This window comes from Callorhinus ursinus, unplaced genomic scaffold, assembly GCF_003265705.2.
Source record: "Callorhinus ursinus isolate GAN/ISIS: 27379988/994484 unplaced genomic scaffold, GSC_fseal_2.0 scaffold4, whole genome shotgun sequence".
In the NCBI taxonomy this organism is placed as follows: Eukaryota; Metazoa; Chordata; class Mammalia; order Carnivora; family Otariidae; genus Callorhinus; species Callorhinus ursinus.
The window spans coordinates 57,387,430-57,450,474 of NW_027397066.1; the positions used below are offsets into that span (position 1 = coordinate 57,387,430).

A 63,045-nucleotide genomic window follows, 5' to 3' on the forward strand; every position below is an offset into this window, starting at 1 on the left:
AGAATTTGAGCAATACAATGACTAGATCAAAAATTACATGAGCATTTTTAAGACCAATTGATTGGAACTAAATCAGCTTTTCTTGTCTTAAATAGTGATTTTTTAAACAATGGTTCAGATTCATGTTTGTAGTAGATGTTTTAAGTGACCCACTCATTCTGTCAGCCTTCCTCTGATTTCAGCAGCAGCTGTAGTGAACAGTTGCTGCACGATACCAGCTTTCTATCTTCAAGGTCTCTCCACTCTGGATTCTCTGTTTCAGTGCTTCCCTGGAGGCAGCAGGTCTTTCAGCTTGGGATGTGAGACACTTACTGTCCTGACAGGCAATGCTCAAGTAACAGGAGTCTGCAATCTGACTGTTAGGCTTTCAACACATTTACTCAGAATCCTCCTTTGTCCACAGTGGTAACCAGCTTGAGAACTCATCTTTATTGGTTTTTCTTTTACTTTCTTGTTCATCCTGCTCATTCATTCTTAATTCCTGGAATTTCCTCCCAAATAAACCACCTGCACCCAAGTCCTTGTCTTAGTCTCTGCTTTAAGTGGAACCCCAAAATACCTTCTTTTTTTTTCCCAAGAACTATTGAGAACATTATGCAATGTGTTAAGAAAAAGTCATTAAAAAGACATGTCATATAATAGTGGCAATTCTTCTAAGAGTATAATTAGAAATCTATGGGACAAAAAAGAAACACCAACAATATTAACACTCTTTTCTACATTCTGTAGCCATGTCTGTTTTTTCCCCTAGTTATTACAACTGACATGAGGTGGCTTTCAGCTAATCATAGAATTATTATTTGTTCCAAGATTTATTTCTTATGTCATTGCTATGTCAAACTTCTCTGAAACTAAATAATCTTCAGTTATGAAAGAGGAGAAAAGAAAATGTGTTATGACAAAGGGCTTACAATTGGATTTTACTTTTTTGTATTTTGCATTTCAAGATTCAAGATTGGTGGTGGTATTGGTGGTGGTACTTTTCCCAGCATTTTTTTGTTTCATTTTGTTCTTACTCCCCTTCCCCTATATGCCTTAATCTATTTTTTCTTCTGTTCAAGTAGATATAGGCCATGTTGAGATTAGCATAGCATAAAACATGTCTTTTAATTTTAGAGTTGTTGTTTCTGTCTAATTGCCTTGGCAAATGGTGTTCTAATATTAATTTTTTCCACCTTTTATTGATATAATTATTGATTAAGGAGAGCAACTGAATTATGACAGGTTCAATGAACTAGGTCCATAAGACAATTTAGACACAAAGAAGTGTTAATCATTATCTAATTAAAAGCAAAAGCTTCTGAACCCTCCTACACTGACTACCCTTTCACCCCACTCTGTAGCACATGATTTCTTAGTAGAGAAAATAAAATTTTGAGATGAAATTAATGGGTAAAAATCAAATGACCTTTTGGTAATTTCTAAGACTATCAGTTTAGATGTACATGCAGATTGCCACAGTAAGCCAAAATCTAAGAGGAAAGAATGAAGTAGAAAGGTGGCTTTCCTCATCTTATAAGCTGCAGGAGAGCAGGGGCTGTGTCTGGCTTATGTGATACATACTAGGATGTTTGGTAACAACTGCTGGTTCTCAATGTGCCCTCACAAGGTCATTGTGAGCATTCTTTATATAAAGCATATAAGATTATTGAGTACCAAGCATATGTATACACACACACACACACACACACACACACAAGTGCAAAATAAATGTCTTTTTTTTTTTTTTTGGTATCCCCTATTTCTTGTTTGGTGATCAGAGTATCAATCACTGCTCTCTGTTGAAGGTTAAAAGTAATTTTAGTCCATGAACTAGTTTAGATAGGATACAAAGATTGACACCCCTTTTGTTGTGCAATAAGAAAAAGTTTTTAGCTTTTGAAGCCCTCAAAGTCTTCTAAGTAAGTACTACTTTAATGGTCCAGAATACGGATCTCATTAACAACTGTGTTTCTTTGTGCCTGTAGGCAGGCTACATAATTTGAAATTATTCTTGCTACCTGTAATGTTCTATTTACACCTTTTAGCATATAAAGGCCTTTAGCATATCATTGATAGACTGACAATTAAAAATTAGTTCTTAATTTTAAGTAAAGATATTCTGGAAATTCAGATACTGAGAAGTAATCTATGTATTTTTCTGATTTTCTTAGTGGTTAAAAGGAGATAACTTTATGTCTATTTACTTGAATATTTTAAACTGGATCTCAGAGCAAAACTTTGAAATTGATTTATTACATTAATTTTGTTTAGTATTCAGAATACTTTAAAATCACATTACTGCTATTGTATGCCACTCTTCCAAAACGGATTCTCTTAAGGTTATTTTGGAAGAGTATTAACAGCTTATAATTCATGATAAATGGCAAAATGATTGTTGGTAGAGACTGAGTTGAATATTACCAGTATAAGATGACATCGTGCTTAAGAAAGAGGTATGCATCTTTTGGAAACACAAAATATGTCTTTTGGATAACTAAACTGTTGATAAACTTTGGTATGAATATTTAATGACCAAAAAATTATTATTTTTATGGGTCTGTAATTTCCTCATAGACAGTGTTAAAAAAATTGGGAGACAAAAACAAAACTTTTAAAAATCTTTATTTAGCATTAGAAGTGTTAGACTCCATCAGAAATGCCAACTGGAGTTTAAGAGGTTATTTCATGCTAATGTTACTTCAGTGATGTGCATGAGTATTCTGACATGTGGTTTGTGTCCTGAAGGTACTTGACAGCTTGTAGGATTTTGATTTTTAACACTCACCTCTGATCACTGAAAAATCTGAGTTATGGTCCACACAGCAGCTTGCTACAAATATGTCTAAGACCCACTAGAGATTCTGGGAATTGTTTTACTAAAATCTTTGTTTGCACTGTCCCTAATGCACTGGAAAGAAAATCAAAATAACACATAAACACACAAAAATTTCCATGACTTCTGGTGTTTTCCCTGGAAAGACAGATAATATGATTTTTTATTGCCTTCTGCTTACAGAGATTGTTAGAAGGGCAGACAAACCAGGCTAAAAATATAATCTAGAAAAATGTATATTAAAACTTGAAATTTTGCTGGTTATTTGGGGTTGCTAAGTGTTAGTAAATGATCAAGCATTAGTAAATGATTCCCTTGTTTATATAACCTTTCTTCAGTTGTTATGGGCCAAGGCCCCTCTAAAGGATCTAGAAGAAGATTCAGAGGAATAAGCTAACTTTCTGAATAATAAGATGACAAGAATTTGAGAACTTTCCTTAGGCTGAGGATGAAAGGGGATTTGTTTGCCTTCTGGAAGGTGTTTGCTAGGATTGGTGGAAGAGAAAATTAAAGGGACCAAATGCAGAGAGTAAGAGCAGTTCCCACTGGTTGTTGCTATAGAAAAGGAATTTCTCCCGAGGGTAACACCTCTTCATGGTAGACATGGCTGAGAGACTTAATATTTTAATTTTTTAAATTTATTTTATTTTTTAAAATTTTATTTTATTTTATTATGTTATGTTAGTCACCATACATCATTAGTTTTTCATGTAGTGATCCACAATTCATTGTTTTCATATAACATCCAGTGCTCCATGCGCTACGTGCCCTCCTTAATATTCATCACTGGGCTAACCCAGCCCCCTGGCCCCTCCGCTCTAAAACCCTCAGTTTGTTTCTTGGAGTCCATAGTCTCTCATGGTTCATCTCCCCCTCTGATTCCAGCCCCCCCTTTATTTTTCCCTTCCTTCTCCTAATGTGTTTCTGGTTTCTAATTCATTGATCTCTGCTGTAATCGTAATTATTTATCTTCTAATGCATGGCTTAGGCATCATTTGTTGCTTTTTCTCTAGTTCTTTAAGGTATAAAGTTAGTTGGTGAATTTGGGATTTTTCTATTTTTTTGAGTAAGGCTTGGATGGCTATGTATTTCCCCTCTAGGACTGCCTTTACAGTATCCCATAAGTTTTGGACCGATGTGTTTTCGTTCTCATTGGTTTCCATGAATTGTTTAAGTTCTTCTTTGATTTCTTGGTTGACCCAAACATTCTTGAGCAGAGTGGTCTTTAGCTTCCAAGTTTTTTAATTTCTTCCAAATTTTGTCGTGTGATTGAGTTCCAGTTTTAAAGCATTATGGTCTGAGAATATTCAGGGACTAATCTCAATCTTTTGGTATTGGATGAGACCTGATTTGTGACCTAGTATGTGGTCTATTCTGGAGAAAGTTCCATGTGCGCTCAAGAAGAATGAGTATTCCGTTGCTTTAGGATAGAATGTTCTATATATATATCTATGAGGTCCATCTGGTCCAGTGTGTCATTCAAAGCTCTTATTTCTTTGTTGATTTTCTGCTTAAATGATCTGTCTATTGCTGAGACTGGAGTATTGAGGTCTGCTACAATTAACATATTGTTATCAATACGACTCTTTATTTTGGTTAACTGGTGGCTTATGTAGATGGCTGCTCCCATGTTGGGTGTGTAGATATTTACAATTGTTAGATCTTCTTGTTGGATAGACACTTTAAGGATGATATAGTGTCCTTCTGTGTCTCTAACTAAAGTCTTTAGCTTAAAATCTAATTTGTCTGATACAAGAATTGCTACCCCAGCTTTCTTTTGAGGTCCATTGGCATGGAAGATGGATCTCCATCCCTTCACTTTCAGTTTGGATATATCTTTCGGTTTAAAATAAGTCTCTTGTAGACAGCACATGGATGGGTCCCGTCTTTTTATCCAGTCTGCAACCCTGTACCATTTTATGGGAGTATTTAGGCCGTTCACGTTCAGAGTGATTATTAAAAGATATGAATTTATTGTCATCATGTTGTCTGTGAAGACCTTGTTTCTATAGATTGTCTCTGTAAATTTCTGTTCTGTATCATTCTTGGGGTCTTTCTCCTTTTATAGAACCCCGCTTAATATTTCTTGCAGGTCCGGCCTAGTGGTCACATATTCTTTCAGTTTCTGCTGGTTTTGGAAGCTCTGCATCCCTCCATCCATTCTATATGCCAGCCTTACCAGATAAAGTATCCTTGGCTGCATGTTCTTCTCATTTAGCACCCTGAATATGTCTTGCCAGCCCTTCCTGGCTTGCCAGGTCTCTGTGGATAGGTCTGACATTATTCTGATGTTCCTCCCTCTGTACGTAAGGCATCTCTTCCCCCTAACTGCCCTTAAGATGGTTTCCTTGGTTCTAAGATTTGCAAGTTTTACTATTACATGCCAGGGTGTTGGCCTGTTTTCCTTGATCTTGGGAGGGGTCCTCTCTGCCTCTAAGACATGAATGTTTGTTTCATTCCCCAGATCAGGGAAGTTCTCAGCTACGATTTGCTCAAATATATCTTCTAGTCCTCTCTCTCTCTCCCCCTGCTTCAGGGATCCCAATAATTCTGACATTGGAACATTTCGTGGTGTCACCTATTTCTCTGATTCTATTTTCATGGATTTTGAGTTGCTTTTACCTGGCCTCCTCTTCTTACTTCTTTTCTATCAATTGGTCTTCTAGATCACTAATTTGTTCTTCTGCCTCACTTACCCCTAGCTGTTAGATTATCTAGATTAGATTGGATCTCATTGATAGCATTTTTAAATTCTGCCAATTCAGCTTTCATTTCTGCCCTTAGAGACTCTATGTTGCCATTAGTTGATTTCTCCATTCTAACTATTGTCTTCACAACCACTACCCTGAATTCCATGTCTGACATCTTGGTTATATCTGTATCCATTTGTAAATCTGTGGCAAAAGTCACAGTCTCTGAGTCTTTCCTATTTTGGGGGTTCCTCCTCCTATGCATTCTGCTGAGGGGTGGTTGAAGGAATGTACAGAGTCCAAATTATTGACCAAAACCCAAGCAAGATGCACGTGTTTTATAGGGACCTTAAGGTTGCTGGCCTCTTATTCTCCCAGCCTGTCTTCTGGGGGAGGGACCTGCCTTGTGTAACTCAGGCAACCCTGTTTGGGCAGAGTTGCCCTGCCCCCTGTGGGGGGGCGAGAATGGGCTCAGTGAAAACCAGTTTTGGGGGGCTTTTGTTCTCTGGAGACTTTCCCTGGTGGCTTTCCGTGTCTCTTCCAAGAGTCAGAGCAGAAGAGATCATTTTCAATGCTCTGCCTCAGAGCAGAGATCACAGTCTGTTCTTCAGCAAGCTCTCCAGGCCACACTATCTCTATTTCTGTCCGTGCTACTATAAACTGCAGCATCTTGGGTTGTGCGCCCCTCAGCAGGGCTCCCAGTCCTCGCCTCCATGTTGGGGCAGGTCTCTGCCCTTTGTGCTTCTAAAACCACTGGCCACCCCCAGTTCGCACATGTGGCCCTGCCACTCCAGGTTTCAGTATGGGGGGCTACCCTAAATTCTTTCCCCACCACGACCGGTCTCAGAGTCTGTGCCCGGTCCCCAGCGTGGGAGGCCTTTGTGCTCCTGTGTTATTTTACCTTCCCAGTGCCAGCACTTATGGCAGCTCCCTCCCCCTTCCCTTTATCTTCCAATATCTGCCCTTGGAATCATGGCTTTCCACTTCGTACCTCGAAACCAACCACCTATGATATTCTGTTGGGGGAGTTCCAGATATATCTTCTTACATCTCAGGCTGATTTCGTGGATGTTCAGAGTGGTCTGGTAGATATCCAGCTCAATTCCATGGGCCAGCTGGAATTGGGTCCCCTACTCCTCCGCCATCTTTCTTGGGCATCTCAGACTTAATATTTTTAAATAGAATGTATTCAATTTAAGGGGAGCCTGAGTGGCTCAGTCAGTTGAGTTTCTGACTCTTGATTTCAGTACAGGTCATGGTCTCAGGCTCTGTTCTTGGCTCAGAGACTGCTGGAGATTCTCTCTCTCCCTCTGCCCCTCCTCTGCTCACAGGTGTGGTGCATGCTCTCTCTCTCTCTCTCAAATAGATAAATAAAATCTTTTAAAAATGTATTCAATTTAAAATTACTCTTAAATTTTAGAATAAAAAAATGGAAGTGAAACTAAAGGAATTGCTACACTTTACTGAGATTTTCTAATCTGGTTGGTGAGAAGAATCACTCTTCCAGATCTTATGTAAACCCCAAGAACCTCTTATTTATCCTTTTGGGAGGGGAAGAATAGAGAGTTTCTCTTCAGTACTCCATCTTGAGAGCTCTAGTTACCTTGGTCTCCATGGGTTTCCAACTCCATCTTCCTAATTCAGGAAGTCCACAGGATTCTGCCAGGATTCCCACTCTTTGTGCTGCAGTCTCCTAACTCTCAAAGCCACAGGCATCACAGAGCTCATCCCATTTTCCCCATCTCTCAGTGATAACTGTCCTTCCTGCCTGATATCCACTATATTTCAAACCATTATTTCAATATATTTTGTCCATTATTTGGTTGTTTTAGGTGGGAGAGTAAATCCTCCCCATTATTCTATCTTGGCTAGAAGCAGCAGCTCCAACTTGATATTTATGCAAATAAAAGACTGTTTTTCAAATTGTACTGTTGCTATGGATGGTTTAGCATTGTTTCTTTAACTGCTTCACTAATTCTCTAACTTTTAAAGACTAACTGAAGCATTAAATAAAATATTAGATGGTGAAGGGCACCTGGCGGGCTCAGTTGATTAAGCGGCTGCCTTCAGTTCAGGTCATGATCCCAGGGTCCTGGGATCGAGCCCCACATTGGGCTCCCTGCTCAGTGAGGAGTCGGCTTTTCCCTCTCTCTCTGCCCCTCCCCCCTGCTTGTGCTCTCTCTCTCTCAAACAGATAACATCTTTTGCAAAAATTAGATGGTGAAGCCTTGATGGAATGAAAGATGCCAAGTAAGTATTTGTAATTTTAAGAAAGATGATTTGTAGGGCATATGTTCTGGTTTTAGAATAGGACATCATATCTGTATTTGCCTTTTTTGAACCTAAAGCTAAACATTGTAATGCTTCTACTGTTTTTGTATAGTGTTCATATACAAAACAAGCCTATGTTCTATTAAAGCAACAATAATGTGTCTCCTATTCACAATGTGCATTCATCATCAAGCCTAGGGTTTAGTAAATAGAAGATACTTCATAAATGTTGAATTAATATACAGTTTTGAGAACTGTATATTATGGAATTTATATAGTTTTAAGAACATATCAAAATTAAAATTCTTGAAAACATACTTTAAATACTGCTTGAAGAGAGCTACATCAATATGCTTTTAATAAAGTTTACCCATCTCTGGGAATTTTGCAAGAACTAATTAGTAGCACGTTTATATACATGAGAGATTTGTGGTCACTCCCTTGTAAATTCACATATTCATTGTCACATTCATTTGGCCCAAACTTGTTTTATTACTTCACCTAGATGCAGGAAGCTCAGAAATGTCTTCCTGTCTGCCTAGGAGGAAAACAAACACACACAAAAATTTACTGATTAGCATATAATATTGTCTCTAGATCAGTTGCCAAGTATATAAGAATTAAGTCAATTTGTGCAGGCAACTTAAAAAAGGACAGTTTACTTATAGAGTTCTTCAATTTTCTTCCCCTTCTTCTCCTCCTCCTCCTTCTTTTTACAAGCCAGAGGTCTTTTATTTATTTTTTTTAGACCTACCATGGATGAATTCATAGGAAATGAGTTCCAGCAGCTCAGACTTCTTTGTATTGTTTCTCACAAAATACGCTTCTCTGAGTGGAGCAGGCTAGCATTTCAGTTGAACACAAGTAACTTTCTCTTTGGCTTCCTTCTTTTTCTGATTATTTTCCTTTACATGCTTCAGGAAGCTATCTTGGCTCTTAGAGTGCTTAACATATGCTCAATACAACACTGATTCTCTTGGCAAGAATCTTACCCTTGTTTGTTTACAACAATGCCAATAGCATTCTGGGTAACACTGTACACTCTTTCAGTTTTGCCATGGTAACATTTGTGGGGCATACCTTTTTGAACAGTGCCAGTTCCCTTGATGTCCACAATATCACCTTTCTTGTAGGTTTGCATATATGTGGCCGAAGGAATGACTCCATGTTTTCTAAAAGGCCTAGAGAACATATAGCAGGTGCCTCTCCTCTTTCTCTTTGTGTTGGTCATTCTGTCAACTCACTGGAAGATGGTGGTTCCGGCCACAAGGCCTTCAATTTTATTCTTACCACTATACTCCAAAGTATTTTCTTCATATAATCATTAAATTACAAATATAAAAACCTCACTCCAAGCAAGAAAGCATAACAATCACATATATGCATCTTAGCTCTGTTGAGCTCTTATTCCATCTACTTTCTGATAAATTGCTGTTTGTAAATATTGTATCAATGTCTGTTGAACCCACATGATGCATCTGTTAAAAATTGATTTAACTGAGATACATAGGGTGAAGTTTATCTTTTCCTTATTTTACCTTTAAGGACATACCAATAGAACCATTCCTTTTTAAAAAAAAAATCAACATTTTATTACTTTAATAAGGGTTATTGGAATAAGTCTTTATGCTACTATTCCTAGAGAACAGACGTGTGTACTGTGAATATATGAGACCAGTACAGAAGCATACAAATGGCACACATAAAGTTAACAATCTCAAAATAAAAATACTAATTTGAAAAGATATATGCACCCCTGTGTTTACTGGAGCATTATTTATAATAGTCAAGATATGGAAGCAACCTAATTGTCCACTAATAAACAAATGGATAAGGAAGTATAGATGCAATGGGATATTACATAGCCATAAAAAAGGATGAGATTGTGCTATTTGAGACAACATGGATGGACCTAGAAGCTATTATGCTAAGTGAAATAAGTCATTATTCCATATGAGAAAGACAAATACCATATGATTTCATTCATGTGGAATCTAAAAAATAAATGAAAAAATAAAAAGCCGTATCAGACCCATAAATGCAGAGAACAAACTGATGGTTGCCAGAGGCAAGGGGTCTGGGGAGGTTGACAAAATGGGTGAAGTGGAATAGGAGATACAGGCTTCCAGTTATGCAGTGAATAAGTCATTGGAATAAAAGGCACAGCATAAGGGATATAGTCAATGATATTATAACAGTGTTGTGTGGTGACAGATGGTAGCTACACTTGTGGTGAGCACAGTATAGCATATAGAGAAGTTGAATTACTATGTTGTACACCTGAAACTAATGAAACGTGTATCAACAATATTCAAATATTTTATTAATTTTTAATATTTGAATTGTTATTAAAAGGACATGAAAAATGAATAACAAAATTAAGACTTTATTGCAAAATACATAACATTTGAAATTTTTTAAAAAAGATTTTTATTTATTTATTTGACAGAGACACAGGGAAAGAGGGAACACAAGCAGGGGGAGTGGGAGAGGGAGAAGCGGACTTCCCGCCGAGCAGGGAGCCCGATGCGGGGCTCGATCGCAGGATCCCGGGATCGTGACCTGAGCCGAAGGCAGACACTCAATGCCTGAGCCACCCAGGTGCCCCTGAATTTTTTTTAAAGTTAGTAATTTTAGCATAGACCTACTGTTAGAATTTGTACCTCCAAAATTATTAAAATATTTTAATCCCTAAAAATAAGTTTAGGTCATTTGTGCTTAAATTCTAACTTCATATTTTATATACAAATTTGGTATCTAACTTAATATATGATAATTCTGCTCAGATAATATGTTTTCAACAGTCCACATTTTGTGCTTCAAAAAGTAAATTTTTGGGGTGCCTGGGTGGCTCAGTCAGTTAAGCGACAGATTCTTGGTTTTGGCTCAGGTCATGATCTTGTGGTTGTGGGATCAAGCCCCATGTCCAGCTCTATGCTCAGTGCAGAGTCTGCTTCAGATTCATTCTCTCTCTCAAATAAACAAAATCTTTTAAAAAATTTCATTCCAGGGCGCCTGGGTGGCTCAGTTGGTTAAGTGACTGCCTTCGGCTCAGGTCATGATCCTGGAGTCCCGGGATTGAGTCCCGCATCGGGCTCCCTGCTCAGCAGGGAATCTGCTTCTCCCTCTGACCCTCTTCCCTCTCGTGCTTTCTATCTCTCATTCTCTCTCTCTCTCAAATAAATAAATAAAATCTTTAAAAAAAAATTTCATTCCAAATATAACTAAGAAATATAAGCAAAACATTACAGAATAAAATCATGTAGGATTTGGTCTCCATAATATACAAATGAAGAAACTGCTTACTACTGGCTAAGATGAATCAGTAACTCAAGACTTGAGTTATAACTTAAGATTTGTGAAGAGGGGCGCCTGGGTGGCTCAGTCGGTTGACCATCTGACTCTTGAATTCTGTGCAGGTCATGATCTCAAGGTTGTGAGATGAGCTCCACACTGGGAGTGGAGCCTGCTTGAGATCCTCCCTCTGTCTCTGTGCCCGCCCCCCCACTGGTATACTCTTTCTCTCTTGCTCTCAAAAAAAAAAAAAGGAAAGGAAGGGAAGGAAGGAAAGAAGGAAGGAAGGAAGGAAAAAGAAAAGGGAAAAAAGAAAAAGCAAAAAGTTGTAAAAAAAAAAAACTACAAACTCTGGATTCAGACACCCTTGAATTCAAATTTTGGTTCTTCTGTTAAATTTCTGTGTGATGGTGTGTAAGTTATTTAATCTTCCTAACTCAATCTTTTCATTTATAAAATGGGGATAATAATACATGAATTTCAGAGTTGCTGTGATGTTTAAATGAAATAATGACTGTAAAGCAGCTAATACGTGGCTCAATAGAATTTTAGTTATTACTACTAAATTCCTGTCTCTGATAGTAATAATAATGTCATTTTTTTTCCAGTTGCAGACTTAGCAAATTATCTTCAAACTAAGATAGTATCAAAAGGTTTGCTTGGTTTTGTTTTCCTTTGCATACCATCATTAGTGGATTGAGTTTTGGCAAGGAGGTTTCCTATTAAGACAATTTCTTGAAATTGTTTAACATGTAAAAAATATGTCATTCAAACACAGAAGTAATTATATTGTAATTGAACATAACAAAGGGTAGAAATTTAAAAGTGATGTAGACTTCAAAAATTTCCTGTGTTAGAAAACTGCCAGCAGGAAGATGGTTAATTTTAGGGCTGTTGTCATTTTAAATCATCTAGGCAGAACTCAGAGGTCTGAAAAGTATCTTTCCACGCATTTTCCACTCTCAGAGCTTTATATTGAGAGAAATAGTTCCATTTTCTTGTCAATGATAGTATCCAGCTGCTAAAATATAATTACTTGAAAACAGTCTTCAAGAGCTATTTTTCACTTTACAGGAAAAAGAAATATCTATGCTCTGTCCACTTACTTACACATTAAATAATAAAGGTCCATTAAGAAAAATAAAAAATGCTTGGTCGCAAAAATCAGTCTTTGTTCTGCACATTACTTCATTTTATTTTAACAAATTTATTGAGATAATTCACATACCATATAGTTCACTGATTTCTGCTTATTACTTCTTGAACAAGATATACCTAAGCCCATGCAATCTAAGCTTCCAAAGATAAAAGCTAAATAAATATATATTAAATACTAAATCCATAAAAAAAGTCTAGAGTAGAACAGAGTAGGTGCACAGGAGGAGACAGATATTTACAACTTTTTTTCCCTCAAGACATTAACGTTTAGAGGAAATAGACATATGTACACAGGTATTTAAAATACTGAAACATAATGTTATATGTAACAGAAGAGAGATCATAAGATATTCAATGATGATTAAAAATCAACTACATGACATAAAATTGAGTTAGGAATTTGAGGGAAGAATACATATTTCACACTAGACTAGTCAGAATTTCCTAGATGAGATAAGATTTATGTTGGGGGTTTAAAGAAGATAAAGGGGAACGGAAATGTCCTGGGTAAAGATGAAAGAAGGCGTAAAATTATAAACAGAAGCAAAGAAGTGGGAAACAGTAAGACGCCTTCAAGGAACAATGTGAGGGAAAAAAAAGAAATCAGCCAGAGTGAAGTGTTCCTCTTGAGGAACACTACAATATATTCTGCAACTGGGATATTCCTGAGTAAGGTTGTTAGCCAGCACTTCCACAAAACCACAGGATATGTAGCATAGTTTCCTGAAATTTTGCATTTTTACAGGAGTTAATGAATTTAAAATATGACTTTTGTTTTTAGAAACTCAGATATATTAAATATAATCTAAGTCATTTTTAACTGTTCCATGGCTCCCACAAAATCCACAAGTATGTGCTCATTCTCCTTAGCCATTTGAGTAATTTTGTGGACAAACCTGAGTATTGAGACTTGAAGGAAACATGGCTGATGAGATCCATTGGGTTTAGCCTGTGGAGGAACTTGAATGCCAGATAAATGAGTGGACTTTACTCAGTAGGAGTGAGAAGGCTTTGAAAAAAGCTAAACAGCTGGGGAAACATGAAAAAGTATTTTAGAAAGTTACTAAGGCAACTTAATATACAGGATGGATAAATGAGGAGAGATTATAGGCTGAGACCCGCTTAGAAGATGCAAATACCAATGATTTATTGAGAGTTGCACTGTTTTGAGAGCCAGTTCCAGGTATGATTCATAAAAAACTGTTTAGGGCCCTTTCTTACTAATTTAAAATCTAAGAACTGTTTGTAGTCAGAGAGAAATACTACAAAGGCAGTAGACTTGCCTTTAAGGAAACACAGTGACACTAAATTAGTTGATAGTGCTATGTTATTTCTAAACTGGACTAATAGAAAATTTTAGCCACTGATAATCTGTGTTGAATTCTTCATCAGAAAACAAGTGCCTTCCAAATAAATTTTATCAGATGTCATTCAAGAAATACATCTCATTTTATATGAGAAATTAGACTCAATCATAAACTACCCTAAGTCACAAATGTTCATCTGATCATCTATCTTTTAAGAAAAATATCAATGTTCTGAAATCATTCTCAAAAAATTAGGGATTACCTCAAAAAGTGGTAATGTTTTTTGAGGACTAGTATTCTTGGTGGAATGTTTAATGAACAGTTTAGTTGTGGTTCCTTGGCAGAATGAAGAGGTCTTGGAATGGTAAAAACCATGAGGAAGTAAATGGCAAAGTCAGGTTTCTGGATCTCTGCTGTAGCCCACACAAGCCTTCAGCCACATTTAATTCTCCCCATTTCTGCAGATAGTAAAACATTCTTTCACAGGAAGTAAAGAAGCTACCATGAGAATAAAAGGTCTTAGGGTACCTCATCAGGCCTAAGTTCCCCTTGATGATAAGTCTGTTATTTTGGGCTTTTATTCATCTTCTTTGGAGCATGGAACCTTGATTCATAGTAAGTAGGACCTCAATTTCTTGAAGCTGCCAGGATAACCTATATTCTGGCTACTACTTCTTCACAAATGCTTACAACATGATGTATGGTGAAATCCCTGATTAAAAACGTGAAATGTTTTTATACGTTTCTGAAGAGTGGTAAACTACTTAGTTTAAATGCTCCTTTGTTCATTTTCCACTCAAATCATCTAAGAATCAAGCTTCACAACCCCAAAGTATACATAACTGGGAGTGGGATAAAGTGGGCTGGGGATGCCTAGGACCAGTTATGTTCGCATTAGGAATGACTCAGAAATAGTTTCTCTTCTTGATTCTTCCCTTGTGCTTCTCTTCATATGGTCTTTCTAGAAGATATGGGTATTCTTAACTCCTGGAAATCAGTTCTTCCTTCAAAATGGGTCTAAGCATAAAACCAGAAGTATGCTATTAATATCAAAGGAATATTCAAGTTAAAGAAGGTTTTATATGCAATGTATATAGATAGATAGATAGATAGATAGATAGATAGATAGATAGATAGATAGATAGATAGATAGGGCATTGTTAGGTGCCACAGGAACTTGGGAAATCTGTTCTCCTTCTGTAGTCCAGATGTTTAAGGATCAACTACAGAAACATTATGTAAGAAAGAATGATGAACAACTGTAGTACAATGGCAATTTTTAGTCAGATTTTAAAAGCATATGAAGTCCTGACAATTAAGTGGTATGACTTATATTTAATATTTTCAAGGGATATATAAGTGATATATCTGAAAAACTTCTTAATTTTCAACATGACATATATACTTAGGCAAGTAAATTTAGGTGTTCAGAAAGAAAACAAAGAGCAGCCAAATTTCTGCAGGATTCACAGGAGCACATGTATTTGAGTAATGTTAACTCAGAACATGAAGGAAATTTAGTTAAAATTCAGATTTAAGATAACTCCATTTCCATTTTAAAGGGCTCCTTCAAATGAATAATATAGAAGTGATATATAATTAAAATTATAAAATATAAAACATTTTAAATACTATAAAATGTGAATACTTACATGCTTCCAGAAAAAAAAATTTTAGAGAAAATACAAAGAAATAATATATTTTACTACATAAACATATGTAGTATGTTTTTTAATTTAAAAACACTGTAAAATTTAAGTGGGGAATTGCTAGCTGGAAATGGCATATAAAATATATGTAACAAAGGGTAAAATGTCCAATAAGAAAGCTTTTATGAACCATTAACAACAACCAAAAAAATGAATATTTCAATATGAAAAAAGACAAAAGAAATGAACGGTTCACTTAAAATACAAATTCCAAACATCTGGAACTAAAGTTCAACTTTATTAATATTTTTAAAAGTACACTTAAATAAGTTAACCATTTTTTTAAATAGTAAATTGGAAAAATTTGAAAAGTGGGGGGGGAGCTTAGTGCCTAGTATTAGCTAGACAGAAGGAACATTTTTTTATAGGATTTATTTATTTTAGAGAGAGTGAGCGGAAGGGAGGGGCAGAGGGAGAAAGAGGGAGAGAGAATCTCAAGCAGACTCCCCACTAAGCGTAGAGCCCCCATGGGGCTCAATCTCAGAATCTTGATATCAAGACCTGAGCCAAAATCAAGAGTCAGACACTTAACCAACTGAGCCACTCAGGCACCCCAACAGAAGGAATATTTTTAAGCACCCCTGGAATAAATGTGAATTAAGATCAGCATCTTAAGAGACAGTAAGTAATATCTATCATGAGCAGGAAAATTATGATTTTTTTTATCTATTCCCCATCCTAAGAATATTCTAGAAAATTCTAATAAGTGATAAAATATCAAAATATTACTTTAATTTCAGAAAAGTTGGAAATTTTTAAATTGTCCAACACCAGGTGAAAGGTCAAATAAATTACACATCTCGTAACAGATCAATTAACCAATGAAAAATTATTCTTGGAAAGAGTGCTTTTTGATAGGAACAAAAACGTCCAGTATATCCTTAAGTGACAAAAATAATATAAACTTTTTTTAGTACAATTCTGATTTCAAACATGAGTGTTGCTTGCTAGGATATTCCCAGATCCTCATGCCTTTAGGGTTTATCCTTCTTATAATTATATAACAGAATATTAAAATTAAACTATTCTGGGGCACCTGTCTGGCTCAGTCGTGGAGCATGCAACCCTTGGTCTCATAGTTGTGAGTTCGAGCCCCACACTGTGTGTAGAGATTACTTAAAAATAGAATCTTTAAAAAAAAAATTCTGGTTGTAGTTTCAGCTAAAACCCCAAGACAGTTTTGTGGGACCACCATACAGACTTGTAAAGGAAGGTACCAAGGAACATTTATCCTCAGGTTGAAGAGATTAAAAGGCCCAGAATTACAGATCAGAAGAGGATTGAGAGAGGTTTGCTGAGGTGTGGTGAATGACACTTACAAGATGGAGAAGTGGGGGCGCTTGCCCCCAACTCGTGCTTAGAAGAGGGACTGACAAAGACCCGCAGAGAGTTTAACATATGAACCTAGTATTTCAGAGAACACGGTGAACTTGTCTCTGCCTCATGCGCAAGACGTTCAAAGTGCTAGGACCTGGCTGGCTTGTTTCTCTGACAGCAGTTGGTGGCATTGGCCAGCCTACATTCTTAGAGTCTTTCTGGACAAAAGCTACATGTGTTAACTGTGGGCCAGGGTGATTGGCCCATCTGCATGATGGTTAACACACATGCTTTATGGCAGGGTGAACAACTGGATTTCTCGAGGCTGAAGAAAGAGTCAGAAGCCAGAGATGAAATTTCCTCACATGAAGAGAACGGTTGATGAGAGATCCAAAGCAATAGTTTAGCATCTCTAAAGAGCCCAGGAAAGTGCCTACAAAAGTGAGGGTCAACTTTAAAATGCTCTCTAGTCCAAGAATACCTCACACAACCCTGGAAAGAAAAGTAGGACTCTTCCTGCCCCTTTCTACCACCCTAACCTTGTCCCCCCACAACTCTGGCAAGGATGGGAACTGAGAATGGCAAGATGGCGGGGGAGATAACTGCAGAGCAAGTCAGCAAAGAGAGAAGACAAGGAGGCATCCTGTGGACATTTAAAATGTTTATTATACTGGACTAGATGTACTAATTCCTGTACTGTTTTTATTGTCAGGAAATGATTAGAAAATAAAACTTTCTTCAAATTTCACCTAGAGTCAAGGAAGAAATTGGCCTCAAATAATAAAATTAAAGGATCAACAGAACAGGAATATAGTTGCTTTCGCACCGCATCAGACAGGCCATGCTTGTTCACTGTAGCTGTTATACACAAACTGCCTCATGTGCTTTGGAGAATCCGGCATCCAGCTCTCTCTCTCCCTCCCCCAGTATCTCCAGGAACTCTCTAGATCTATATAATGTGTTCTTGTTCCTGTCTTATCCTTTGTAGATGCTTTTTTCTCTCTGCCTTACACTAACCCCAAACATTAGAACACTTCCCTTGATATTTGACAAATAACCCCCACAAAGGCAGTTAGTGTTTAATAGACTCTTGCTGACAGTTTTGGGTTATAAGCAGGGAGTAGTTTTCTGTGTAATATAAAAGTTAGTTTGAAATTAAACGTTAGACACGGCAGATTCTAGACATTCCTTGGCCATATCCATCTCCTGGAACTTCACTCTGGTCAGTTTCTAACTCTCAAGTTGCCCACCCCCAGCCATGTTGCTTTCATACTCTTAGGAGACCCTCTTTATAGGTTTTCTGCCTCTTCCAGTTATTCGTTGTGGAACCTGGATCAGATTACTTAACATCTCCTGTCTTATCTTCTTTATATACTAAATTGGGATGCTTTCAGTAGCTACTTCACACTGGAAGATTAAACAGGTCAACACATATAAAGCAATTCATATAGTGCTCAGCACAGAATAGATATCAAAATACTCAAAATATAATAAAGTCATTAAGGTAATAATTTAAATATCATAAAGTACTTTGGATATTCTACTCATTGTTATTATGCCCTAGAGGGTGAGTTTGTATGCGAGTAGTCTCCTTCTCCTATAAAGGCAATTCCTCAAAGTATTTTTCTAAATGAAACAGTTCTTACCCCAATAGAATATGTTACTTCCTTGTAAATAGTATTATTTTTCTTTCCAGGATATTTATGTAAAAATATAAAGTAAAAACATTGGTAGGAGATCTACTAAAATATTAGATTGTGTATTTCCAGACATAAGAGTATGAAAGACTACTTAATTCTCCATGCATATTGGATTTTATAGCTAAAACCTGAATTTCTTTTTTAAAGTCAGAGATCTTACTCATTTCCGTGCTTTACTAATTGATGTCCAAAGATATAAGCAATCAAGGAGCATAATCAAAGAAGGTATGGGACATTGAGGGTGGCTTTTTAGGACCCCTCTTCCTGCATCAGATGTTCACTCTCTGGCTCAGAGTAATAGATGAGGTCTCAAAGTAAGGTTTAGTCGTATTACCGAACAGCAAAGTGAGTGTTCCAGCCATGAAATATCTCCATTTTATATCCCAGTTTTAATGGCATTTTCTAGGGAGTCAATTCACACCGCATAAATCCAGAGATTGTGTTTACTTACTATAAGCAATATTTATCCAGGAATATCCTATTAAAAACTTTAAATAGGTGAAGGCTTATCATCCTAGCAAATATCATGACCCTACCTTGAGCTACAGTTACTATGTCCACAAGAACATTAGTCTGAATCATCAGTCTTCCTTTCTTTCCCCGGCGGCATTCTCCTGATGTCTGGGGGATTGGATTACTGGCTGGCTGCTTTAACATCTTTCACCAATTCTTTTTGACCTCAGTGTTTCTTTGCCACATATTTCTCATTGTTATTATATGTCTTACTCCATTTTCTTTAATATTTTCAATAGGGAATAGCATTTCTAATGCCATGATGACCACCATGATTTGAAGGCCCAGTGAGGGTAGGAATAAAGCATGTTCACAGTGACTGTATCTCTATCTTGATATCATTTTGCGATCTCAAGTACTGTTTATCTTCAATTGTGCAGTTACTTGAAACTTTTTGTATGATTTGATGGAGACATTGAATTGAATATTCAAGGTTTCTAAAGTCCAATTCTCTTCCTCCCCTGGATAACCAGTTTTAACATGTTTTCTATCAATCAGGTTCAGCTCAGCTTCCTAATGCATTACCATATCCTGGGGAGCATCATTTGCTTTAAGTCTGGTTTTCATTTTAATTTTACCAGTAAAATTACTGACCCTCTAGTATTTGATTTAGCTGCAGCAGAGATTCATGCAACATTTGGCACCCCATGCTTTAGTAAACCTTACAGTATCTTTCAGGGCCATGTGTTTCTTCTTTTTTTCAGATTACAGATTAATGGGAAACCAGTTTTTTTCCAGCGAAAAGCAGTCCACTGATTTTTCTCCCAATATTGGCTATTAATCAGCACCATATCTGAGAGAGTGGCACTGGCAAAGTTCCTTCCCTCTCCAATGCTTCCAGACTGGTTTCTGGTTTTTGTTTGTTTTGCTCCAAGAGAGGGCTGGACTCTCTCCTCAGGAAACCTGGACTTCTACAAAGACTCACTCATCTTTCCTATTCAGTCCTGTCTAGGCTTTATCTCAGGGCGGTGGAAGGGACTGGGGCCAGCTCATGGGCTCCTGCTGGGTCCAGAGCCATATGAGGTTGGTCTGACTCTTACTCAGTTCACAGGTGGGTAAGACTCCCTCTCCACAGCTTTGGCCTTTGGTGCTGGATCCCACAGCTCCCACAGAAGCACTTCTGTTCACAGACAGATGCTGAATTTTAGTTGTTAAAAGGGCATGCAAAAAAGAGGGATGTCTTATGCTTCCACGATGCTAATGTCCTATGGTGATACATTTGAAAGTGCTTTGAAAATTTAAATATTAGGCATTATTACTGACTCATAATGATTGCCAATGATTCACCCCCAGTTTGAGCATGTGCATTTGTAACATGTCTGTCCTTCCCATTTTCCCTATCTCTCCTTTTCAATTATTTTAGCAATTTGTCATAAATTAGTTACTTAATAACTGTAATACTGTTTAGTGATAATCACCAGAGTTTAGTTTAGATCATCCAACATAGATGGACGTAAATACTGCCACCTTCCTGTCCTTGAGCCCTTGTACTTTGGGGGGAAGAAAAGGAAAAAAAAGAACACAGTAAAATTAATAATAAATACCACAGTAATAGAGGCAACAGGGCAAAGCCCAAGGAGAGATGGATGTCCCAAATGGGGAGTGCTGGCCATAGTTCACTTGCATGGATCTGGTAGTCTGGGTAGTCCATGATTGGTGACAATTTATTGCAGTCTTCGTCACTTTAATGAGTATTTGATACAGAAATGAAGAATATAGACTCTTTTTCAGATGACCAATTCTTTAGATGATATGTATGAAACAGTACATTTAAACATCATAGGTTAGAGTTTTCATGGATTCTTTCTTAAGTGAAATTGGGAGACATATCTATTTTAGGTAAAATAAAACCATTACTAGCCAGTGTATGACTTACTATGATTGTGAATTTATAAGAATTTAAGCTATGTCATCTGGTTTTATTCTATATAATTGAATTCAGATAATGATATGATAACACATTTTTTCCAGATTATAAAAAAAAATCTGGGAACAGGAAAAAAGTTGAGAAATATAGAAAACACAAATATATAATAATATCCAACCAGTCCATCTCCTACTGAGTAATTCACTGTTAGTGTTTTGGCAAATACAATTACAGGAAGGAAAATTTTTAAATGACTTCCTCTCCTGATTTCTCTTTCTGAAGACACAGACACTCTTTCTAAAGATAAGAATTAGGGTCTGGACAAGCCATAGTAACTTGGGTTCTAAATGGAGCTCAGGCAGTTTAACCTTTATCTGCTTCCTCCCCAGAGTGGAAGATGAAGGAATGATAAAGCCCACACCAAGCATTTTATTCATCGCATATATTTCCATGTAGAAATAATGAATATAAGACTAATTAGTGGTAAGATGGCCTACAATTCATTTATTCAACATGTAAAATACTAACTTACAAAATTTAGACTTGGCTACTAAAAGACATTACACATTACACATTTTCAGTGGAATATTCTAAAACTATTGAATCATTAATATAGGCAGAGTATAAATCTGCATTCCAGAAACTGGCATGCACAAATTTCTTAGTCCTTATATTTTTTCATCTATAGAATTAATATGATGCAAGAATATACTTTAATTCTAGTCTTAAAGGTATTCAACTGAAGGGTGATTTTATTTAAAGCTTTTTAATCAACTGGATAGAACTTTTAAGTGCCCAGTGAAAAAGATGCCAGATGCAATACCAAAGAGCAGTTTTCCTTGGTGTATTAAACTGAGATAAGGGGATCTTCTCAGGATCAATCAGAACCTGGCTTTTCTCTGCCTCACTACCATAATACTATGGGTGATGGTATTATCCCATCCTCCATTATAGGTTAATCCAATAATCAAATAATCAAAGCTCATACATTTTTACAATTATGTATCAGGAGGAAAGAATGCTTAAATATTACACATCCTTCCGCTACTCCTCTGTAATGCATGTTTCATGTTTTCTTGCCACATAGAGTTATCAAGCCAATAATAGGAATAGTAAAATCCATTTTGGCCCCTGAAACAAAATCTGATTTTAGTTTATCAATAATCCACTGAAAGAGGAGGAAAAGCAACATCTCCCAAAAAACTGACATGGAGGTGAAGTTGATACACAGGAAGGTTTTGAAAACCTTGTTCCATCTCAACATTCCTCATACCCTTATCTTAACACATACACAATGCCTGCATCTCTGCTTCTGAAACATGTGGTGGCTTTCAGCTAGGGTATAAGGAAAAAGAATGTGAACATATAAAGCATTACCTCTTATGACATATTCCACCCAATATATTTTCCAGCTGTACCTGAATCTGTGGACAGATGTTTCTTAGCAGTAACTTTTAGCTACCTACAGTGTTCTCATGCGTTCTCATTTATGTTTACAGCATTTCCTTGCTTTAGATACAAATGCCTTTAAATATTTGTTGAATGCTTTTCTTTTGGATACTTTGAAATGATTTTTATCAAGCTAGCGGATATTCTGTCAGGCTGTGACAGACCCCCAGACATTCTCAGCTTGATTCTGTCTAGCAGAATACATCTAGTCTTACTCAAATCCTATTTCCTTCTCTCCAGGCCCTCACCTTATCCCACACTCACTTTCTTTTCATTTTTCATTTTTATTTGGGCTCAGGGACATTAAATATTGAAAAGCAGAGATGAGCTTTAAAAATTAGAAGGGAATAGGGAAGAATGAGGGGGGGAAATCGGAGGGGGAGACAAACCATGAGAGACGATGGACTCTGAGAAACAAACTGAGGGTTCTAGAGGGGAGGGGGTGGGGGGATGGGTTAGCCTGGTGATGGGTATTAAGGAGGGCACGTACTGAATGGAGCACTGGGTGTTATACGCAAACAATGAATCATGGAACACTACATCAAGAACTAATGATGTACTGTATGGTGATTAACATAACACTAAAAAGATTTAAAAAAATTAGAAGGGAAGAAATAAAATGGCAAAATATTGGAGAAAAATCACTTTTTATTGGCTTGTTTTATATTTATATACTTGTTTTATAGTAACTTACCTTGTTCACTCTTCCCTGTACCTAAAACAGAGAAAGCTATCCAAAGTATTTGAAATGAATACTACATATCTTAATCTTTATTTATATTTACAAGAATAAACATGCTCCCCTTAATGATACAGATATGTGCTTGAAAGACTGGAAAATAGAGTGATAATGAGGTCACTACTGCAGACTGGGGTCTGATTATCTCACCAGTTCAAAGTCCCTGAAATTATCCCCCCCCAAAAAAGGGAAGCTTTTTGGGGGGAGCTCAGTTGTGTAAGTCTACTGCCAAATTCCTTTTCCTTTAAAGGCACATATAACCTTCTGTCCAACCAATTTAGAAGGTATGCAGGAAAGAGTTAACAAGCAGGCCTGAGCCTGCTATCTTTAGAAAGGACTGCTTGCAAGGGCTGCCCTTGGTTAGAGTGTGGGAACTTAAGTCTAAAACAGTTCCCTATATTGATATAAAGTGTCCATAAATGACAAGAGTGGCTTATTATACCTAATCTGTACAAACAACATTGTTCCTGCTGCACACCTACTTTCCATCAGGGAGTCTGAAATTTTGATACTGCTAGGAGGAAGGTACCATGTGACCATTCTCCAATTAAAAACCCAGGGCACTGAGTTTCTAATGAGCTTCCCTGGTAGACAACACTTCACACATGTTGTCAAACTCATTGCAGGAGGGATTAACTCACTGTTGTGACTTCACTGAGAGAGACTCTTAGAAGCTGGTTCCCTGCAGATTTTACCTTATGTGCCTTATTAGTTGCTGATTTTGCTTTGTATCCTTTTTGTTTTGTTTTTCTTTATGTTGTCTCAAAAAAATCTTTTCAACTTTTTTTACTATTCTTTTTTTATTTTATGTTAATCACCATACATTACATCATTAGTTTTTGATGTAGTGTTCCATGAGTCATTGTTTGCGTATAACACCCAGTGCTCTATTCAATATGTGCCCTCTTTAATACCCATCACCAGGCTAACCCATCCCCCCCACTAGAACCCCCAGTTTGTTTCTCAGAGTCCATAGTTTCTCATGGTTTGTCTCCCCCTCCAATTTCCCCCCCCCTTCATTTTTCCCTTCCTACTATCTTCTTTTTTTTTTTTTAACATATAATGTATTATTTATTTCAGAGGTACAGGTCTGTGATTCAACAGTCTTACACAATTCACAGCGCTCACCATAGCACATACTAGCACATACCCTCCCTAATGTCTATCACCCAGTCACCCCAACCTCCACCACTCCAGCAATCCACAGTTTGTTTCCTGAGAGTAAGAATTCCTGATATCAGTGAGATCATATGATACATGTCTTTTCTCTGACTTATTTCGCTCAGCATAATACCCTCCAGTTCCACCCACGTCACTGCAAATGGCCGGATTTCATTCCTTTTGACGGCTGCATAATATTCCATTGTGTGTGTGTGTGTGTGTGTGTGTGTGTGTGTGTGTGTGTGTGTGTGTATACACACCACATCTTCTTTATCCATTCATCTATTGATGGACATCTTGGCTCTTTACATAGTTTGGCTACTGTGGACATTGCTGCTATAAACATCGGGGTGCATGTACCCCTTTGGATCCCTACATTTGTATCTTTGGGGTAAATACCCAGTAGTGCAATTGCTGGATCACATGGTAGCTCTATTTTCAACTTTTTGAGGAACCTCCATACTATTTTCCGGAGTGGCTGCACCAGCTTGCATTCCCACCAACAGTGTAGGAGGGTTCCCCTTTCTCCACATCCCTGCCAACATCTGTAGTTTCTGACTTGTTAATTTTAGCCATTCTGACTGGTGTGAGGTGGTATCTCAATGAGGTTTTGATTTGGATTTCCCTGATGCCGAGCGATGTTGAGCACTTTTTCATGCATCTGTTGGCCATTTGGATGTCTTCTTTAGAAAAATGTCTGTTCATGTCTTCTGCCCATTTCTTGATTGGATTATTTGTTCTTTGGGTGTTGAGTTGGGTAAGTTCTTTATACATTTTGGATACTAGCCCTTTATCTGATATGTCATGCCCAGGTTTGATGATTTACTGGAAGAATTCTTGCTATAATATTAGCTGTGAATACACTATATGCTAAGTCCTCTGAATCCTTCCAGTAAATCACCAAACCTGGGCATGTTCTTGAGGACCTCTGACACAAAAGGTTGACTGAAATGTCTACGTGAAGATATATAGATTCTAAATAAAAATATTTATTGAATACATTCTATGTGAATGGAATTATGTAAAGTGAAACCAAGGCAAGTGTGGACTTATTTTAAGAAATTCATAGTATAGTGGCTATCCATGCATATATAAAAAGAATATTCAATTAATTCACTCAAAGCAGAATAAGGAATCTATAAGAAGCTTATTTCAAAGACAGTTTTGAAGATGTAGACACATCATCTTGTTTAAATTGCCAGGAAAGCTAAAAACCTGTAAGTTAGTTAGCCTTAAAGGAACAAGTAGGTTTTGACAGGTTATGATACCTGGAGACAGGAGAAAGGGAGTTTTAAAAGGTCTCACTTAGAGTTTCCCTTGAAACTTTGCAAATGGATAGGAGGTGTAATAAAGTGAAATACAGAGCTTTTTGAGGACATAAAAAAATAATACTAATTGTTACTTATGAAACAAAGTAGAAATTTCAATCTTCTTGGTTAAAATCCTAATAATTTGAATGCTTTATTTATAACTCTGTTCCATGCAAAATTAAAGGATTATTATAGAAGGACCATCAAAATCCCCTAGCATTTTAAGTGTTCTTTTTAAACTCAGGTACAGAACTTATGTTCTACCAGCTTCTAATTATGCTTTTTCTTTTCTACCTCTCCTTTGTTCAGGTCCATCATGAGTGAGAGATGGGACTCAAACTCTTCAGAAAACTGGCATGACATTTGGAGTGTCAATGACACAAAGTATCACCTATATTCAGATATCAATATCACCTATGTGGACTACTATCTTCACCAGCCTCAAGTGGCAGCAATCTTCATTATTTCCTACTTTCTGATCTTCTTCCTGTGCATGGTGGGAAATACAGTGGTTTGCTTTACTGTAATGAGGAACAAACATATGCATACAGTCACTAATCTCTTTATCTTGAACCTGGCAATAAGTGATTTACTGGTTGGCATATTTTGTATGCCTATCACGCTGCTGGACAATATCATAACAGGTACGTTGACTTGTGTACAGTGCAAGGATGATAGGAGGAAACTTCTGTCCCCTATCCCTGCACCGATGGCAGGGCCATCCATTCATTTGCAAATATTTATGGAGTTCCAAGAATTGCTCCGGGTACCTGCCCTCATGGAGTCTACATTCTGAAGGAGGAGAAAGAAAATGAGCAAATAGATATAACATAAGTAGTCAGAGGTTAATAAGAATTAGGGATAAAAAATAAAGCAGGTAACAGAGAGGAAGAGTAGAAACTCATTTTTAGGGTATTCACTGAAGGTCATCAGAAAATGAGATCTACCATTTCTTACTAAAGACTTTGAATTGGCTTGATATAGTTCAGGGCACCTATAATGTGTTAGAATTATTATTGGTAATAGTATGCACTGTAAAGTTCAAGGAATTGGTTAAGTGTGGTTTCAACTGATCCAATGTCTTCAATTTAACAGGCAGATATTGAGGCCCTCTTGTGGTTAGCTAGGGAGATTTCCAATAGTTTTTGAGGGAAGATGGAGCAGCAGTCCCAATGATTTCTCAAAAAGTGTTTGTTCATCAGTGATAATGTACGTATGCAACAAAAGTAACTTCACATTGTAGTGGTGGTTAGAGTACTACCCTAGAGTACTTCTGGCCTATATTACTACTTCTCTAGTACTACCTTATATACCCTGGAAGTGCAGGGGCACTGTATCTCCAGCTCCCAGAACCATTTTGGCGCATAGTACCTGCTTAACAAGTATTTGTTGTATTAATTAATGAACAGTATTCAAGATATTCATATTCCAAATCTGTATAAGAAAAAAAACGATGGAATGTGGGTGGGGGGATGGGGTAACTGGGTGATGGGCATTCAGGAGGGCACTTGAAGTAAGGAGCACTGGGTGTTGTATGCAACTGTTGAATCACTAAATTCTACCTCTGAAGATAATAATATAGTACATGTTAATTAAACTGAATTTAAATTTAAAAGATTTTAAATGATACCATAGTTGCATATCAAAAATATTTAGAGCAGCCATGAGCCCTATTGTAGTTCTTAGCCTTTCATAGCATTATCAGTTTACTGAAGAATAAGAGGTTTCTCTTTAGACTTGACTTCTGTTTCCTCCCTTTCTCTGGAGTGGGAGCCGGGGAGAGTTTAAGAGTGCCTCTTTTAGCATCTGTACTCATAGATTCTGCATTTTTGTGAGGTCTAGCATTAAAAAAATATTTATCGAGAATGTACATTTTTAAGATACTGTGCTAGGCAAAAAGAATGAAAGAATTGATTTAAATTATTGTTATTGCTCTCAAGAAACTTATTTTGCCAGTAAGAAATGCTCTCAGTATCTCCCTCCTATAAGTATTTATAATGAAATTATTATCTCAACTTTTCCATACACATTATTACCCTTCCTTACCCCTGATTCCTGTTTGCGGGAGGCAGCCACATTCAGCATGTTGCCTTTATTTTCTGTAGTTACTTTCCTATTTCTAAGCAACCTGTTTCCATTATTATGTATTATCTTCACACGCGGGAGATGTACTTTAGTTGTCTTAATCCTCTCCTACCACAAGAGGAAGTGTCCCTCACCAGACTCCACTGAAATGATACACAGCAAAAGAACATAAATCCATAGAAACTGTCAGATACTGCTGAGTGTGAAGTTGGGAAAGCAGGATTAGCGGGAATCATGTACAAATGCAATCAGATGCATTTATATAGACATACAAATACACATTCACACTCTTTCCCAATGTAATTATAATTTTTTGTTGTCAGTATGCAGAGAATACATTCCTATTGTTTCATGTAGCTTAGCCCTGCTGAGGCATGTTGAGTGCTAGGGCATCAATTTCTTTCTTATAAAATGTTTTCTTGGATTTAATAAGGGCATCGTGTTTTGATTTACTTAGTTTGGGGTATGTATGTTTAAGTAATATATTCTCAAATTCTCTTCCAGGAGTGTTAATTTCTTGTAAATACCTTCAAACATATCAGGCAACATGTGAATTGCATCTTTTTTCTAGAGATTCCCCCCCCCCCCAACTGTGCTCTCTACCCTATGGTCCCTATTCAGACATTTTGCTCTTCAGGCATGGAGCTCAGCAGCTACTGCTCTGGGATGTCCCTTCACTGAGAACCTAACGATTCTCTTCACCTCTCTTAGTGCTTGATCCCCTGTTTTCTGGAGGCATGTCTTCTTTCTTGGTTTATTTGTCTATCACTTTCCTGAGAAAGTGTGCATTAAGATTTTTAAAAAATTTGAGATCTGGTTGTCTGTAATTATCATTATTCTGCCCTCATATTTGATTTATAGTTAGCTGTATAAAGTATTCAAGACTGGACATTTTAACAGAGATGTCTCTATTGTTACCGCTGAGAAACCTGATATTACTGCTAAAAAATCTAAATGACATTACACTCTTGCTTTTATCCTGATTTGCATTTTGTTTTTTCTCCTGAAAACTCCTGGAACTTCTCTTTATCTTTAGTGTTCTGAATTTCAGGCAATTATGCCTTGGAAAAGTCTTGTTATTTTTCATTTATTGTGTTGGAGACAAACCAGGTCCTTCCATTCAAAAATAGAATGCTTCTTAATCCTGGGGAATTTTCTTGTATAATTCTCTTCCATTTTACTTTTTTCAATTCCTATTAGATAGTGGAGGTTCTGGCTTGCCGTTTTTTTAAATCTTTTTCATTTTCTGTCCTTATTCCATTTTCAAAGATTTTCTCAATTTTCTAGACATATTGAGTTCTACATTTGTCATATTTTAAATTCTTTGAGCTATTTTTATTTTCTGCATGTTTCTTATACTGTCATGCACATTTCATGGATAAAATTTGTTGTATCTGAGGTTTATTTTTTGTTTTTATTTTAATTCCAGTTAGTTGTTATATTACTTTCAGGTGTACAATATAGTGATTCGAAAATTACACACATTACCTGGTGCTCATCATGCCAAGTGCACTCCTTAATCCCCATCACTTACTTAACTCATCCTCCTACCCACCTCCCCTCTGATGACCATCAGTTTGTTCTCTATAGTTAAGACCCTGTTTCTTGGTTTGTTTTTTTTTCCTATGCTTGTTTGTTTTGTTTCTTAAATTCCACATAGGAGTGAAATCATATGGTATTTGTCTTTTTCTGACAGGCTTACTTCACTTAGCATGATACTCTCTAGGTCCACCCATGTAGTTGCAAATGGCAAGATTTCTTTTTTTTTTTGTGGCTGAATAATATTCAGCCTTTGCATGTACACACACATATATATATACACACATCTGTGTGTGTGTGTGTGTATATATATGTGTGTGTATATATATATATATACACACATATACCACATTGCATATATATATATACACCACATTGCATCTACATACATAGACATACCACATCGCAGATATATATATACACACCACATTGCGTCTACATACATAGACATACCACATCGCAGATATATATATACACACACACACACACACACACACACACACCACATCTTCTTTATCTATCTATCAATCATCTATCTATCTATATACCACATCTTGTTTATCCATTCATCAATCAGTGGACGCTTGGGCTGTTTTCCTGATGGTAAGTGCTGATGAGCATCTTTCATGCGCCTATCAGCCTCCTGTATGTTGTCATTGGAGAAATGTCTGTTCATGTTTTCTGCCCATTTTTTAATGGGGTTATTTGGTTTGGGGGTGTTAAGCTGTTTATCTTCTCCCATCACATAGGTTGCCTTTTAGTTTTGTTGATTGTTTCCTTCGCTGTGCCAAAGCTTTCTATTTTGATAAAGTCCCAATAGTTTATTTTTGTGTTTCCTTTGCCTCAGGAGACATATCTAGAAAAAAGTTGCTATGATGTCAGAGAAATTACTGCCTGTGTTCTCTTCTAGGATTGTTATGGTTTCAAGTCTTTAATACATTTCAAGTTTATTTTTGTGTATGGTATAAGAAAGTGGCCCAGTTTTCCCAACACTATTTGTTGAAGAGACTATCTTTTTCCCACTGGATATTCTTTCCTGCTTTGTTGAAGATTAACTGGCTATATAATTGTGGGTTTATTTTTGGGTTTTCTATTTTGTTTCATTGATCTGTGTGTCTAATTTTCTGCCAGTACAATACTGTTTTCATTACTACAGCTTTGTAATATAACTTGAAGTCCAGAATTGTGATGCCTCCAGCTTTTTCTTTTTCAAGATTGCTTTGGTTATTTGGGGTCTTTTGTGGTTCCATACAAATTTTAGGATTGTTTGTTCTAGTTCTGTGAAAAGTGCTCTTTGTATTTTTATAGGCATTGGGAGTATAAACATTTTCACAATATTCGTTTTTCCAATCCATGAGCATGAAATGTCTTTCCATTTCTTTGTGTCCTCTTCAGATTCTTTCATCAGTGTTTTATGGTTTCCAGAGTACAGGTCTTTCACCTCTTTGGTTAGGTTTCTTCCTAGGTATCTTATTTGTGGTGCAATTTTAAATTGGATTGTTTTCTTAATTTCTCTTTCTGCTGCTTCATTACTAGTATATAGAAATGCAACAGATTTCTGTACATTGATTTTGTATCCTTTACTGAATTCGTGTATCAGTTCTAGCAGTTTTTTGGCGGAATCTTTCAGATTTTCAGTATAGAGCATCAGGTCATCTGCAAATAATGAAAGTTTTACTTCTTCCTTACTGATTTGGATGCCTTTTACTTCTTTTTCTTGTCTGATTGCTGTGGCTAGGACTTATGGTACTATGTTGAAAAAAAGTGGTGAGGGTGGACATCCTTCTCTATACATCTGGTTATTTTCATCTACTTGATTTATATTGGTTTTCTGTTAAGTTTCTTTTTTCCTATTTGTTATAGTCACTTCTATATTTGAGGTTTCCCTTATGTCAGTTGCTACTTAGCTGCTTGTGTTTCAAAGTGAGACACAGTGCGGCTGTCTTGGGACACAGTGTGGCTGTCTTGGACCTCTGCCTGCCTTAGGTTTGAGGTTTGGCCCACTCTCAGCTTCTTTAGTTTGGGCCACTCGCTGGGAAATCCACGACTGTCAAAATCTGCACATCAGTGTTCTTGGAAGGATCACATTCCCCAGAAGGAAATTCTCTGATCTATTGCTAGAGGAATCATAAGACTGGCTGCTGCATTCCAGAGCTCAGTGGGTCCCTGGGCAACAGAACTGAGTGCAGAGTATATATTTTTACTTAATCCTTGTGCATCATTGTGGTACCCACTCCTAGTGAGTCAGAGTCTAGAGCCCCTTTGCTTCCACCTCCTCAGAGAGTAACTTCCATCCTTCTGCTGGCCAGGGGAAAAGCAAGTGGCATCTGATTAAATTTATTCATAATTCAGCCCCATTGTCTTATTTTCCCAGCTTCACATTCTTTCTATTTGAGTTTTCTTTTCCCTAGTGCTTTCATTTTAGTGGAATTTAGTGAGGGAGGTGAGATAAATCATATGCTTTTTTTTTTGACCAAAGGCTATTCACACTCCTTTTTGCTTTTTTTGTTTAATATTGTAACAGCCAAATAATTTTAGGACTGGGAAAACATGCTCTCTCTTGGTTTCTATTCAGTAGAGTAACTCAAGCATCTATTTTAAGATGGTCTGGATAGATGACAAAATATTTTCTTTTAGATATGCTTGGATTATTTAGATTTGGGGGGAATATTTTAAATTAGGTAAAAATAGGGGCACCTGACTCAGTTGGTTAAGCATCTGCCTTCAGCTCAGGTCACTATCCCAGGGTCCTGGGATCGAGTCCCACGTCGGGGGCTTCCTGCTCAGTGGGGAGCCTGCTTCTCCCTCTCCCTCTGTCTGCCACTCTCTCTCTCTGTCATGCTTATTTTCCTATAATAGCAGATGGGTGGTTATTTCCTTTATAAGCATTTCATTAAATGAGGTTTGATTAGAAAGTAATTCAAATAGACTACTTTTGTAAAGTGCTCTTGATTCTCAAAGTATGTTTTAGTCAGCTCAGGCTGCTATAACAAAATACCATAGACTAGGTGGCTTAAACAACAGATATTTATTTTCTCACTATTTCAGAGGCAAGAAGTCTGACATCAGGGTGATACATGGTCAGGTTGTTGGTGAGGGTCCTTTTTTTGGTTTGTAGACAGTCACCTTCTTGCTGTGTGCTCGCATGGACTTTCCTCAATGCATGTTCATGGAAAGGAAAGCTCTCTCTCTTCTAATGGCACTAATCCCATCATGTAGGTACCACCCTTGTGGCACTATCTAAAAATATTTATTTTCCAGAGGCCCCTCCTCCAAATACACTAGGGCTTAAGGCTTCAACATATGCATCTGAACGGGGAAGGGGCACAAACATTCACTCTATAACAATGTACCTCTGAGGTAAATTGTCTCATTACATTATATATGAATAAATACTAATCTTATTTATTCTACATGTACCTCCTGTTCCTCATAATTTATGGGGTATATTTCCAAATTATAAAACCAATATTCTTCCTGTCTTATTCATTTAAAGGGCTTTATTGCATAAGGGTTAATGGTTTAGGCTCTGGAACCATACAGCTGGGGCTGAAATCCTAAATATGCTAACTAGCTGTGGCAAGGTATGTGATATTTGTGTATTTATTACTTATTCTATATCATGAGGAGGAGAATAAAGCCTTCAAAAGCCTTGAGGAGTTAGATAAATTAATAGATACAAAGCACTTACTACAGTGCCTAGAAGTTATAACTGACATTAGTAGTAGTATATTAAAAAGTTATAATTAAGTTCTGACATTATTAGTAGTATACTAAAAATAGAGCTCTGGAGATATTAATGAAAATAATGGAAAACAATGACTGTTCCCTGGACATCATTTAGGAAATAGTTGCATCAGTTTTGATTTCATGCTTTTCTGTTCATATTTTTGGTGAAATTTAAAAAAAATATATATATGATCTATTCAAAGACTGTTTCATATCCCTTTCAGGATGGCCCTTTGGAAGCACAATGTGCAAGATCAGTGGATTCATCCAAGGGATATCAGTCGCAGCTTCAGTCTTTACTTTGGTTGCGATAGCTGTGGATAGGTAAGTCAGTACCAAAATCTGAACCTAGTGAAAACTGTATAATCTATTAAATTTGGTTATATCTGCCCAAAATTATATTTATAATATCTACTCTTTTAAGAGCATGGCATATATCTGCTAAAGGTTTAGTAATAAACTAAAACTATTAAAATTTCCATTTTTTAAATTAAATAATTAGGGATGACATGTGTCTTAGTTTGTACTGCTGTCACAAGATGCCAGAGAGTGTGTCTGAAACAACAGAAATTTGTTTCTCACAGTTCTGGAGGCTGGGCTGTCCAAGGTCAGGATGCCAGGAGCTTCTGTGTCTGGTGAGAGACCTTTTCCTGGTTTTGCAAAAGGCCATCTTCGCTGTGGAACCAGGAGCTCTAGTCTCCTCTTTTTACACTAATCCCATCCTGGGGACACCACCCTCTTGATCTCATCTGAACCGAATTGCCTCCATCTACCATTTGAAACCCTAACCCTTATTCGAGGAATAAATTTTGGGGGGACACAAACATAAAGTCCATACCATCATAGTTATACTGTTTTTCACTAGAACCTTCAATTTTCTAATGGTGGAAATGTGGTGAAATAAACCTGAAATTTTATTCAGATTTTAAGAGAAAATGTACTAATACATTCATTTACACATAGTGTTGAGGTGTGCCTGTACTGGGCGTATATCATCTAAAACATATCAGACAGGGGGCACCTGGGTGACTCAGATGTTAGGTGTCTGCCTTCAGCTCAGGTCACAATCTCCAGGTCCTAGGATTGAGCCCCACGTCGGGCTCTCTGTTCAGCAGGGAGTCTGCCTCTTCCCCTGCTTGTGCTGTTTCTCAAATGAATAAATACAATCTTAAAAAATAAAACAAATTAGACAAAGTGCTACCTAAAGAAGCCCACACTCTGGCAGAGGTAGACAGACACATTAACAAATACTTACAAATAATACTCTCTAACATAACAACTGTACAAAGGAGAAAGTGATCAAGTTACCTCTCAGGACAGAGAGTGTTGGGTTCACCTCCTGATCCCTCAAGATTTAGAAATTAATCTTGAGAAGAAACAGAGGAAAGAGCATCTCTTAAGACAGGGATATATATATAGGGCACTTGAAATAGGAGGATATTTATCAAGAGAAGTGCAGAGAGGCAGGCCAGCTAGAACATGGGAGGGTGGAATGGCACATTAGGTGTGACCACACGTAGGTTTTCTATGGGCCTGTCTTCCATTCGTCCTGAAGACAGCAGGGAGCTACTGAAGTCTTTTATACGGGGGAAATAATGACTAGATTTTCAATTTAGAAAAACAGAAAGGGTTTGGAGTTGTGTAAGATTGGAGAAAGGAAGAACAGTTAAACTTCTGTAACAACCTAGATGGGAGAGGATGTAAGGCAATGGCAATTAAGAGAGATTTGAGAGGGAAACTGAACCATGACCCCAAAATATGTAAAATGCTATATAGAATTGTTGACATCAAAAAACAACTTGGTAGATTCTATTTTCAATATTAATCTAAGAACCTATCTTATAGATCTAGCTTTTTGGTTTCCATATAAAGAGAACAGAATTACAATATATGCTAACCAACAAATGCCAAAGATAGCTTTTTACATTAAAATTTGGGAACTAATTATTTCCAAATTTACTACATCCTGTTACTACTAATTTTTTGCATACTAATTTATACTAGTAAATAATGCTACTACTAAATTATTTTGTTATGAATGTTTGTAATACTATTACAATTATTTGTTATCTCTACCATGAATAAAAAAACTAATATCCTTTGCATTTTCTACTTGAATCTTGAGCTTATCAGGTTTACTTGCACATTGCATTTAGCATTAAATATCCCTAAATTTCTCTTTCACTGTTTCTAGGATGACTCCTAAACAGAGATTTCATTTTAAAAAGGTTAAAACAATAAGTATATTGTGCTATATTTATTCAATGGATAACTGTATGCTGGCTAAAATCAATTAACTAGGTCAATGTATATCAAAATGCATAAATTTCAAAAGCATACAATCTCAAAGCTATAAATTGATATATATAATATGGTGCCATAATATAGAATTTAAAATGTTATAAATGCGGACTAATACTGTCAAAGCATAAAAATACCGACAGGAAGGATATATAGCAACTTTAGGATTTCTGAGGAAAATGGAATAGGATTAGGATTGCATAGCGCTACCAAAAAAATTTCATCTGTATCTGTCACATTTTAGGTCTTTTAAAAAGTGATGAAACTACGGTCCCCTGCCGTGACATACCCTTTGCTCTCTGCCTTCACATTCATGTATCATTTCTCTATATTTCAGTTATCTATTGCAATATAACAAGTCACCTCCCAAGACAAACCACTTAGTGGCTCATGATGCTCATGAATCTATAATGAGGGAAGCTTCACTGATTGGAAACATATACCCTGTCTCTGCTCCACTTGGCATCAGAGAGGGAGTTCTAAGGCCAGGAATGCAGCCTTCCCCTTATGTTGGTGCCCAGACTGGGAAGCCTTGAACAGCTAGGAGATAGAACTGGGGCTTCCCAAGCACTACATGGGCTCCACTGCATGGCAGCTTCAAGGTAGCTGAACTTCTCATATCAGTCCAAGGCATGTGTGTCCTAAGAGAGTGTGCCAGTGAAAGTCATGCAGTGTCCCTTCTGCATCCTATTCATTAGAAGTGAGTCACAAAGTGCATTCAATGGACTTTGGAAAGCATGTTCAAGAATTTAGACCTGTTTTAAAACCACCGCACCTTCATCTCTCTCTGAACTACTGGCACCAAAATGCCTTTCTCCGGGTCTCTTCTACAAAAAAATCTCCCAAACCTATTTCTCTAGATGAAGTCTTTCTCCTAAATTTCATATCTATGCCTCTGAATAACTTCACCTGAACGTCCAACAACAACCACCTCAAAATAAACAGACCCAGAATTGAACTTTCTTCACTACCAGTCCTCCACAAAAAAACTAAACGAAAAGCTCTTTTTCCCATTTTCCCCAGTCAGGGAATGGCAGGATCACATATCCAATCTAAGTGAAAATCTTGAGATTTATCCTTGAGCCTTCCTTTTCTCTCCAACTTCTTTCTAGTCACTCTTCAAATCCCATCAATTCTGGTTGCTCAATGGTCCTGAACAAGGCACCATCCCCCATTGCTTGAGATAGAATACTGAGATTTTTTTTTTTTCCCCTAACTGGTTGTCATGATTAATTTTACATGTGAACTTGACTGTGTCATGGGGAGCCCAGATATTTGATCAAACATTATTCTGGGTGTGCCTGGTGAGACTAACATTTGAATCAATAGGCTGAGTAAAAGATTGCCCTCCCTAATCTGGGTGGCCCTTATTCAATCAGCTGAAGGCCCAAATACAAACAAAAAGGCTGACCTTCCTGCAAGTAAGAGAGCATTCCTTCTGCCTGACTTTTTGAGCTGAGGCATCAGTCTTTTTCTGTCTTCCGACCCGAACTACCTTAGCTCTTCTGGGGTGTGAGCCTAATGGCTTTTAGAGTGTAACTTATATCCATGGCTGTCCTGTTCTCAAGCCTTCGGATATGAACTGGAACTATACCATTGGCTCTCCTGTGTCTCCATTTTGCCAACTGCAGATCTTGGGACTTCTCAACTTCCATAACCGCATGAGCCAATCCCTTAAAATAAATATCTTTCTATATACTTACACATACTGTTGGCTCTGTTTCCCTAGAGAACCCTGACTAATGCAGTGGCCAAGTCTAAACTCTAGCATGATTTTAGCATAATTACACAATATTTTCATTGACTATTTCCTGGCAGAGAGCATTTTCTTCATGTTCATCTTTGTCTCTTTGAATATATCTATATATTTGTTGAATAAATGAAAAAATATGTGAAGCCCCAATAGTTGGTTTACAAAAAGAACAAGATACCTAGAATTGTGCCTATGAAGTTACCCATAATTTAAGGATGAGTAGATGGGGAGACTCATTAATTAGAAGACTAAAAGAAAATTTGGAGGTTAAGACAGCAGACTTTACACATGAAATAAAGGACAACAAAGCAATCAATGTTCAAGTTAATTAGTATATGAAGAGTTGTCAGATAAATTAATATGGAGTTGCTGCTGAGCCACTAAAAGCTTTGTTTTCTTACCTGCAGATCTGGAAAGTAATAATTTTCATATTTCCACTTTACAGAGTCATTACAAAAACCAAAGATTAAATAGGTGATAGTACTTTGGAAAATATAGTATTCTATAGATGTATATGGTATGATTATAATTATCATAGCGAGTATGAATAATAATGCCAAGACTCGCAATAGCAAAATTGCAGTTAAATGAAATCAGGGTTATGCTATGTACTGACGTTGAATTTCCATGCTCATCAGAGGACATAGAACTTCTGGAAGGCATGTAATCAGAACTCATAATGGAAACTCTCAGACTGTTATAGCTGTGAATCAAGCCACCAAAACACTTACTGGCCTAAAACAAAAATGCTTAAACATTTGTCATGATTTTATGGTTTGGTTGGGTGCCTCTGTGTCATCACTTGGGCTTCTATTTATGTCATGCTTGCTAATGTTCAATCGGCCAAGCACAAAGATGACATGGGAAGGGAGCACAATAGGTCATGAAGGAGAGTTTAACAATATGGACTCTGGAGCCAAACTACCTGTGTTAAAATTATGTGTAGTTGTGGGCAAGATTTTTTTACTTTTTCTAAGCCTATTTTGCCATCTTTTAAGTGGGGAAGTTTAAAAAGAGTCTGGAACAGAATACTAAATATTCATGTTCAATATCTGCTAGTTACCATGGTCACCTATTATTAATAGTGACTAATATAGTGTCTGATACTCAACTTATTCATATTTTGACTTGAAATTTGTATCAGTCACAAAAAATATCAATGCATGCTTCTCTATTGCTAATGGTAACTTTATGTTTTTGAGGGGAACATGAGTGGGAGAATTAAGTTTAATTCACAACTTGGTCAGAAGGTATAAGGCAGTGCTCCACTGATACTTACCTTTAACTGCAGGTTTCGGTGCATTGTCTACCCTTTCAAACCAAAGCTCACTATCAAGACAGCATTTGTCATTATTGTGATCATCTGGGTCCTGGCCATTGTCATTATGTCCCCATCTGCAATAATGTTACATGTACAAGAAGAAAAATATTACCAAGTGAAACTCAACTCCCAGAATAAAACCAGTCCAGTCTACTGGTGCCGGGAAGACTGGCCAAATCAGGAAATGAGGAAGATCTATACCACCGTGCTATTTGCCAACATCTACCTGGTTCCCCTGTCCCTCATTGTCATCATGTATGGAAGGATTGGAATTTCACTCTTCAAGATGACAGTGCCCCACACAGGCAAACAGAACCAGGAACAGTGGCACATGGTGTCCAAGAAGAAGCAGAAGGTCATTAAAATGCTCCTGATCGTGGCCCTGCTTTTTATTCTCTCCTGGCTGCCTCTGTGGACACTGATGATGCTCTCAGACTACGCTGACCTGTCTCCAAATGAACTACGGGTCATCAATATCTACATCTACCCTTTTGCACACTGGCTGGCCTTTTGCAACAGCAGCGTCAATCCCATCATTTATGGTTTCTTCAATGAGAATTTTCACCATGCTTTCCAAGATGCTTTTCACCTCCAGCTCTGCCAAAAAAGAGCAAGACCCAAGGAAACCTACACCCTAAGAGCTAAAGACAATGTGATTATAAATAAGTCTCATCAGTTAGCCCAGGGACCTACCGTTCAAAATTCACATGAGGAAAATTTGCCTTGTAGGAAAAGTGCTGAAAAACCCAAACAAGAATTGATGATGGAAGAATTAGGGGAAGCTATCCACAGCAATGAGATTTTAAAAGAGCTGGTATGATGATTTTAACTATACTGTGTGTTATATATGGAAATACTCTTGCTTTAGCTTTGTACTTCAATTGTTTCTGAGAATGTTCTAAAGAAAACATGTACTGAAAGACCTCTATGAACAGAAATGAAAAAAAAGCTGTCTTATGTTCATATTCAATCTTATGGTACATAAAATATATAGATACTCACATACAAATTTGCCTGGATAAATCCATTTTCTAGGAATAATTTTCAAAGCTTGACCTTTTCCATTTTAGCCATTTGTATATGAGTCAAACCTGTGTATTTTGGGTATACCAATAAAGACAACATACACACATACCCATTTTCCCCAAATGGTGACAAATGGGCAATTCTTTGCATAAGAGTACATTTTGTCAATCCATCTTTACTTTTGGGGTTGGAATTTTAGACTGCAGAATTATTTGTGCTTTTAAAATACACTTAGCCTTCTTAGAAATAAGAACTACAATAGCAAATAGACACTATTTCTTTGTGTTTAAAGGTTGATTGTTTTTTCTTTTAAAGTTGGTGAAATCATAACATTGTTGACTTTTTAATATTTTCATAAATAGGGGTACCTGTGTGGCTCAGTTGGTTAAGCATCTGACTCTTGTCAAATATTTTTTATTATTTTTAAATAGCCAATATATAGTACATCATTAGTTTTTGATTTCAGCTCAGGTCATGATCTCGGAGTCCTGGGATCCAGCCTGTGTTGGGCTCCTAGCTCAGCAGGAAGTCTGCTTCTCCCTCTGCCCCTCCCCCTGCTCGTGCTCTCTCTCTCTCTCTCTCAAATGAATAAATCTTTAAAAAAATATATTTTGATAAATAAAATTCATGCCCTAGCTGAACCCATGTTTCTTACAGAGGTGACTCAGGATCCCAATTTGACCCCCTCTCTGAAAGAATCTCTGACATAAAGAAGCAAATCCTTGAACAATGCAGCAGTTGGCAGAAGAATGACAACTCTCCTTTCTAGTGCTTAGTCAAAGACGTTCAACAATCATTAAAAGACTCCCATAAAGTCTGTACAGAACAGGGCCAATTATTCCAGATTTCCTGCTGGGCACAGCATTTAAGCCTGGCACTCTTACTGAATTTATAAGTTAGTACCACTGTTAAAAAAGAGACTCGCAAACCCTTGGATTCTACTATGTTTCAATTATGTAATGATAACAGCTGTAAATGCTAGCTTTTACTCTAGGGTAAGATTAGTCCCTAGAAAGTTTGAAAATATAATAGATAGTTTGGCAAATAAAAATAAATCTCTTGGTTTAGACCTGTTGTGTTTTTCCAGTTATTTATGTGGTTCAAGCTAAAAGTCTTTTAACATTATAGGCCTTTGAGAAAATAACTGTTGAGTTTTCAACTGAATTGAGCTATGTGGTATCTGAATATACAAGTGTTATTTCCTGCAACCAGGAAGGGCAACTTCTGAAGTTTATGTATTGATCTTCTATTCCTTTGCCCTCATTTACTAAAATACTATGTACAGTAGATGTTGAGGACTATTTTGTTAGACTATTTTCTGATGGGCATCCTCACATTCTACCAGCCCCTCAAACTCATAACTAAACCCCACCCCCTTACCTGTCATTAACCTACCTTTTATCCACTTTAACCCCCTTTCACATGTGTGTTTCCACCAACAGTCTGCTTATGACCATGAAGGTATTATCTAAGGTGACATTTTTTTAAACATTTTTTTTAAGATTTTATTTACTTATTTGACAGAGAGAGACACAGCGAGAGAGGGAATACAAGCAGGGGGAATGGGAGAGGGAGAAGCAGGCTTCCTGCCCAGCAGGGAGCCCGATGCAGGGCTCGATCCCAGGACCCTGGGATCATGACCTGAGCCGAAGGCAGCCGCTTAATGACTGAGCCACCCAGGCGCCCCGGTGATATATTTTCTTTACCATGCTCATTTTCTTAAATCCTCACAAGCAGAGTTGTTAATACCCATATTTTTACTAACAGCCTGCCTGTTCAAGACAACCTAAGCCACAGAGTATTGTTTCCAGACCTTTAGACCCAATGGAATTTGCCTGACTGGATTTAAGAATTTCTTGGGATTGGTGAACCTTTTTTCTTCCATGTTCTCCCTTTTTGAACAGATATGCCATATAAATGTTACTCCATGCTTGTCCCACCATTGTGTTTTGGGAGCAAATAACCTGCTTCTTTAGTTTTAGAGGTCCATAGATGGACAGAAATTGTGCCACTAAATTTGTGGTATTCTTTTTTATAGTTAATTCTTTGGTACATTCGAAGTGTATTTTTCATAAGAGAAAAATATAAATTTTTTTATGGTATTTAAGCAGTTTTTCCATTCAATCATCTCTCTGCCTGGTTTGTGCTCATTAAGGGATTCTAGATAGAGAATGCCCTCCCTTCTAGGTAGCAGCCAGCTCTACTGGATTGGTTGCCTGTGCTACTCCCTTGCTTAGGGACTGTGCTGTGATGCATTGCCTCCCTCTAGGTAGGAAGTTTGGGGGGTGGGGTGGGGGCTGGCCTTTGAAGTATACCATGTACAGATTAAACACAAGTTCAATTCAGCAAATTCATAAAATAAGAAAAATCCAGCTTTGATGAATTTATACAGAAAGTTGTACTCCGAAGAACATAAAAAGCTATATGAATTTCAGTATAGATATGTTTTATGTTTCAGTTTCTAATCACAACATGGAACAAGGATCAGCATGGTCAGTGGTTAAGACCAGCATGGCACAAAGGCAGTATGTGTGGTAGTTAGGATGACAGATATTAGGGAAGGGCAGACAGGTTCAAATCAAGGATTCTCTGCTTGTTACCAACTGCATGAGTATGTGCAAATTACTTAATCCCTCTGTGTGCTGGTGTCTTCAGCTGTAAAACTGCGTGATAATAGTACCTGTTCGTAAGGTTGTCCTTAAATGAGTTATATTACATAAAGCATTTGAAATAGTGCTTAGTCGTCAAATAATCATGTGTGTAATTTATGTACCAAATATTCAAGTGGAAAAAGTCAAAATTTCTTACTGGATAAAAAAATAAAAGTAAAGGGAGTTTCTTCACTTGATACATAATCCCTGAGTATTTGTGTATAAGCTTTTACTTATGTCACATACTGACTGACTTCCAGAGGCTGACATATATATGTAACATATAAATACTAATTAAAGGGAAAATGGAAAAAAGTAAATGTAAGTGAACATCTCAAGCCTGGACGAAAGACAGTGGGCTAAAAATGGATAAGAAATATGCATCACTTCTCTGTACATAGCATATGTGTTTTCTCATGTTTTTGTCTTCCTCTTTTAACTATGGACTTCTGAGTGTGAAGAAGCAGCTTTTTAATCTTTGCATCTCTAGAGCTCAGCATGTTGTCCTGAACACGTAGGTGAATAATAACTGATTTTAAGTAAATTGAATATCAGAACAAGTATTCTTATGCATTTGTTACTCTACCATCTTCATTAGGATAGAACATTATGATCTGTACTGTGAATTGTAATAAAATAAATAAAACATTTCCCTAATAAGTATTGTTTTTCAATTAAATATTTCTCATAAACAAATACATTACTGAAGGACTCAGAACAGTACTTTTGATTTTACTGTAAAATCCAAAGTATAATGATGAGTAAAATTTCAGATAAAGAACTTTGCCAGGAATTTTATTACTAGTTTTTTAAATTAGTTATTTAATATAATTTCTGAAAATATATTTTAAAAATTTTAGAGTCTGACTTCTGAGTAAGATGGTGGAGTAGGAGGATCCTAAGCTTACCTCATCCCACGGATATACCTAGATAACACCCACATCAGTGTAAATAAGCCAGAAAACAACCCAAAGACTGGCAGAACAGACTCTATACCTAAATGTAGAGAAGTAGGCCACATCGAAAAAGGTAGGAAGGGCTAATGTATAGTCAGAAATCAAACTGACCGGCAAGACTGTCCATGGAGGGAGGAACACCACAGGCATGAGAAAAGGAGAAGAGCAGACCTCACATCAGCCACCCCAGGCATCGAGGACCCACACAGGAAGACGAATCCCCACGTTTGGCTTTGAAACCAGAGGGTTTTAACTTTGTGAGTTCTTACAGTCAGTGGGGCTTAACAATTAGAAGCTTAAAAATAGTGGACTCCCCTCTGGGAGAGCTGGAGGGCGATAGGAAACTGAATCCCCGTCCTTAAAGAGACAGCGTAATAAACAGCCCCACTGATATACAGCATAGAAACAGAAGTTTGAAAAAAACCTATGGTATATGGGAAAAAAGACTTGTTTACTAATCTTAGAGTATGTGCTAGAGGGGCAGGGATCTTTAGGACACTTTAAGAACAGAATTGCTGACAGGTGCTATTTCCCTCACTCACCTCAGCACACCCAGCCTCTGTGCTCTTCCCCAGCCTGCCCCCACCAGCTGGGCCTCACCAGTTCTCCAAAACAACTACAGATCCCTCCCACAGCAGACCAGGACACACAGCTGGCCCCACACTGTCTTGTAAGCTGGACTCTTCCAACCCACCATCAGCAAGAGTCCATCTAAAGCATGGCATTGTGCAAGCAACACCTAGAGGGGCTGGCACCAGTCCAAAGTGACTCCTACCCAGGGAGAGGAAGAAAACCACACATAAAACTTTGGGTCCCAGACATTTGGTCTGATTGCAGTCCCCGCCAACCAACAAAAGCTTCTCAGGGCACAACACAGGAGAGTGCCCTGCAGATTGGTGTGACCACAGCTCTGACAAACCCTGCTCTGGCCCAACTCAAGCCTAAGGCAGCCCAGGTGGCCCACCAACACCACAGGGACCAAACTGCCTACAACAGGCAAAGAGAACTATTGTGGACAATTGGACTGAAGACTAATTCAGCTTAGTCATAACAGTAGGGCACAGACACAGCACACAGAGGAGACACCCCTGAAACACCAGGTTCCAGTGACTAGGGGGAGTCAGTGGACGCACTATAGGGCCTCTTCTTCATATGGCCACTACTTTCAAGAGCAGGAGACATAGGTGACTTCACTAACACACAGAAACAGACACAGAGAGTTAGACAAAATGAGGAGACAGAGGAATAGGTCCCAAATGAAATAACAGGACAAAATCACAGCAAGAGAGCTAAATGAAATGGACATAATGTGCCTGATAGAGAATTTAAAGTAATGGTCATAAATATAAACAATGGACTTGTGAAAAGAGTGGAGGACCTCCATGAGACCCTCAACAAAGAGAAAACATAAAAAGGAACCAATTAGAGACGAGAATTCAATAAGTGAATTTAAAAATACATGAGAGAATAAATAGTAGACTACAGGAAGCAGAAGGGATCAACAACCTGGAGAATAAGGTAATGGAAATCAAGCTGAATAGGAGAAAGAAAAAATAAAAATAAAAAATGAAAATAGACTAAGGGAACTCAGTGACACCATCAAGCATAATAACATTTGAATTATAGGGATCCCAGAAGGAGGAGGGAGAGAAGGGGGGGCAGAAAATTTATTTGAAGAAATAATAGCTGAAAACTTCCCAAATCTGAGGAAGGAAACAGAAATCCAGATTCAGAAGGCACAGAGAGTCCCCAACAAAATCAACCCAGGGAGGTGCACACCAAGACATACAGTAATTAAAATAGCAAAAAGTAGTGATAAACAAAGAATTCCAAAAGCAACAAGAGAAAACAGTTACATACAAGGGGAACCCCATAAGGCTATCAGCTGATTTTTCAGCAGAAACTTTGCAGACCAGAATAGAGTGACATGATATATTCAAACTGGTGAAAGAAAAAGCCTAGAAGCAAGAATACTCCATCAATCAAGGTTATCATTAAGTATACAAGAAGAGATGAAGAGTTTCCCAGAAAAATATAAGTTAAAGGAATTCATCAGCACTAAACAAGCCTTACAAGAAATGATAAATGGGATTCCTTGAGTGGAAAGGAAAGACCATAAGCAGGAATAAGAAAAAAAGGACACACAGGTATAAAATTAAGTATACCTATAAAAAGGGAATCACAAAGTAAAATGATGTAAAGTATGACACTATATACCTAAAATGTGGGGAGGAAAGAGAAGTAAAAATTTAGTACTTTTAGAATGAGTTCAAACTTAATGATTTAAATGACTGCTATATGCATAAGATGTTATATATAAACATAGTAAGCACACACACACACACACACACACAAAACAGAAATACATATGCAAAAAATAAAGAGAAAGGAATACAAGTATATCACTATAGAAAGCCAGCAAACCATGAGAGAGAGCAAGAAAACAAAGGAAAGAGAACTGCAAAAAACAATCATAAAACAAGTAACAAAATGGCAATAAGTACATATCTATCAATAATTACTTTGAATGTAAATAGATTAAATACCCCAATCAAAAGACATACGGTGACAGAATGGATAACAAAAAAAGCAAGACCCATCCATATGCTACCTACAAGAGACTCATTTCAGACCTAAAGACACATGCAGATTGAAAGTGAAGGAATAGAAAAGCATTTATCATGCAAATGGAAGTGAAAAGAAAGCTGGGGTAGCAGTACTTACATCAGAAAAAGACAGATTTTGAAAAAAAGACTATCACAAGAGACAAAGAAGGACACTACATAATCATAAAGGAAACAAACAACAAAAAGATATAACAATTGTAAATATTCATGCACCCAACATGGGAGCACCTAAATACATAAAGCAACTACTAAGAAACATAAAGGAAGAAATTGATAGTAATACATTAATAGTAGGGGACTTTCACACCCCACTTACATCAATGAATAGATTACCCAAACAGAAAATCAACAACTAAACGGTGGCTTTGAATGACACATTGGACCAGACAGACTTAACAGGTACTTTCGGATCATTCCATCATAAAACAGCAGAATACATGTTCTTTTTAAGTTCACATGGGACATTTTCCAGAACAGATTATATGTTAGGCCACAAAATAAGCCTTGGCAAATACAAAAAGATCGAAGTTTTTCTGACCACAGTGCTATGAAACTATAAATCAACCAAAAGAAAGTCTGGAAAGAACACAAATGCATGGAGATAAATAACATTCTACTAAACAAGAAATGGGTCAACCAAGAAATCAAAGAGGAAATCAAAAAATACCTGGTGACAAATGAAAATGAAAAAACAACAGTCCAAAATTTGGGGGATGCAGCAAAAGGTATTCTAAGAGGGAAGTTTATGGCAATACAGGCTTACCTCAAGAAGCAAGTAAAATGTCAAATAAATAACCTAACTTTAGACCTAAAGGAGCTAGAAAAAAACAAAATGCAAAACCAGTAGAAGGAAGGAAATAATAAAGATGAGAGCAAAAGTAAACAAAATAGAAACAAAAAAACCCACAACGAAACAGATGAAAATAGAAATAAAAAAACCCACAATGAAACCAGGAGCTGGTTCTTTGAACAGATCAGCAAAATTGATACACTTTAGCCAGACTCATCAAAAACAAAAACAAAAACAAAACAGAGACAGAGGGAGGACTCAACCAAATCAGAAATGAAAGAGGAGAAATTACCACTGACACCACAGAAATACAAAGGATTATAAGAGATTATTATGAAAAAGTATATGCCAACAAAGTGGACAACCTAGAAGAAATAGATAAATATAGAAACATAACTTCCTAAAACTGAATCAGGAAGATACAGAAAATTTGAACAAACCAATTACCAGCCATGAAATAAGATCAGTAATCAAAAAATTCCCAACAAACAAAAGCTCAGGACTAGATGGCTTCACAGGTGAATTCTATCAAACATTTAAAGAAAAGTTAATACCTATTTTTCTCAAACTATTATAAAAAATAAAAGAGGAAGGAAAGCTTCCAAATTCAACCTATGGGGCCAGCATTACCCTGATACCAAAATCAGATAAAGACACTGCAAAAAACTGAACTACATACAGGCCAATATCTCTCATGAACATAGATGTAAAAATCCTCAACAAAATACAAGCAAATTAAATCCAACCATACATTTTAAAAATGCATTCACCACAATCAAGTGGGATTTATTCCTGGGATGTGAGGATGGCTCAATATTCACAAATCAATCAGCATGATACCTCACATCAACAAGGAAAGAAAAAAAAACATATGACTATTTTGATAGGGGCAGAAAAAGCATTTGACAAGTACAACATCCACTCATGACAAAAACCCTCAACAAAATAGGTTTAGAGGAAAACATGCCTCAACATAATAAAGGCCATATATGAAAAACCCACAGTCATCATCATACTCAATGGTGAAAACCTGAGAACTTTCCCTCTAAGATCAGGTTCAGGACAAGGATGCCCACTCTTACCACTTTTATTCAACATAGTATTACAAGCCCTAGCCACAGCCATCAGACAACAAAAAGAGATAAAAGGCATCCAAACTGGTAAGGAAAAAGTCAAACTTTCCTTATTTGCAGATGCATATTATATTTAGGAAACCCTAAAGACTCCATTAAAAACTACTAGAACTGAAAAATGAATTCAGTAAGGATACAAAATCAATATAGAGAAATCTGTTACATTTCTATATACTAATAATGAAGTAGCAGAAAGGAAATTAAGAAAATACCACTAATTATAATTGCACAAAAAATAATAAAATACCTAGGAATACACCTCACCAAGTAGGTGAAAGACTTATACTCTAAAAACTATAAAACACTGATGAAAGAAATTGAGGATGACACAAATAGAAAGGTATTCCATGTTCACAGATTGGAAGAACAAATGGTGTTAAAATGTCCACACTACCCAAAGCAATCTACACATTTAATGCAATTCCTATCAAAATAGCAATAGCATGTTTCACAAAACCAAAACAAATAATCCTAAAATTAGTGTGGAGCCACAAAAGACCCTAAATAGCCAAAGCAATCTTGAAAAAGAAAAAACATAACTGGAGCTATTATGGTCTCAGATTTCTAGTTTTATTACAGAGCTATAGTATTCAAAACATTATCATACTGGCACAAAAATAGACACATAGATCAACAGAACAGAACAGAAAGCCTAGAAATAAGCCCACAATTATGTGGTCAATTAATCTTTGACAAAGAGGTAAGAATATGCAGTGGGAAAAAGACCACCTCTGTAACAAATGGTGTTGGGAAAACTGGACAGCCACATGCAAAAGAATAAAAATGAACCACTTTCTTACACCATACTAAAACAAAACAAAACCTCAAAATAGATTAAAGATCTAAAGGTGAGACCTGAAACCATAAAATCCTAGAAAAGATCACAGGCAATAATTTCTCTTACATCGGCCATAGCAACATTTTTCTAGATATGTCTCCTGAGGTAAGGGAAGCAAAAGCAAAAATAAACTATTGGGGCTACATCAAAATAAAAAGCTTCTGCACAGCAAAGGAAATAATCAACAAAACTAAAAGACAACTTACTAAATAGGAGAAGATATTTGCAAATGACATATCCAATAAGGGATTAGTATCCAAAATGCATAAAGAACTTCTACAACTCAACACCAAAAAGCCAAATAATCCAATTTGAAAAGGGCAGAAGACATGAACATTTCTCCAGAGAAGACATAGAGGCCAACAAACACATGAAAAGATGCTCAATATCACTCATCATCAGGAAATCATCAAAACTACAATCAGATATCACCTTACATCTGTCAGAATGGCTAAAATCAATAAGACAAGAAACAAGTGTTGGCAAGGATGTGGGGAAAAAGGAACCCTCATGCACTGTTGGTAGGAATGCAAATTGGTGCAGCCACCATGGAAGACAGTATGGAGATTCTTCAAAAAATTAAAAACAGAGCTACCATATGATCCAGTAATTCTATTACTGGGTATTTACCCAAAGAAAATGAAAACACTAATTCAAAGAGATAGGTGCACCCTTGTGTTTATTGTAACATTATTTACAATAGCCAAATTATGGAAGCAACCCAAATGTCCATCCACAGATGGATGGATAAAAAAACGGTATACACACACACACACACACACACACACACACACACACACACACACACAATGGAATATTCCTCAGCCATAAAAAAGAATGAGATCTTGCCATTTGCAACAACATAGATGGATCTAGAGGGTATAATGCTAAGTGAAATAAATCAGCCAGAGAAAGACAAATACCGTATGATTTCTTTCATGTGTTGAATTTAAGAAACAAAACAAATGAAGAAAAAAAGGAGTCAAACAAAAAAATAGACTCTTTATTATAGAGAACAAACTAGTGGTTGCCAGAGGAGAGGTGAGTGGGGAGGATGGGTAAAGTAGGGGGAGGGGATGAAGCGTACACTCATCTTGATGAGCACTGAGTAACGTATAGAATTGTTGAATCACTATTTTGTACACAGGAAATCAGTGTAACTACCAGAGAAGTTATTGTTTATCCCCATTCTTACAGGTATAAAAACTGGAACTTAGAGACATCAAGTAACTTATACAGCCAAACTCAAAGTAAGCTCTGAATGGGATATAGGTCCATGTTTTCCAAAGCCTATGCTCTTTTATCAGCTCATACTTCCATAATGGAGCTTCCTTAAATGTTCCAACATCATACATATTTCTTACCTCTCAGTATTTCTTATAATTACCTAGTAGCAGCAGAGTAACCAGAAAGATGTGTTTTCTCACCAAAATTGCAGGGGAGAGAACACAATGATAAACAATGCATAATTAATCTCAGATGAATCTAATATTTTACTTAGAATACATTTTTTAGGCCATTTTTTTCCATATAGTAATTTTACCTCTGACAAAGACTACTAAGGGAATAAAGAAATAAAAACAAAGAAAGTGAAAACACTAATTCAAAAAGATAGATGCACACCTATGTTTACTGCAGCATTATTTACAATAGCCAAGATATGGAAGCAGCCCAAGTGTCCATTGACAGATGAAAGGATAAAGAAGCAGTGTGTGTGTGTGTGTGTGTGTGTGTGTGTGTGTGTGTGTGTGTACATACACACACACACACAATGGAATACTTATTCAGCCATAAAAATCTTGCCATTTACAACATGGATGGATCTAGAGTGTATAATGCTAGTCTGTCAAAGAAAGACAAATACCATGTGATTTCACTCATATATGGAATTTAAGAAACAAAACAAAACAAAACAAAAAAGAGATAAACAAAAGAACAGACTCTTCACTATAGAGAATAAACTGGTTGTTACCAGAGGGGAGGTGAAGGGGGCTGGGTGAAATAGGTGAAGGGGATTAAGAGTACACTCATCATGATGAGCACTGAGTGATGCATAGAATTGTTCAATCACTATACTGTACACCTGAAACGAATATCACACTGTCCATTAATTGGAATTTAAAAAATTTAATTAAAAAATGAGTTTTCTATCAAAAGAAAGCTGATACAAAACTAAAATTTGTTTCTTATGTTAAAAAGAAAATGTTTTAGGATTATTGGTCTTTTTTTTAAGATTTTATTTATTTATTTGGGAGGGAGAGAGAACAGAGGGAGAGCAAGAGGGAGAAGCAGACTCCCTGCTGAGCAAGAAGACTGACACGGGACTTGATCCCAGGACCCTGAGATCACGACCAGAGCCAAAGGCAGAGGGGTTAACTGACTGAGCCACCCAGGCGCCCCCTAGGATTACTGGTCTTTTTTTACAGGAAATTACAAACAAACGTTTTTCTTTACCTTCTATGTAATCTACCTGGAAAAACAAAGATTCTGTTTTGTCTTTATTAGGCCTTTGATTACTTACTGGAAAAAAACTGAATCTATTCAATATTAGAAGAACTAAGACTTTTTAACAACTAGTTAACTTTCTGAATTTGCCTATGATGCCTTTAAATGCCACCTTGGTTAAATGGATAACTAAGTATTGTTTCATAATGACCAGTGATCCTATTTAATCAAATGTCCAGATCTTTTGGTATTTGTTGATACACTTCCCAAAATCAAATTCTGAAATAAAGTCTTTTTTTTTTTAAGATTTTATTTATTTATTTGACAGAGAGAGAGACACAGCGAGAGAGGGAACACAAGCAGGGGGAGCAGGAGAGGGAGAAGCAGACTCCCTGCCGAGCAGGGAGCCCGACATGGGGCTCGATCCCAGGACCCTAGGATCACGACCCGAGCCGAAGGCAGACGCTTAACAACTGAGCCACCCAGGTGCCCCTGAAATAAAGTCTTATAACTTCAAAAAGGGTCCCTGGAACAAGTCAAAGGATTTGTTCTCCTCATAAAAGAGAGATACTAAATAGATGTATTTGATATGTTAAATTACATGGGAAACATTGTCAAATAATTGATGCTAAACCTTCCTAGATTATATTTGTAGAAATAAATACTAAAATAAGCATTCTAGAAATTGTAGGGAACTCCTAAAAATCTGATCTGTCCTGGTATGTTATCCTTTATAATTCTAGTTATTATCTCGAAGTGCTGTATGTCACAGAAATAACCAAATTTCCTTGTCAATTGCATATTTAAACATTGTGAAAAAAATAAAAAATAAAAAACCCTTTTCAGAGTTCTTGTTTGCTGGTTAATCTCCTAAACTAAAAATAATGTTATTGCTCATTCAAGGCAGTTTGGTATAAAGGGCACAGACTGGATTTGTAGGCCCTGGGATTTTAACTCTGCAACTTGCCACCTGTATAATTACAGGAAATTTTCTAAGCTATTATAGGACTTATTTTCCTTATTGATGAAAGAGAAAAAACACATCACATTATTTATAGCAAATAACACAGGATTTCATATATACAGAAAACTGACTATTACCAGTATAAGCAACAATTAATTTCCAGATATTTGAGTTTGAATGTACATAAGTAACAACTTATTATTTCAGCCCAAGGACCAGAGACATTAGTGCAAAGATAGTCTATCAATATTTAAAAGCCTTAAGTAGGCTTACTGGAACATAAGTAAATGTTTTCCAGTCTTAAGTACTTAAAATCGATCATGTTCCGATTACAGCATATCTCATCTTGCAATGTTCAAAAAAAATTTATCTTTCTTTTTATGAAATTTCAGTTTTTCTGAAGGAAATGATGCTTTGTATGTTTTTTTTTTTTTTGGACTGATTGCATTGCACTCTGTTATTACTCATGAGTAATAGGAAGTGTATGTGCCATTAGATAAATATTCCAAAGCACTCTTTATGAAGACAATTTTGAGGGAGGCTGGACAATTACAAGTCATCTCCAAGTTTTATTACTCCAGCAGACATATTACTGCATAAGCATTTTAATATAAATTTTAAGTTATAGAAGTAAACTTTACATTGAACTACCAGAAATAAAGCCACATGAATTACTCTAATTTTGTGATTTAAAAATTCTAAAAACAAATACCCAGTCTCTTGAAGGGAAAAATAAAATTGTAGATCCTGAGAAAATATTTTCTAATTTTAAGGATATACAATTTTATCCTCTCAGAGAGTCACGGAATATAGGAATCCAAAGGAAGCTTAGACAGCAAGTATGTCCTTATAACTCCAAAAAATTTCACTCAGTCTTAAAAACATCCAAGCTGGTGTGAAATAGTTTACTAGCCTGAATCTCGGAGCTAAAACACCTGTATCCTTTGGGAGAAAAAGGTTTTATTTTGAAGAAGAGTAAAGCAATAAGCAAAGATAAATTCTATAGATGAGGGAAGACAGAAACAGCAAGAGGATAACGTAGAAACATTCCCCTCAAGAGAAATTTAGAAAGCTAAGGATTTCCTTGACTATAATTAAGGCTTTGCATATGGAGCACCTGTTCCTGGGATTGCAGAGTAACTTGCAGAGCAGACAGTCTTCAGTTAGGCACTGGGAGTCCACTTCCTCAGCACTGGATCTATTACTTCTGCATCTTTAGCCTGCTAGTCGCCCCTTTTGTGGGGATAGAGCCTTACGCAGCTCTGAGTTGACTAGTCTTGTCTTGTCCTTTCTATGGTACTGCTCCGCTCTAGCTGGGCTGCATGGAAGAAGTCTCTAGTTCCGGAAAGGACAGCAGGAGAAAAGTTCAGGGCCATCGTCTAATTCTGGGTTGGAAATCCCACTCGTTTCTCTATTCCTGTCATTGAGAGTCCTTGAAAACAATGAATAAATGGAGGTTGGTCCTTAGCAATGACATATACTAGTGTGTGATTTCTTCCTTCTCCTGCCATTAGTCAGCTGCCTAATGGTCACTGTGAATTAAGTAAATAAACACTCTGATCACCTAATATGTGTGAGGAACTATACCAGATTCTGGAGATTAAAAAATACAGAAAACACAGAGCTGTCTCCAGGCAGCTCGGAGTTTAGTGGATCCCAGAAAATAGGCATGCTTTATCTTCTGATATAATAGCTGTAGGGCAATAGGGGAAATGCATCCAAGTGAATTAAGCAAAGAATAACAACCCAGAGAAGGTAGAACCCAGAATGTCCAACTCAGCCTGAAGGAGATAAAGACATTTGCACTGAAGGAGTGACATTGAACCCAATGCTCAGAAGTGCAAAGAGGCAGAAGTGGCAGAGGGGTAAACAGGCATAACAGCATTAAGTTGGACATAGGACAGCTGGAAAGGAACCTGGTATGTTCAGGCAAGAAGGAAATTGTGGCAGGAAGAAGGAGCAATTAGTGTGAGAAAGGAAACTGGAACCAGATTCAAATGGTATTCTATAACCAGCTAAGACCTATAATAGGTCTTCCTAGTAGAGTCTCTTCTTCTTCCTCTGTTTTCCTCTTATTTTCATACATTCCATCTTTGGTTTTCCTCCAGCCTTCTTTCCTTTTCTTCAACTTGAGATCTTTTCAGAGAAAAGCATGGCTACATTTAATCACAGCACTGTTTGCTTTTGGCCTTCTCAGAGAATGGATTTGATTAAGTAAAAATACACTTGCTGGGGCGCCTGGGTGGCTCAGTCATTAAGCGTCTGCCTTCGACTCAGGTCATGATCCCAGGATCCTGGGATGGAGCCTGACATCGGGCTCCCTGCTTGGTGGGAAGGCTGCTTCTCCCTCCCCCACTCCCCCTGCTTGTGTTCCCTCTTTCGCGGTGTCTCTCTCTGTCAAATAAATAAAATCTTTCAAAAAAAAAAAAAATACACTTGCTGCCTTTGCACAGCCATTGGCAATAAACCCCTTCTCAATTGGAGTGTGTGCTGTATTTGGCTACGCGGCAGCTGGTCACCACGGTCTGAACCAATTGAGGATGATATATTTCATCAATGAGCTGAGCTCAAATAAGAGAAACCATACTGGTTTTCCTGATGAGCTCCAGACTCAGTCTGTGGACTCCTTTTTCCCTGTGCTTCGAGAGGGTCTCTATAGCAGGTCCCACAGCCTTTCTGGTCATTCTCAGTTAGTAAATAACCTATTTTTCTGGGCATTGAAATTTTAATCCAGTGAAGTACAATTTTAAAACCCTCATAAACGGCTCACCTTGTAGCTCATGTGCACTCAAGGCAGAGAAATATATACCGAGCAGCAGGGGCCTCTTCATTTCTCCTTCCCTCTCCTGCCAGTGGCTGTTTGCGGCTCCTCCAGGATCATTGAGCCTGGAGAAATAGCCACGTTAGTGATGGAGAACAGGTAGGGAAACAGAAAATGTCCTACTTGATGGGTGAAAATTTCTTCCAGCGATCTGGTTTTATGTGCCTTGTGTGTGACAGCCATATAGTTAGCAAGTAGCTAATTCATTCTCACCTAGAATATACATGACCATTCCCTAGCTGCAGGATGGCCTCATCCCACTGGCCACTTTTACACTTGGTTTCCGCATTCAGTCCTGCATACCTAGCCTTCCTCATACTGGGGTCACTTGGTAGGACTGCTCCGGGGAGGGAGGAGACCTCTTCAGCATGACACTACTCAAGAGATATGTGTTGAATCAAATGGAAACAGATAGCTTTCATACAAAACTTGCTGTTACAAACTTATGTTTATGGACCAAAAGGACATTTTGAGAAGAAAAAATATCCATGCTCCTGCCTTCAGGAATTTATGCTTGCTGTTCTCTTTGCTTCTAAGACTCTTCCTTGGAACTGCATGGCTTGCTCCCTTACCTTTTAAGAAATAGTCCCACTTAGAGCCAGGTTTTCCCTGGAAGACATCAAAGCTGAATTCTAGGTTTCATTATGGCTATTCTAACCAGCTAAAGTTACTAAAGCACTAGGAGCTTGGAGGCATCCTGGTATGCCAGACTTTGACAGGACCTAATTGAAGACCCTTTCCCAACCAATGTCCTGTGGACATATTCCCTCCTCTCCAGAGTAATAGTTTTCAATCTTCTACAAGCATGTCCATCACGACCGTCCTGTGGTAGAACCATAATAAGGAGCACTCGACAGATATTGGTTGAACAAATAACTGAAACAATGTAAACCAAGTTTTCCCTCGTACCCACAAATGTCAAGTGTTTTCATGACAGGTTGTAATTCAAAGAGTAAATTGGGAAGGAAAGGGATGCCTGGGTGGCTCAGTCATTAAGCATCTGCCTTCAGCTCAGGTCATAATCCCAGGGTCCTGGGATTGAGACCCACATTGGGTTCTCTGTTTGGCGGGAAGCCTACTTCTCCCTCTCCCACTCCCCCTGCTTGTGTTCCCTCTCTCGCTGTGTCTCTCTCTGTCAAATAAATAAATAAAAATCTTTAAAAAAAAATTGGGAAGGAAAATAATGATGTTGATTTTAAATTAGATTGCGAAAAGTGTTTACAAATTTTTGACAGATTTTGTGATGATGTAGATATTCTCTCTCTGATACCATTATCATGTAAGAAGCATAATAGAGCTTTCCAAAGAATCATACAAGTAACCCAATTTACTATTTACCACTACAATTTGATGAAATGAAAAGGTACAAATTTGTACTAAAACACTAAAAGGGATCTTTGTTTTAAAATATTGTACTTAGCAGAGAATCTGTAACAGAACAAGCTGAGCTAATTTACATTGGCAATTATGTTGAATGTAGTTCATTCAAAATTATACACAGAGCACTGTGTGTATATTTGCATACATGTTTTTCTGTAAAATTCCCAAATGTCTACTGGTGTCTCAGCTTGAGGAAAACATTTTCAACAGAGATATCAAAACTTCCCAGGTTGAAAAAAATCTATTGGTTTTAGGCTTTAATGTGAGCTTACCACATTTGCTTTCTGACTTCCATCCAAATATCTACAACCCCCCTTTTGAAAACACATTTTTGATCAGTCCATTCTCCTACTTAATGATTAATGATAATTTCCCCAGCATCTACATAATAAAGCCCAAGGTCTGAACACATTCAAATGTACAAGGCAACCCTCAATCCATCAGTAACCTACTCTGCAAAGCTCACCTCTTACTATTTCTTTCCATGTACCAGATTAGCCTAGCCCCGAAGCCTACAAACTTTTTTCTCACATGCCTGCATTTTTGCTCATGATGTGGTCTTTGTTAATAAATAAATAAGCAAAAAATGATTTTAAAAAGTTTTTAAAAAATACCAGAACACATGAGAGCTGGTAATTCTAAAATAATCTCGCTATTTTATAGATGAAATTGAAAGGGTCAGAAAAGATCCTCCATGCACAATTGCCATAGAATTTATCAATTTTACTGCCATTGACTGCTCTTGCCCAATTATCTAGAGGCAAACTTTCCACATGCGCACTGCCTGTCATCCTTCTCATCCATTCAAGGACTGTCTCTTGTGATCATCTGCCTCTCTCTTCACACATCATAAATTCCCCACCTCATTCTTTGCTGGACTGTCTTGAGAATCAAACATACTGTATAATCTGCAATCCTTAAAAATACCACACACAAACTTTCTCCTGATTTCTCATCTCTTTCCAGGTCCCTCTGCTTCTCTTTACAGCAAAATCCTCAAGAGGTTTGTTAAAGTGAGTGTGTCTCCACTTTCTCTACTCATTCTCTGTGAAGATTCCGTCAGTCAGTCTTTCACCTCCACCACTCCATCAAAAGTGCTCCAGTCAAGGTCCAGTCAAGGTCACCACTGACCACCATGTTGCTGCCCAATGGCCCATGATCAGGCCTTATTTATTATCAGTAGCATTACTGCCAGTTGATCATTCCTTCCTCCTGAAAACACTTTTTCTACTTAGCTTTTAATTATTACTCCCAAGGAGTTTATCTCCTCCCTTACTCGAAATACATTCCCATTGTCCTTTCTGGCACTTCTCTCCTGTTGGAGACCAGGAACTCACTTTCTTTCTTTCTTTCTTTTTTTTTTCTTTTCTGAGACTTCAATTTCATACGCCAGACAACAGAAAATCCACATAGCAATTAAGAGCATTATATGGTAGACCTATGGAGGTGATGTGATTGGATGTGATTAGAAGATTATTCCATTTATTTCCATTTATATGGAAGTAACAGACAAAAGCCCAATCCAGGAAAAAGGAAGAACTTTTTACTTGTTTTGAGATGGTCTTAACTGACATGGAGAGAGAAATACTTGAAAGCTTATAGAGAGAAAAACCCATAACACTGAGAGATTGAAAGGCAGTGGGAGGAAAAAAACAGAATAATTTAAGATAATGGTTCTTTTGATAAGCTAATCCAATACGGTTTGAAAGATTTTTCACTTTATACCTTTACATACATAAAACAACAATTGGGGCAAACGATTTGTAGGGGAAAATCCCACAGTCAAGTAGAATCATAGTACCAAATTAAATATGCCTTGGCTTACTGGGGTTTGTGGAAGAAACAGGTTGAAATGTTTTTTGTAGATGATGCTGCAGGCAAGTTGGGTTGAAAGGGGAAGAAACATACTTTCATAGAAGCCCACATTGCCTTTTCTTTGAAAAAAAATAAATGCACATTGGATATTGTTACTAGCGCTGTCATTTTCAGCAGGTGGTATGTCCCCTCACTGTGTTATCTGGGCTGTCTTCAGTGAACACCTGCCAGAGCTCCCGGACAAGACATGAAAGGGCCTTAGCTACTCTTTCCTCGGTTATCAGGGGCGGGGGGGGGGGGAGATGGGGGGAACTAATTAGAAGCTGTCCTGCATCAGTTCTCAATTTTGGGCATAGAGTGGAAGAGGTCAGCCTGACATAAAGTACTGTGTTACTGACAAAGGAGAAAGTGAAGATGGAAGGGGCTTGGAGAAGGAGTGGGGTCACCTGTCAATGCAGAGAGGAAGTCAGGTATGACTTTTGAAATACAGCCTAATAGGGGTATCGGGCAGTTTTCTAAAACCACTATTCATCTGTTTTATCGCATTTGCAAAGCGTACTAAATCTGACATCTATTGATAGCTCTGTCTCCAAGTTAGAGAATGAAGAAACAGACCAGCCTTTGCATTGTTCCCCATTGCTTCCAGAGACGGCAGTTTTCCGCTGACTCTCCCTTTTTTGTGAGTCTGCATCTATTGAGTTCTGTTCGATTTCTGGTTCAGCCCTTGGCTCAGTATCCCTTCGCTTCCCTTCAAACTTGGATGCCAGTGCACATACAGCCGCACGGAAAAGGATTCCTTTTCGTTATGAGTATACTCTGGGCACACGTGCTTTGGATTTATGCCAATGCTTCTAACAGCAGCCCGATCATATCCGTCCCCTCAAAATCCAGTTCGATCTGAAGTCTTTGCTGAGAAATCCAGAAATAAATGATCCTTCCATGTTTTGGATTATGACAGCATGTTTTCTGAGCGGCAGGTATACCAGATCCGTCATCTGCTGTCATCCACTGTTTCCTAATGGTCCCGTGAGTTTTCTTGTTTCCCTAGTGAAAATAAGTTTGATTTCATGCTTTTGTTTTAAATGCTTTTGGCTCTACCCCATGCTGAACATACAGCAGGGACTCAACAGGTGCTGGGTTGAATTATGCATTCTGACTGATTTCAGAAGAGAATCTGGTAAAATCACAGAAATGCACACTTCTCTGTGCATAACTCTCTGGGATGTTTTCTTCAGAGTGTCCTTGTATCTGTTGTTGTGAAAGAGGGGAACTGAGAATTAGGGTTTCTGTGGCACAAAATTTTGAATTTTTCTAGGGTGAGGTTCAAGAGGTGTCATATGAGCACAAGAGGTTAGAAGAACTCTGATTTCACATAGAAAACATTGTATGGATATGAAGGACCTTGAAATTATGACCTCAAAGTGGCAAAGTCAAAGGCTGCTCTGACTGGCAGACCTGAGCCAAGGGCTGCTCACGGAATTCAGTGCGGGGCATAAGTGAGCAAACCTGGGGCAAAGAGAGAGGGAGTTTCCTATGGGGCTCTCCGATCAAGGTCAATGCTGTATAACCTGTGTGCCAAGAAAGATTATAGATGAAGAGAGGAGTGAGAAAATTGGGCCACCTCTTGATCATCCAGACTTATCCCAGTGCTCAAAATAAAGTAGACTGATATATGGGAACTGCTAGTTGCTGGCCTATGATTCCTGCCAACTCCAGAACTTTATCTTTTGTCCTTGAGAATCTAATAAACCCCAAAGAACACTAATGTCAAGTAGATTGATGGTCTTACGGATTTATATGGACACATAAAGACAAATCCTTATGTCTACAGCATTTACCATTTCAAGGAAGGGAAAACCTGAATTTGATCTCTAAATAATTTTGCAATTAATTTGCTATCATTTAATATGCTTGGGAAGCTGATGTAACATGTAGCATGAAATAAGGATGTGTGATACATATTTTAAAAATTGAACATATTTTAAGTACTTAAAGTTTTTCGAGAAACAGTTCTGATTATCTTCCTTGTATCTCATAATGACATTAAAATTTTAATACAGAACATGCAAAAAGCAATAAATGTATAGCATTGCTGAGAACAGGAGATTGTAATCAGCATATCAAGTACTTTTTGCAAATATATGGAAAATGGGAAGTGGATAGAATCCCACTGATGGATAAACTACAAAAGAATACAGAACACACAGAGAGGAAGATTACAGAGAACCGAGGAACATTTTTCCTGAACAAGCAAGGTTTTCCAGTTCTGACAACCTACTCCTCACCTTTCATGCCCTCTCCTTCTACCACCAAATACAGAGGCATTTGCCTATAGGCTGGATTATAACTGTGGTATGTATATGCTGCTGACAAAAACAGAAACATAAACTGTTTTAGTTGTTAGTTTTAAATGTGTTGAAATAGGTCCTTTAAGATCAATGCCCTATAAATTCAAACATAAAATCAAATTTTTAAAAGAAACATAAAATTGATGGAATTGAGGTTTCCTAGCACATGCAATGACAACACGTCAAGGACCACAGAAGACAGACATACCTGTTTCCACTCTGTCCTGGATTTGCTACTACCTAGAAAGTCACTCGCACATCTTCTGAAACTATAGTTCCAAATGAATTTTTCTATACATCAGCCAAAATCCCTTGTTTTCCCTTTTCTCCAAATATGAACATGAGCAAAGCCGATCACAGGCATCAAGGAGGACCACATATGCTAAACCATCCCTTGCGAATACCTTAAGTTCTTTTGCTTATGGTACTTACTTAGGTCTGGCTTTGCTGTGTGTATAGCCCTATGGCTGTACTGCATGATGTTCTCAACCACTACAGGGGTAATTACAGAAAGACCACAAGGCCATCTGTTTGCTCCTCCTGTGCAGATCAATGTCTTATTCTCTCCTCCCTGAGAGAATCAGGGTAATTATAAATAATAGGAAAAATACTGCATACCATAATTTCTAATTAGTATACAAGCCTATAGTGCTTAGAACAGCTGGGAGAAAGGGAAGGGCATGACACTATCTGTTTTGCTTTGTGCTCATTTGCTGAACTGTTAGGTATCCTCAGACAACGTAGTCTTTTCATTCCCTGCTTTACCATTGGCTATATGCTTGGAGCCTTATGAGTATTTTTGTGAATTGCTTCCATTACGTCTTTGATGTCTCATCTATAAACAAACACCAAGGTGCCAGGCATCTTAATGCCACTAAAAGCAAAATTACCATGAGATAGTTTTATCCCATTTTATATTGTAAACTTAGCATTGTCTGTGATTTTTTTTATTCTCAGAAACTTTATGGATTTGTTACTGAATATTTAATAAACTTAAGTACCTAACATTTAATAAACTTAAGTACCTCAAGTTTTTCATCTTTGAAATGACAAAAGGAGCGGTTTTTCTACTATTTTTTCAACTGAAATATCACACCAACGTGTAAAACAAACAACAAAAATGGAATTTCCCCATTGGAATGGAGATGAAGCTTCCAGCCTTGTCTGCACCCTCCCACACCTCCCAAGTGTCCCTCTCAGGCCTCTGTGCTTTGGAAAGCACATCTGAAACCACCAGCCAGGTCATCTTTAAGTTTGTTTTCAAATCTTAATATCCAGATGGTGTAAAAACAGGAAGCCCAATGCCACAACTCACAAGGGATCATGCTATTTAACAGGAGAGAGATACATCATGTCCATAAAATTTGCACTTGGTGAACATTGATTAATAAAGGTGACATACTAGGAAAGCCATGTTTCAGTGTGAGATTAAAACCATTAAGAAGGAACCAAGAACTTCAAAAGCCTTTCTACTCAAAGTGTGGTCCTCAGAGCAGCATCACCTACTAGAAATGCAGGCTCTCAGGCCCTGCGCCACACATACTGATCAGAATCTGAATTTTAACAAGATATGTAGGTGATTCATTTTATCTTAAGAGTTTGAGGTTAAGCAATACTAAAGTAGTGGCTCCCAATGCTGGCTGCCCATTAGAATCACCTGGAGAATTTTAAAGAAACACTGATAGTTGCTGACCATCCCCAGATATTCTTTTAGTTGGTCTGTAGTGGGACAGTGATAGTTTTATACAATTTCCAGATGACTTAAACATGCAGCCAGGAGTGAAAAACACCACTCTAAATAAACAACAGAATCCCCTACTCAAGAAAATTAAGAAAATCTCCCAGGCATAACCAAACAGCAGGCATGTTTCCATCTGGCCCCCAGAGGGGAGACTAGACATTGTGATTAATGACTGAGACACTATTAAAAAGCATGCGTGTCACCTAATAGTGATCTGACAAGCTTCGATGGAATGTGTTCTGGCATTCTGAAGCAAGTTTCTGAAGATGTCAAAACTCCTCTGACAAACTGATGGCTGAGTCTTGTGGAGACAGAGATATAAAAACATTAACTATGAAAAATGAAGAGATAGATGACTAAGATAGTTTCAAGGGATTTTGATTTTCAGATCATAAACTATGAAAACAAACTTGGACACGTGTGGCTAATCATCTCATGAAGGATGAAACAAACATTATTTTTTTTAAGTTAAATAAGAGTTAATTTGTCCATGACTGATTCCTTCCAGGTTCTTTATTCAGAGAAGATGTTGGCCTCCAACAGAGCTTTATGGAAACCAACTAGAGCCAAAACCTTAAGGCAATTAATTCAAGAATATAAAGGAGGCAGATGAGGCCCCCTACGCACCATGCTATATAGCTAAAAATGCAAGACTTAAAGCATAGACCACTCATTACAATGCAAGAAGAGGGACTCATGATCTTCCAAACAATGAATGTGAAGTGGCAAAATTGGCCTAGATCCTAACCCATGATTATGATACAGTAGCAGCTCTTGCTTCAGTAATCATGAAGCTCAAGTTCCACATCATGACAAACAGAGTCTCTCTCCTGGAATCTGATGTCTGGTGTGATAAGATCCCTATGTACTATTCCAGAATTTTATGGGCAGTGCTATTACCCGCACACACCTCATACTGATACTCTCTCTGTGAGTCTGTCCCCACAAGTACCATTCGATAGGACCGGATGTGTGTGATTCCCAATGTTTTCTCAACAAATACGTTTGCTGGAGAACTGTGAAAATTATCAATAAAGATACAGAATGAAATTTGTAGGAAAGAGATGAAAATATCCAAAGAAAACCGGAAGATGGGTACTATGGAAACTGTGATATTTAATTTCATGTATTAACTTGGCTGGGCCATGTGTCCAGATATATGACTAAACGTTATTGTGGACATCTCTGTGAGGCTGTTTTTGGATGAAATCAGCAGATGTTGAGTAAAGCAAATGCTCTCCATATTGTGGGTGGCCTTCACCCAGTCAGTTGAATGCCTGAACAGAACAAAAGACTGACTTCCTCCAAGCTAGAGAGAATTCTTGCTAGCAGATAGCTTGCATGGGTCTCCAGCCTGCCAGCCCACCCTGCAGTTTTCAGATTTGCCAATTTCTATAATCACATAATCACGTGGGCCAATTCCTTAAAATAAACACACACACACACACACACACACACACACACACACACACACACACACAC

General features: G+C 37.4%; 1 protein-coding gene across 1 annotated transcript; it reads left to right on the forward strand.

Moving 5' to 3' along the window:
• Positions 1 to 25,616: 25,616 nt before the first annotated feature.
• On the forward strand, positions 25,617 to 38,989 carry NPFFR2 (neuropeptide FF receptor 2). The gene is made up of 3 exons (XM_025886983.2): positions 25,617 to 25,944; positions 32,878 to 32,977; positions 37,999 to 38,989. Exons 1-3 carry the CDS (start codon positions 25,617 to 25,619, stop codon positions 38,846 to 38,848), a joined length of 1,278 nt encoding a protein of 425 aa, XP_025742768.1. The 3' UTR covers positions 38,849 to 38,989.
• Positions 38,990 to 63,045: the final 24,056 nt, after the last annotated feature.

Bases quoted from the DNA above. Each gene is read 5' to 3' on its own strand.
- NPFFR2 (XM_025886983.2), top strand. From the start codon at position 25,617: ATGAGTGAGAGATGGGACTCAAACTCTTCAGAAAACTGGCATGACATT. The intron at 25,945-32,877 runs GTACGTTGACTT...TATCCCTTTCAG, and splicing joins GCTGGACAATATCATAACAG to GATGGCCCTTTGGAAGCACA. The intron at 32,978-37,998 runs GTAAGTCAGTAC...CTTTAACTGCAG, and splicing joins GTTGCGATAGCTGTGGATAG to GTTTCGGTGCATTGTCTACC.